This window comes from Lepisosteus oculatus, chromosome 5 (assembly GCF_040954835.1).
Source record: "Lepisosteus oculatus isolate fLepOcu1 chromosome 5, fLepOcu1.hap2, whole genome shotgun sequence".
In the NCBI taxonomy this organism is placed as follows: Eukaryota; Metazoa; Chordata; class Actinopteri; order Semionotiformes; family Lepisosteidae; genus Lepisosteus; species Lepisosteus oculatus.
This window is the reverse complement of record NC_090700.1, coordinates 53,656,361-53,728,449: the sequence shown is the minus strand read 5'-3', so window position 1 is coordinate 53,728,449 and position 72,089 is coordinate 53,656,361.

Below are 72,089 nucleotides of genomic sequence, written 5' to 3'. Positions count from 1 at the left end.
CGCAAGAGTAATTGTAAAATAAATTGCCATAGAAAATATCCATTTGTGACTAAAATTTTTATTTAGTATGCTAGTAGCATGCAGCTTTGTGTCATATTCTCTTAACATTTTCTGGTAAACAAAGGATGGTGCAGTCGATGCAACTATGGAATGTATTTAAAAAGCGTAGCTATTTGGCTTAAAGTATGACATCCTTGAATACATATGATCATAAGATGTTTTATTTTAAAAAGGGTATTGATTAAAGAAGATATTTCTCTTAGCAAAACAATACAAGGCAAAGTTTAATTTTTTATGTTTTCTACCTTTAAATCTCCGTTAAAGGATTTCCAATAAATATAGATACTGCAGTGTTTCAGCAGATTCATTCAAGCTTAGCTGTGTTGAGATGTTACCACTGCCCCCCTTCAACTATTATTTGACAGTAAGAGTATTCTTCATTGTTTCCATGACAACAAGTTGGGTGAGGCCTACTCTACAGCCAACCTCAGCTGTCATCCCTTCACCTAAAAGCTTTGTAATTGCTCTCATTTACATACCACAATTAAGCAAGTTGGCTCACAGCTAGAAAATCACTCTCCCTCTCTCAAAAGTGTGGATGGCCAGTGGATTTGTTTTTATCAAACATCTGATATGTTTGTGCATGCGCAAAGGTGATTAAAAAAAATTACAGCCGAGAATATTAGGATGAGCCAGCCAGTTGTTGGAGCAAATAGGCCAACTTTCAGTACCAATCGGTCATGGTCAGTAATGTCAAAAAGCTCTGGATTGCTCAACTCCTAATCTAACCTTTGCATACCAGAATTCTTAAAGTTCTAAATGGAAGTAAAGTATAGTGCTTTCTATAAAACATGAATATTGGTTGTTTGATGACACCAAGATTCTTGATTTTTTAATTCTGATCCTATATAATGCTATACGAACAGCAAAGCTTTAATAAGGAACAAAACATTTCTTGGTTGTCTTAGACCAAAATCTACCAAAAACAAGCTTCAGCTGTCAAAGTTGGTAGTGTTTTCCCATGCAGTGAGATCAGTACATTTCAGTTCACCCCTGGGTACTTGTCATGGGTGTTTCATCAGATTAGTACAAGATCCTACAAGAGGCAGGGGTGAGCCAAATCTTTCACTAAAAACCTAATTTCTCTGAAAAATCATCTGCAAAAAGGCCATTTGTAAGTCTTAAGGGAAGACCTCAGGCAGGATAACAGATATATGTCTCAAAGGGATAGACAACAAAACAGGTTATTAAAAAACTTATGCAGGAAGCACATTTTACTAGAGTATTTTCGGAACTTTCTTTAATATGCCACCTATCCTGGTGGGGGTCAAGGCAATCGCAAAAGTTGTGTGCTGGAAGAACAAACAGACAAAGAGTGTGTTACTTTAAGGTTAAAAAACAAAACTCTGCAGACAGTTATAGCATTGGACAACATAATTCATTGTCAGTGCAGTTTATCTGACTAATTAGTTGCCAAAATAACCTAACTAATAATAAGATAGCTAATAAAATAATCATGCATGTTGTATGAAAATATTGTGGGTATATATCTTTTCATAATGGTATGATGGCTGCATCTCAGAAACAACCAGAGGCTAAAATGAAATGTTTGCAATGCAGATTATTCTTTATAAAGAAAAAAAAAACCAACGCTGTGTCTGATTGTACACTGTGATAAAACGATAGCAGTAAGCACTGAGAGCAGATCCCATTGTGCCAGTTTTATTTGGTGTTTGTGTCTATATTTTAGCCAGGGGTGTTGTTATAATAGCTGTGGGACCAAAGAGGCCCCCTTGTGCTCTCCATTTATGCTGCTGGGCCAAGAATGCTGAGAATGCTGAGCTGGAACCCATAATGTTTAGCTTTGGGCACATGGTTGTAGAGGAAACAGGTGCGTTTTGTCCAGTAATGAAGGTATTGGTGATGTGAGCCACTGTGGCATTTCTGCTGCTTGTCATGTTGCATTTCCTTCATCTGCAGGCCTGATCTTGATCTGCGGAGAACCTCTTGAGACCCGACCACAGAAGCGTTTTCAGAATTTATTTTTATTGATATGGGATTGTGCGCAAGCTCCCAGGGAATCAGTAGGAAAAAGTCTGTTGTTTGGTAACAACTATTCTGCACTCCTATCTTCTCAGTCAGCAGATTGAATCTGTGTTAGTCTTCTGGAGTGGATTTCAGAGACGTGTCAGAGCCAGTTGGAAGGGCTTGTGGCTTATGGTGAAGTTCCCTTTTGCTTTCTTGTGAATACGAATAAATCGAATTGCCGTCTTTCTCCCACATTTGCAAACACAGGGAACCACGGGTGCAAGATTAGGTTGACTTCAGTTCTCCTCTTCACAACTCCAAATCTCTGTACAAGCTCATCTTTCCTTTGAAGAACTTTGTAGTTCTTTTTGTGTAAATGACTTCTGCTGCCTGCCTGTTCTCTTGAAAACCATATTTCTAAAATGGTGATTCCAAATGGTAACATTTGCATTTTAACGGATGACAGATGAAACTATCCTCCATGAATTTACACGTTTCTGTTGGACAACTGACAAATTCAGCACTGCTAGAAAAGCTCAAAGCCACAAACCTTTCCTCTGGTTACTGATAGCTATGCAGTGATTTTTGACGTCTAGCATTTGTGAGGAAACCACAAGTAGCATGTCAAAAGGAGTTATTATAGAAGTGTTATTTCATATAAATGATTTGCATTGATTGGCCAGAAACCAGAATCTGATGGAAGGACTCAATCCTCACAAGACTGGTTTTCTTTTTCTAATTAAAAGGAGTAACTTCACAGAATGTGTAATCAAAGGTTTGGCCAGGTAGAAGCCTAAGAAAAATGTAAAAAAGGAAACTGATTAAAAAAAGTTAATGTGACAGTGTAAATGCAAATTCTGAAATCCATAGATGCCCTAAAGAGCATAAGAAAAAATGTGAAAGAGGACATGATAAAGTAATAATATGCTTATTAAAACACACCGGAAGCCACTCTTTGGAAGTTTACACATTTGGTGTGATCAGAAGGGAAATTTTGCAGATTTTTTTCTTCTGAACGAGAACATGTTGGTGGCTTGAAGGCAGACAGTCACATGTTGAAGAACCAGAGGAAGAGCACTGTGAGCACACGGGGAAAGATAAGCTTTCAGCTTACCTAAATCCTTCCCAGAGGTATCCTATCTAGTGTACTGGAGTGATTTAAAACTCTCATATGCTGACTTATCAATTATAAGAGGGCATATACCAAAGAAATCCCTGACTGACTTTAACGAAGAAAGGAACTGCTTAAAAAGAAAGTCTGTCCAGAGTTTACTCTGAAGAGAAGACTAGTGTTCAAGCTTATAAGTTCATTGATAATTCACGTCAAGAAATTCTAAGACTCCTCTTGACAAGGTATTGTTCTGTAACTACAGACGTTATCTTGTGTCATTCACTTCCTCTAAAAAAATAATGTTCAACAAATAATGGGCTGCCATTCTCCAGTAATTAAACAGCAAGGCACAGTCCTTCACCTAACATTTTATTCCATTTGTATTCTACAATCCAGCAGGCTGCTTGCAAATTATTTAGCATTTGCCACAACAATCCTTAGCCAAGGAAACAGCAGGACTATGTGATTAGTTTTATTTTTATTACAGCTCAATAACATTTTTTTCTCTTTTTAATCAGAGTACAATGCCTGTATATAAAAACAGTAAAGCAAGAGAAAGGAATTCAAATTAATTTTTATATTTCTGGCTTCAGACAAATTCAGGATTGCAGGATTATTTTATGTACATTATATACCTATTGTACATTTGAATCTCTAAATTTAAGTTGCCAATTATTCACTTTCTTTTGTAGGCAATTAGAATGGACCACCTCATTTTAACAGCATAGAGTGTCATGCCTTATATTTACAGATTATTTAATACATCACAGAGGGCCTGCAATAAAAGACAGGCTTACTGCCATTGTGAATATTCAGATTTGCCTGCCTTTGAGGAGATAAAGTACACTATATTGCATTTTCCTTATGGGACGCACAGGGTGATATCATAGCCCGGTTTGATATTAAGCCATTTGCCTCAAGATGCACTCTAGATTGAATCAATCCACACAGGGAGACAATACAGTTTGAACTCCTGATTAAATCTAAAGGTTACAGGTCCAAGTCTGGGCCCATTATTTTCCTTTCCTCAAGACACAGTGGTGCTCTAATGAAAAGCGCTTGAACTCGAAGTCAGCTCCGGGAGTGACAGTGTTTCGCGGAGGGGAGCCCCGCTGCTCCCGCTCCGCGCCTTCCCACCCGAAGCCCAGGTTCCCAGATGAAGCTGTCACTCAGACAGCCCCCGCGCCCCTCTGCCCCTCCCGCTCCAGTCCGGCCAACGCACCCCCCACCCCGGCCGCGCCGGCACCGTGACGCCAGGGCCACCAGCTTTCCGCACTTCGTCTGCGCGTTTGGGTGTGCCTACTTCGGGAGCTCTTCTTTCTGTTGTCTTCAAATTTAAATGAAACTTCAATGAGCGCTCGGCAAAGGCTGGGGCGAGGGGCTTGTAATCCGTTTGTGGTTTCCGCGGAATTATTTCTCTGTCTTAATTTTTTTCTTCTTCTTTTCCTTCAAGGACAGAATGCAGCGTCCCAGGCCGGAGCGCAGAGCTGCAGCTGCTGGCGCAGACGTGCCCTTTGCTTAGATTAGGAGACAGCCGCTGAAAATCAAATAAAACGGGACAAACTACATTTCCCGAATAAACAGCGGAGTGAGAATTACAGTCTGTTACCCTTATCCTTTTATTTTTTTGTTCCCTACCTAGAATAATTCTTAAAAATATCTGGTGGTGTTATAACACCACTCATACAACCTAGCACAATTTGTTTAAATGTACTCTTATTTTTTCTTTTTTTGAGAAGGCCCAACCTATATAGTTACAGTATTTCAATTTTATTTTATTTCTGTTTAAGGGTGTATGATGTAGGCTAGCCTTTTGAAATCAATACAGTCTCCCATCAAATGTTATTAAAAGTGCTTTTGACAATTTATAGGCACTTTTATTCTCCCAGGAAATACATTTAAATATAAAATTACATCTTGGCTTGAAAATGTTTTCTCGTGTATAATTGTAAGTAGTAAGCAACAGATTTAATATTTTGCATTTAATGACATTCCAATTATGTTTAATTTTGTGTGGATTTACTCTTCAATGTCATTTTATTCACAACATAATTAATATGCTTGTGTTTGCTGTAAAAGTGACTATACATACATATTTTATTGGGAAATAAATGAATCAGGGAACAGGTGTGTATCTGTCACATTTTTATAAATGTAATTATGTAGACCTGTTTGATTTCACCAGGAGCATCACTGGTTTGATTGATTGCAATCTTTAGGCGTCTTCATGCGAATTGTCTGTTCTGTGGTCCACACTGGAATCATTTTCTTCACTCTTTGACAGTAAGTGCTGGTCAGTTTGACACTAATTGGACTTCATCAGGGTTATTGGCTACTTGCAAGCACTTTGTTTTTTCAGCGTCTCCTCTGTGTTTCCTTTTAGCCCTTTTCACCACAGTTCATTTTTTTCTTCTTCTTACTTCTGTGTCCGCAATCTTGCACAATCTGGCTGATCTTTTCCTTTTATCCTTCTACATTTTTTCACCGTTTTTCATTGCTGATGAAAGAACAGATTTGTATAATTCTTTTCTCTTATGCAGCTCAGTATGTTAACAGCACATTTAACACCATCCTCTTCTCCTGAGTATGTTTCCCCTGTCTCTTTGGTTAGCTTTGCCTATTTCATGGTTTTGGAGCAGCTGGACATGTTTATTCTATTAAAGTATAGGCCAGTCATACAGACTTCTATTAGTAAAAGTCTATGCTCATGTTCAAGAAGATGTATCACTGTTTTTTTTTTAATTAAAATGTACTGAATGAATGAAACAAATAACTACAATGCAGAATTTGCTCTCTCTATATACTGTACATAAATACAGTATACTGTATATAGAAATTAGGTTTCTGTACCTGTTTCAAAATGTTAAAAACAGGACTGTTTAAAACGGATTTCACACATATTTATTATTATGTATTTTAGATATGATATATAGTTCAGCCTGCAGAAAACTAAGCCCAACAAAAAGCAGTTCTGTAATGTCATAAATTAGACTAATATCTAAATATACAGAACAGGAGGCAGGTGGCCATTTCTACAACACTGTCATTAACACTGAAGCTTTTGTCTGACTTTGTCAGGATGGCATTTTGGTATTTTAGTTCTTAACTGAACCGAGGACTTGGCTTCATGTTTTTGGCAAGCTCCTTGGTAAAACTATGGAATCCCTAAGATCCTGCAGGTTTTTTATTTTAAAGATGTATTGTTTGCTTGTTTATTATTTTAATCTCCCCCAGCCCCTCCTTCCTCTGCATCATGCACGAAGAGTCTAGGCAGACTCAGTATTTGTCAATGAAGAGGACTGGCTTCCATTCATCGACACCCTGCCCGCCATGATCACTTGCCAATCGAGAACATGGCTGGAAGTGCTGGCCATATGAGAAGCAGCTCGTACCAGCTTCCTGAAGCCTCCAGTGAGCAGTCTGTGCACACGTTCTAGTGCAGGCTGTATTCCGAGGTTCAATTATCAAGTGGGTAATGTTTGTAAAAATGGCTCCAATATGATTCAGTTTCAGTTTCTTCCCAAAAGGGTGAAGCACTTCTGCACCCCTGAAAACATTCATGAAAAATGCTTCAGGGGGTCACCTGAGTCCAGTCAGTACAGGAATTCCGAGGTGGACAGAATGGGCCCCGTTCCTGCCACAACATACCTTCATAAGAAGTGCGGATGCTGCTAATGTATCATTAAACCCCGTGACAGGCATGTCTGGCAATGAATTTATGCAGTTACACGGCTGTGGAATTCTCCTTCTCTTGATTTTCAGTTTTCACAATACCTAGAGACAGAGTGTCACTTCCAATTGGTACTAGGCACTAACTGATAACTTCAAGATGCTTTGGTTCTGCATCGATATCCATATCTTTAACTGTATCTCGGCATATGCACGCCTTCAGAACACGGTGCAGCATGGAAACACCCCTGCTTGGAAAGTGTGAAAGGCTTTTCCAAAAGCTAAAGCACATAGATTGGAATATGTCAGACGCGAGGCATTACCAGTTCAATCTAGAGGCATGTTCACAAAGTCTTAGAGTCACTGAGAGAAGGCTGCAATTTCTTCCAAGGCAGTGTAAGTCTAGGCGGCCCTGCTTCCAGGGACACAGACTAAAATAGAGGAGCAGACCCCCCCTCTACCCCCCAGACCTGTTTACCTGTAGTGTACCAGACGGATTGGTCAAGCACAAATGAGACCTGCATCAATTTTAATTTGTATTTATTCAGTCAATGACCTGCTCTTTTCGCTGTGGTGTAGATGGCTCAAATTACACTCATCCTACCTCTGATTCCGATGCCCAGCCTGGCGCTATCAGAAAATTAACATGGTTATGTATCAACGGCGGGTTCAGGGTGTCACAGCACAATTATACAATGATGTCACCTGCCGTGCTGTTGCAGGGAGCTGCCTTGTGATAATAGGAAAACAGCTGCAGGGGCTGCTACATGTTTGTGAAGAGAACTAGGCCAGATAACTTGAGCTTGACTTCACATCACAGTACCTGCCCGCTGCCACATGTGTACAAACACTGCAGCTCAAACAGTTCCGTCTCTTTTTCTAAAGACTGTGCTTCATATAGGATGAAACACATTTAACAAAGTCACTATTAATATGTAATATTTTAACTTAAAACTGTCCATCGACAAGCAGTGTTTTTCCAATTTATGCACAGTTTTAAAATTTCTCTTTTCCCCTTTTTAAGGGCATTAATCTGACTAATAAACTCTTTTGTAAGCAACATAGTCCACCTATTTTTGCATAACATTATTACTTAAGGTATTCAACATTGTGAGCCATCATGCTCTGTTTTTCACATTACAGGTGCTATAATATACAGAATCAACGCTGATTCAAATCCATGTCAGGCATATTCATAGGCTTTTAGTAGGCTTGCATGTTTTTGGATTTTGTTTAGATGTTAATGTCTAAATGAGAGCATCCAGTTTTTCCTTTGGATTAAAGGAAGGAGTCACACAGATTTATTTCCAGGTACTTGTATGTCCCGTTTTGCATTTTGATCAAGATGAAGTAGTGATTAGTACCGTATATGTCTTTTTCTCGGGTTAAGCTTAGCATTTTAAAAGGTATTCTTTAACCTACTGTCCAAAGTTCTGATATCAACCACAGAACTCCAAATACATTTTATCAATGTTGGTTACTTCTTCGCAACCAAAAACTGCTTCCAAGCTCTGAACCCTAGTGTACTCCGAATGTCACACCATTAGAAGGTGTGAAATGAGGTGCCACTCATGAGTTATTATGCTGCCTTGTTGCTTTGCACAGCTTCTGATGAAATATCCTATATACCCCCCATATCTCTCAATGTGCGTGCTGAGAAAATAAATCTGCCCTGATAGGAGGAAATCCAAAGATTTCCAAATTGGAAAATTTAAGGCAAGAAGGAGCTTTCTTGGACAAGCTCAGTATAATCTTCCTCAGGGTAGATTTGAGCTCCATGGTATAATTGGTTTCTTAATACTTCCACTCGAGATAAAATAAATGATGTTTTCCGATGTGTAGATTTTCCAAATTCAATTTCTCAATCTTTAGAATTTTAGGATTATTCATATGACTGTCATCTGGATTGATTAAACACTAAGTGCTGGTTAAATGGGCAGAACTTTGCACTAATATATTTTAGAATATGAGGTCAGCATCTTCTCAGAACTTTAAAACTACAGAAGCACTAATTTCCTATACATTTGTGCTGTGGGTTATGTATAAAATACAATAGTAAAGAAAAAAGCAGTAGAATACAGATATTACACAGATCAAGTACATTGTGTAAACTAAACTGTTCACGTAAACTAGGTGATATCTGAGCTCAAAAACTAGCAGTTTTCAAAATATCTCAACACCACAAGTTATCTATGCCTTTTAAGAAATTATAAATTCATTAAGAACTCTAGCATCAGCAGTAACTGCGGTTTTCAACATCTCATATCAGTGTTTAACTGTTGTTTGTTTTACATCAGAATTAATTCTCTTTATTGTTTCTTCAGAAGGTTTCACTTCTCTGCGTACCAGAGCTGTTCTTTAAATACCTGTTGATCTTTCATAATGCTTCAGCGCACCTACAGTACGTCAGGTACTAACTCCTCTTGTCTTCAGTTGACTCTGTTCTGTTTTTCTTTTTTTAGAAGATTTCGTTTTCACACAAAAGTGAAAGTAATTTACCCCAGACTACGACCGACATTGATGTAGTCCTCTAGGCTATTTTAGTTGAATTGCGAGTTTCTCCATCTGGCCTTTTTCAGGAAACTCAGCGAAGGAGAAAAAAAAAAGAAAAAATGAAATGCAAATGAAATTACAATAATCGCCGTGCTGTAATGCAAATCCATAAACTGCAGCTCACAAGTGCGATACATTGACTCCAATCTACATTAAAGAGAGAATGCCACACAGGATTATTCTGGGTACTTTGCCAAATGAATTGTGTTTTCCTTTGTGTGACCCGGGAATACTATATCTAATGTCCACATTTTAAGTAACATTTAAGGGTACAAAAAGCAGTGGATCTAACACAGAGACTGGACAATAGTACAAAGAATTCATGCACTTCAGCTGAAAATGTTTTTTTTAAAGATTCAACCTTTTTTTTAACTCAACAACAATATTAAATAAAATCTGAATAACGTATACATGAACACATACATTGATGTGGGGTAGTTTCTTTTGTCAGTATGCACAACATCACTCCCCACTAATAGCCCATAGTCCCCCTTTTCACACAGGTAATGAAATATTTCTCTTATTTTTTGCAGAACATATACCTTTATTTTTATTAACACAAACTTAAACTGAGCAGTTGGTTCCACATTTCCCTGTAATGCAGAAGTTTGCAAAACTTAAACTGAAGTGTAAAATCTACCTCGTTAAGCAACAGCTTCCAGCTCTACGAAAGAGGGCACAAGAGCAGCACGCTGTTAGTCAGCTACCTTACACACAGGTTTTATTTATTTGAAAGTTCAGCCTCTCTGCTGCACTCATAAACATCCTTAAATTAATAAAACATTGCTCTCGATAAACTGAACGAGGGTTAAAGAAAGTTTCGAGGTCTGCCAACAACACAACATAGCATTTTTGTTATTACCAAAGTCCCCTTTTTTTCTTCATTCTGTTTTTTCCACTGATAACATCCTCATCCTATTATTATGCGCAGGGAGTTTTTCAATCGACTGAGCACCAAAACATACCTAACCTCCTGCTTTTCACAGCACACTATGAATATTTCAATACCCTAATGTACACTGGCCATTTGGGTTTTAACAGGAGACTTATTACAGTGGAGGACTGAGGGGGAAAAGAAAAAAGGCCTTCCATTTTCCTATCTGAGGGCTTCTTTCTCTCCGTCATTATAAATGCGATGCCAGGAATGAGGGGACTTGGCACAGCTCACGATGCAATTTGCAGTCCACAGTGCTCACCGGTCTAACCCCCCTCTTTGTACTGGCTTGTCTGACAAAGTCAATAGGGGGCATCCCTCATCTGTCTAAAAGAAAAATAGCAGCATACTAATTAGATTTCTATTCGTCAGCACTGCCTCTTTGCTGATAGTCTTAGCTTCTTTGCTCTTAATAAAGTGCAACATTTTAGTCATTTTCTTTTTTTTTCCCATTTCCCCCACCCTGCCTTTTCCATCTCCTTGCTGTCTCTTCATCTGCATCTTCCGTATCCATTATTAAAAGCAAAGCTTGTTGTTTATTCCTGTAATCATTACATACAGATTCATGTTACATGTACATGAAAAGGGTCTGTGGGGTTAGAATATTGCATTGATTGGATTGATTGCAAGGCTGCATGCGTTGAGAAAGACCAGACCTGGCTTTGACAGGTTACTGTCTGGAGATGGCTATAATAGGAGCCATCCTTCCAATGCTTAAAAAAATGTAAAAAAGCAGAGCTCAGCGCTCACAGGGGTAGTTACAATACACACCAGTCTAATTTCTGTGCTAGCTGCAGGCCAGATGGCTGAGGTCTTTGACAGGCAACAGAAGGGTTCACCTAGATTTCCATGAGGGAGTACCTGACGGCTCGCTCAACACTCCCTCTTTTTTTTTCTGTGAGTTTTATAAAACAGCTCCACAAATAAAATGAGAAACTGCTGAAATGATGCTTGTGTCCTACCATGTCATACAAAACACTGCTTCAGCGTTGAGCTCATGTGTGAAGGTAATTTGTATGTGTGTGGTCTATACTTCTGTAACTTAGAATTAATTACTTGTTCTTTATGTTATTCAACTAGCCTTTTAGTGTCTATGTATCCAGTTTATTTGATATGCTAAACTGATTTGTGCTATGATGTCAGTAAGAAAAAAATAACTATTTTCCCAAACCAGTTCCTAATCTTTCCAAGGACATGACTATAATTGACCAGATCCCGCCTTGTCTTGGTTTTACAAAGCTACATAAAGACTAATATACTGTATATTATAAATCTTTGACTTGCAAAGTTTTATAATTAAATCTGCAAAGTCCGGTACTAAGTACTGGTATTTAAATAAAAAATGAATGTTCATATTAATGCTACTGTACAATTTAAGTAACGCCATGAAAATACTGCATAACACAATATAATAACAGTACTGATTTGATACTGTTGGATTCTCAACGTCTGTTCCTTCTCTAATACTGCTGTTACCTCTCTTACTAATGCCACTCCTGATACAGCATCTACACCTGTTGTATGTGAGGATCTCAGCTTTCCTGTCCGGTTTTTGTTTGAAAAATCCTGCTTCGGGTTTGATTTTTTCCGATGCCCGCGCTCTCCCTCTCGGCCGTTGCTGCAGAGGTTAGCTTTAATTATGGTGACTGGCAGGGAGACCATCGTAGGCTGTGCCCAGTGAGCTGGGCCTGGCTCTGCCTCTCGCCTCTGCGCCTGGTATTATATGAAGAGTGGCAGCAGGCAGAGTGACAGACTGCCCCCAGAGATGACACCTGTCACCAAGGGGAGCTGCGCTAATCTGCAGGCCTCATTTTGTTTGAACTCTCTGTCACCTCCCTGTCAAATCCTCATCTTCTCACTCACTGCCGGCTTCCCTCTCACAGCCACCACCCCCAGCTCCTGTGCAGCACCAAGCCACCTTCCAACACCCCCCTGCCCCGCCAGCGGACCCCCCCCCCGCTTTTCCCTGTTTTATTTATTTCTCTCCCCTCGCCCCTCAGTGTGAAAATCTTCTGCGGGGAGAGAGGACATGTGCTTGCCAGTTGCCGGGTGGCATGTCTTTATCTTGTCGTTTACAATGACAACGAATTTGTGCGGGTAATCACGAGAAAGGGCCTCATAAGCAGCCACAGGGAAAAAAAAAGTCACGTCATCTTCTACCGCCTCAAAATGCGGGGGAATCTGTGCAAACTAAAATTTGCTGTTATATTAGTAACAGTGTTCCAGAGAAAAGGCAACATGCTGTATCAGGGTCTTTCTATAGGGATTATGAACTTTTTAAAACTTTAACAGTGAGCCAAATAACTGCAGGTAAAATCGTTGGAAGTAAATAACAATATCTCTGTTTGTTTGTTTCTTTTCAAAACAGAGAAATAAGTGTGAAATCGGTGAAATCAAGTGAATAGATCTTTGGGGGTCTCCTGCGAGAACAACGCCCCTGAGGCTCAGGTGTCTCAGGACAGCCCTAGTGGCAGGGTGGCAGGCGCTGCTGTGTCCCTTCTTGAGCAACAGCGCTCTGCTGTGGCAGACGGGTTTGAAACAACATCAGGGAAGGGCTCAGAATGGGGATTCGGCAGAACTGGATGTCTGTTTGGTTTGAAGCCCCACAACAGGGCAATCTGCACCTTTTCTTCCATTCCATGAATTTGCATTGAGGTACGGCGTGCTTTCGGAATGACAATGACGTCCATGAAATGCAGTGAAGTCTGTCTGTTCTGTTGGGTGAAGCAGGGACAGTCTTTTAGGCACAGTGTAGTCTGTCCCCCCCTCCTCCAGGACGAATATGGGGATTGTCTCCACCCTGGCTAACTTGTATTGTGCTTATAATATAATTCATTATCTTTCCACAGCCCCATGTCAGTGTGGCATGTCTCCCTTGGGCTCTTTCTGCTGCTCAAGCTGTCGAAGCCCTAATACCCCCTCCCCGTCCGCGCACACAAGCCTCACACCCCTTCATCTTTATCTGTTTTTTTCGTCTGCCTTAATTGATGAAGATGTCATTCGGGGATGTGACAGCTCAACCAGGGTGGTTTCTCATCATGGCCAGCAACAGGGTCTCAGCCACAAGGTCCTGTCATGGACGAACATTGGTGCCAGCCTGTAAGAAAGGGGAGAAAAAAGCCCTGCAACTCTGCAGCGGCGTTCGATTCTACCAATTAAAAGAAATGAAAGCCTCAATGATAAATAATTACAGATAAAAAAGTTAACAAGTGTGCGAAAGCGAATCAGCCGATTTATTTATGTGGAAATAAATCTGTACAAATGGCGGACTCTCATTAAAATTGAGCCATAGTAGAGGCAGTTAAATAAAAGAGAAATTGATTCTGTTATAAAAGGTACATTCTGGTTAATTTGTCGTCTCTGTCTGAATTTTCTCTAACAATATATATGGAAGAAATACACTACAGTGAAAATAGGAAGTTTTTTCTGTCTGTGTAATGCCCTTGTCAATTTATTTTTGTTTATTTTTTTTGTAATGTCCATATTTATTTGCAAGTCTTTGTTGTTTACAAAGCCAACTCACGACACGGGACAGTATGGACTAACAGAACATATTTTCGTCGGCAGAGAACAAGCTTCAACCAACATATTCAAATGTCTCCATTAAGCAGAATTATCTGTTCTGGCCACATTTACTATCATTGTATCCTAAAATTACCTTTGCTTTTGGAATACATTGGTTTTAATTAAATCATTTAGCTGAGAAAATAGGATGCAGCATCTTCCACAATAGAAAGGCCTGGCCCCATTGAACATAATGGGTGTGAGGTTAAATTGAAGGTTGCATACATTCTGAAGAGAACAGCATTTTTTCCATCTGAGAGTGTGACATCCAGGGCTTTAAACTCTAGCAAAAAGGGACACTGCAGCTTTTAAAAAGGTTATTGCAAATTGTCAGTTTTACGTCGCAATAGCAAACGTGAAGCAGTAATACTGTTTAAGTGGAATGAAACAAGGGCGAAAGAAAACAATGTAAGAAACCATGACTCTCGTTTTAATTGCGACACACTACTCTACAGTACACAGCCAATTTACATTGTACATAAGTGCAAGTGCAGTGATTCACATTAACAGGCATTATTCCTCCAGTGCAGAAAATTATAACACCAGAAATTTCAACCACACCCTGTACATTTTTCTCCAGCGAACAGTAACTGTCCCTGCTTTAGTTGTAACTAAACTAAACTGAGTTTCCTTTTAAAAAGTTGGTTTACACAGGGATATTTTGGGAATTATAAAAACTGTCCGCTTTTGTGAAAATCAGTTGCTAATACAGATTCCTTGAGAACACAGAAGAATATTGACAGAAATTATTAAAACATAGGTATTTATAATTTTATTTTTTTCACACTTTAAAAATAGTTAATGTTGTTATATGTACTGCATTACTGAATTGGGTTTAAATGGAATTGATAGAAATAGTACAACACTGATTTTATTTTTTGCTGCTTGTGTTTTCACAAGTTGCAGATGTATTTTTATAAATAATATATCCTGGAATGAACCCCTCTCCTCACCTTAAATGTCATTTCTTTTTGGTTTGTCTGTGTAATTCCCTTTAAAACAAGCAAAACGTCCTGATGGATTAATTCTGCTCAAGTACTGATTGTTCTGATTACTCTAGCAGAAATGAACATGTTCTGCGTTATCACACAAATGTAAGCATTTGCAGAAAACAGAACAGACAGACAACACATGACTTAAATACAGGACTGCCATTACAGCTATGTAGGATAAGAGGCTACTTCAACACAATAATTACGCCTGTTTTCATCAAAACTGTTAAAATAATTATATTGTGTTCCAGGATATGTTACCTATTGGATACATATAAAAATATAAAAAAAACAGGAACACCTTCAGTAGCTTGTATTATGGGAAGCCCTGCGAGATGGAAAATACTCTTATTTAATTTGCTAACGTGGAAAAGAAAGAAAGGGAATTTGATGTATAGATATTGTCGGAAGATTTGCTAAAAAATAATTTTATGATAGATACATATTAAAATAACTCTGAGAAAAGGGGGTGGCCTAATGGATTACCTAGTCTGGGTAAGATTGTTTTATCTCAACTCTTTTGGTCCCAAATCCTCTCCAGCACCAGGCCTTCTGCTGTCCTCACTGATGTACAAGCAAACAAACGGCACACAAGATATTATTTGCCCTGAATTTACCACCACAGAGCCCTAGTTTAAAGCACTCAGGAAAGACAAGCTGGGAGAGCTCAGGGCTGCTGTCGCAAAGAGCCAAACATTGACCGTCGCACAAGTGCTTTGCAGAGATGCACCCCAGTGCAGAGGTAGACATTAATATGGCATTTCCTCCTGATGGTCGTAGCAGAGCAGAAGGATTTATTGAGGATGTATTTATAAAGTTGTGCCAAACTGAGTGTCTGATACACGCGAGACGACGAGTGTGTGATTTATCAGAGAAGCAGGAACCAACCACCTCGTCCTCCTGCTCTGGGATTCCAAACGCCGGCGGATTGCCGCACCTTCCCAATTAACACCCTGCCAGGAAATCCCTGTCAGGTCAAGGGCTGGCTCCCACAGCACACTCTACCTGTCTCTCCTGCCTTAACACATACCCACCTCGAATACGGAATTAACACCGCCGTGCGCCCCAGCTCCGCCAGCCAGCGTCAGATTAGGCCAGTGCAGCCGGGAGATATGAACAGCATTCCTAATGAGGGTTCTGGGGGTTAAGATTTCAAATGCGGAGGGGCTATTGTGTCCGCCACTCCTTTAATATTAATTAAACTCCTGGATGAATAAGTTCTTAACCAGGCCCATTTTAATTCCACTTAAGTGTACACCTGATAAGAGAATAATTTTGATGACCACCTGGGTTTTAGAACTTATCACGCTAGTTAAGACCTTAATAAATGTAATAAGTTATTAGAGCTTAACAATTCTTTTGTGTTACAGTGGAACTGCATTCCCCCCCTTCCTTCACTTGAATATGGCACATTTGCATAAACATAATGATGTTAGGGACATTTTATTAATAAAGGTCACCATCTGTAGCATATATAAATAAAGACCAGGCTTTGCTGACAATATATGCTATCAAGATTACACATTAGTTTAATTATTATTGATGGATTTCTTTTTCTTTTCTTCAAGGATCAACTCACCACAGCTCTATATGAAGCAAACAATTTACTGGCAATGTGCTACCCTAACACAGACTCAGAAGTCCTTCTATTTGTTACCGGAATAGAAGTGGCAGTACTTCCTGTAACCCTGGATGTTTATACAGACAGGTAGGGTCTTAGCCTAAAATCAGATGCCTTGGTTTGCACAGTTTATAATACAAACTCCAGTACATCTGCCATAGTTCAAAATAAAGCAGGTAAGATGTTCGGGTTATGCTTTTGTTTAAAAATATTGAAAGAATAAGTACCAAACACAACGTAATGTAAGACATTTACTTCCTGAAGACATCGGCACTTAAAATACCAAGGCAACTGACAGGCTCACAGCCAAGAACCTGCAGAATCAAGTGATGACTTAGTCTGACAACTATCCTTCAAATACTGCACTCTAATATCACTCAACCTGCAAAATGGTCAGTCCAAGTAAACAGAATGAGCAACACCAGGTTAAATCATAGACTCCAATGGATTGCTCCATAAATAAAAGGTAAAGTTTGTGGCGTTGGGCATCAATCCGTCCTCCTACCTCGTGTGAGAGCTGTGAGATGTATGTATGCCAGTCTCCTGATTCTTGTGTGAAGAACACCACTGCCGATGTTTGGGCCATCCTGCTTTCTGCACTTGCAAGCAGTTGCTTCATGGACTTTTTAACAGGCAGTTCATTTTAACTCTTAAGAACTCCTTACAGAAAAAAGAACAGGAGAAAAATAATTGCAGAGTCTCAGTTTTTTTTGGAAGTGCTTCATTCTGATGTCAAATGGTAAATCAACACATGATTTTTGCTTATGATAAGAAAAGAACCAAAACCAAAAAATACAGAAGGTTTTATAGCGAGTGAGAATAAGTTTGCTCTTAAGTTGAAAGATTTAGATAATGCAGGTTGAATGCTTTGAAAGAGTAGGGGGTTATACAATGTGGCATTCTTCTTCTTATTATTATTGGTCTTTTCTAGTTAGAATACTGAAGTTTTCCACAGGAACATTTTATTCAGATAGTTTCAGTATGTCTGATCCAGTTTGGAGCTGAAACTCGAGGTGACTACAACATAAAATTGAAATACAGCAACTGAGCCATCTGGTAATGATACAGAGGACCCACAGAGCAGGAAAATGCTTGAGGAGAGACAGGTTGACTGATGAGCCAGGCTATCACGGACACTGCACAGTTCTTGTTGCTCCTCTGGAGAATCAATCACACAGTGAAAGACCCTTATTAGCTTCATTCCTGCTCTCTACCACCTCCGTCACTGGAGCTACTGCTGGACTTAATTTCCTTTATTGAAATTAGCTGAGCCATCTTTCAAATCTCTCTCTCCTTCAAGACATTGTGTGTCGCAGTTCAGATGCCACTAGCTTTATAGCAGAGATCCTAGAACTAACGTTTCACCGGGGACACTGCAGGGACAAACAGCAGAAGGCTCTGTGTTTTATGGTAAAGTTTAGCAAATAAAAGCATTAATTCGTTGTCTGTTCTCTGTCATATTTTGTCACACAACTCTTTTCAGCTCCAATCGTCAAAATCATGGTGAAAAAAGGAAGAACCAACTAAACGTGTGACAGATTTCCTTACTTCAGATTGTTGTTTTGAACTTTTGAGCTATTGTTTTTTTTTTTTTTGTTCTTGTAAGCATGCAAAAATTACATGCCAATGGTGTAATAATAAGATTTAATGAATCTTCTTAAAGTGGTTTGATTTTCTGATGTCTTTTCTTGTGCGGTGAAACTATGGGAACATATATCCCCAAAGCAAACAGGGCGAGGAATTTTAGTGCCCTGACAGGAAAAGAGGAAAAGTATTGTTAAAATAAAATCACAGGTGGCAAAGCTTCAACCATGACATAGCACTGGTACCCTTGCTCGTCTTCAAGCTGGCGCAAATAGGTACAATTTGCAGGGAAATGGCCAAAATGATAAACAAACTCACTACTCACAGTGTGCGGTTAATAAGGTCATGCACACCTTGCCAGATGCTACTGCTTTTGCCACTAAAAGAAATAGTGTGTGAAGAAGGAAGGATAGTGCTTGAAACTTCAGCAGTGTGAGTTAATGAATGGATAGAAACAATGCGCTCACAGCATCTGCATCTCTCACAGGAGACAAGGGGGAACTTTTTCTGTGGTGCAGAGGTCTGCACCTTCCTTACAGTAAAACTGGCAAAACATAAACAGCAGGTCAGAGCCCACAATACTGTTATTGGTGGCCCCACTGCCTGCAACTCAAAATCTGCTACTTTTCAGCTCCTGAAAAAATGATGACAAAGATCTAAGTAAACACATGATTCGTTTAGATAAGCTCTTAATGATGAAAAATAGAGATCGGCACTAACAAAAGCCAAAGGGCACTGCAGTCAACACGACTGCGTTACAGTTTTACAGAGCAGGTTTGTGTTTTATTTCTGGCTGTGTTGTGACGATTTTAATTATAATTTAAAATTACTGTAGTTCCACTGATCTGTATAGTTTCAATTCATAAACTATGACTGTAGTTATCCTGTTTTTTTCAGCTTACAAATATGCAATATGCACCATTGTATCTGTTAATTAAATGGCCTATGGCAAAACAAACTAATCTCACAAAATACTCATGTGCGTGGTATTGGGTGAATTCATGAACTCTCAGGCATGCTTAAATATTTAACTCAGTGTACTGATACTACAGAATAGCCAAGACACTGTTGTTTGTTCCATTGATTTATCAATACTGCTCATTGACTCATATCCAAGGGGGATCTTGTAACTAATTGCATTATCACCTAACTTGAGAGCTAACATTAAAAATTAACTAAGCAAAACAAATTAAAATGAGGAAAACTGTATTTGTGGTAGTACTTTAGACACTATTAAAACGCTTATTGAGCCTCAGTGAAAATATGTGGCACAATTCATTCTTCTGCATGCCCATGCCAGGGCGCCCTCCATGACTGCCCACGCTGGCAAATACTGTTGGTCTTAACAATGGCTTCATTCATCCTGCAGGATCCATGAGGTGCTTTTTCTGTAGAAGGGAATCTGTAGTGCAGCCCACACCTGGGTGATACGTGACAGCCCTTCTGCAGCAGCAGCGCCACTCCACCGCAGGTCAGGGGAAGGAGGGAGAAATTGCTTCTCGGACTTAAGTAAGGGAGAACTTTAGGTAAGCAAGATTGTGCAAGCCCGGTGGAATTTAACCAGGACACTGAAGGCTAACCTCTCTGCGCTTATAAAGAGTGCAATGGGACCTTCAATTTACACCCCGCGCACAGGGGTGCACCTCCGACAGCACAGTGCCCCAGTCACCTTGCTGGGGAATTGCCTTTGAAGTTATGGTGCCATCGGGAGAGTGCCACCTCATTGTCCACCAAAACTGTTTTCAGCCGCAGCCTGTTTTTCCACCGAGGTTTCCTATCCTGGTAATAGCCAAGCCCAGGCTTGCTTCCCCATGAGATCCGACAAGATCGGGCTATAAAACGGGACCTCGGCTGTGAGACTGGCACAGGCGACAGCAGCAACAGAAAATGGTCACGGTGGTCACAGGTGCTCTCGGGGCCATGGGGGTTCGGGGGAAACCACTGCAATGAACATGTAAGGGTGGGGTGTCGCAGAACTTTAACAGCCTCCTGTAATGGCTCTTCCAGGCCAACATGGGGTATCATCCCTGTGACAGGAGTAAGGTCAAGGCTGCGTAGTACTGAGACAACATCAACAAAGATCACGCTGTGTCCTACTCACCGGTCATGGTGGCAGATTCTCTTTCCAGGACAATACAATAGGCCGATGCCCTGTGCTTGTCAACAGTGTCATTACTTGTCATTACCTCTGACACATCACACACATATGTCACAGTGAATGTACTGTATATTACACATATGTTAATGAGGCAAATGCAGGGTACATTGGCTCACAATACACAGTATACAGTATATTCTGTCCTTACTGCTGCATTAGACAGTTTTTTTCATTCACAGTGTAGATTATTTTTTCTGATATTTCCATCAACTCAAAGCTTAAAGATGTACTTCATAAAGTGTGCTATCATAACTTGGCCTGTGCTTTTCCTAGAAATGGCTGAGATTTGATACGTATTTGATCCAAACGAGTGTGTCTGGCAGGGATCAATTGATTGGGTGAGATTATCAACACACTGCTGTAGCTCAAAGGAGCCTGCCAGTGCTGCACTCACAAGAACCTAAGCAGCGTTTCAAATCATTGGCTGTGAAAGGAAGAAGGGAAAATCTTGTTGCTGTGAGATCAGGCCTTCCAGCACAACACAAAATCTTATAAGTAACCTTTCAACACTTCGCCAGAGCAATGGGAGAGAAAGAACAAGGCAGAGAGAGCGAGGTTTCCTCACTGGGACTGAGAGTACGGCAGGCCCTTTTCAAGCAGTACAGACGACACTGGGAGAAAGCAGACACCATCAAAGGAAGAAGTCTCCAGGAGAGGTTCTGATTCATAAAAAGCAACGGGCTGTTTGTTTTGAACACCAGATCTTTCACTGCACTAATGTGATCAGACTACAGAAAAGTGTGGCAGAGGAGAAGGAACCACAGGCACCTGGGAGTCTACTCACTTGCAGCCTCTTTCAGAATGTCATCGGCTTTCCCTTATCGTCCTTTTCCAACTGCTTCACATCATATACAGATCCTGTCGCTTTCTTCCAGAGCGCGCTTATTCAAATTGTGTTTTTTATTTTATTAAAAAAAACATGTTTTTCCTCAAGCTGAATGAAACTGGCACAGATTTTTGGATATTTTAGGGACTGTATTGATTTTATACTTTCACAGAGAGAACTAGACGTACTAGATTTAAAAATCTGCTTGCGCAACAATGCAAAACAATCAATTTAGCTTGATGAAAGGCATTATAAATGAATAAAGTATAGCTAAATAGATTAAAGACTTAAATGTGTACTTATGTGCTGCTTCTAAACCTTTTTAACATCTAAAAAAATGTTTAAAAAGGCAACAATGATTAAGTTGTTGTTGTTGTTGTTGTTGTTGTTTTGCCCAAGAAAAACAGCATTATTTCTATAAATTGGAATGTGGAAGGCTATGGTTTCTAGTACTCTGCTGTAGTTTGTACTCTGGAAGTATTATTAAAAATCAAAACCAATATTTCATATTCCACCTGATCTTAGTAGAACATTGTGCAAGGTAATATTTATCTTCCTTACCCTTTGAAAAACATTATCGGGAGGTCAGAGATATAATAAAAAATAAGGTCTCCCAGCATTTATCACCTGCTTTGGTCTGTGGTATCATGAGGAAGCCCCAGAAGACTTCCTGAACACGACTGTTCTTGTTCACCTCAGCTAAGGTCAGTCTACTGTGCGTCTACCCAAAAGAATGAGGACTTAAACACGACTGCTAGAACTGTCATCTGAAGCTGAAGACCAATATGAGAATCATCCATTCTCACTCAAAACAGGGGCTCACTGTAGTTGCCCCAGTCAATATCAGAACTCATAAAGTGTTAATGAAATTGGGTTGTTGTAGAACTACAAGATACAAGATAATAAAGCACAAACACTTCAAATCCGAAATCACCTGTCTCAAAGTTGCATACACCAGGTTGTTATTGTCACATAGAAGGTACACGTTAACATCACAGTTATATTTGAACATATGCTTTTAATTTTCATCCATATTTTGCATGAATCTCATTAATTAGGCTGACTTCTCTGATATATTTCTCTGAATTTAGTATTTACTCAATGCATAAAAATAACAAGTAGCATATTTTATGTTTAGATTTTCTGATCTGAATAGAAAATACAATTAATTGCACCAGTACCCCAGTTTCAACATTAAAATTCAGAAACACGTGTGCCTCATGCATTGTATTCACTCCCATGAAACTGTGGAATGATTATCTGAATAGCAGTAGTGTCTTAGTATACATTTGTAGTGTGGATACTTGCATGGAAAATCATTCTGACCAACAGCAAACAGATCAGATTGACAGAAACGGATCCCAACTAATAGATGGAGAAAGCTAATCCAACAATTGTTAGAAGCCCGCTGATCTGTGTTTGCTGAACAATGAGGTTCTCTTTCGAAACAAGTGCACTCTAATTCACACACCTGTAACATGAGTGAACACGGGCCACATGCTGTTTTGTGTTCCCACGCACCGCATGATACACAGGCTGAATAGAGCCATCACATACTTCTGAGAGGATGGGAGTGTCATACTGTGTCTGTCTTAAACACAGCTCTATTCAATAACGTAAGAAACAGTCTGCAAAGCTTCAGTTATGCTGTATGAACCCAGCCGCCTCATCAGCTACTGCCCATGAGGAATCATTGGACAGCTTTTACTTACTGAACAAAACTCTGTTTGGTTCTTTTGTGTTGCAGAATTTTCAGACTTTGTTTTTTTTTTCTCTCAAAGCCTAAAAGAGAACGACAGTTCCTTCCTAAGAAAAGTTTCTTGGAAAAGAGGTTGCCTTGTTTAACAAGTTGCCCTATATTTTGAAGAAAGATCTGTGGAGTTGAACCAGCTCTTTGATGATTAGTTTTTTTTTTTATGAAAGTGTTCCATTATGATACATGTAATGCCGTAATAAATTAAAAAGATGTACCCTCAGCAAACCTCACCTTAAAAGCAAGGGTCACTCTTATAAAATGTTTGAGCAGACTTTCTTTGAAAGTAGGACGGCTTTGACCTAGAGATTTTTTTTTCTCTGGTTTTCATTAATTAAAAGTAATCACCAGAATTCAGGAATTCAGCTACGCTCAAAGAAGATTATTAATTCTGTTACTTTGATAAGAGGCCAAGCAAGTTATAAATAATGTATTAAAAACTTTTCAATGCCTAGAAAGTGGGGAACTATCTGCTTGCAAAGCTCCTCCTAAGAGGTCTCCAGTTCAGAGACCGGCAAAATATTATGTTAACTCTCTGTCTGCTGAAATAGCAATCAGTGTCAAAGAAACCCTTCCTGCATTTCTTTAAGAATATGTGGGTTAAGAGCATGCTTGGTTTCTTTTTTTTTTTTTTTACAGCCCATGACAGCTTATTTTTCTTCCAAAAGGTGGCTGAGGCCTACAGGGACCACTTAAAGTGTCTGCCGAGCGTTGGCCAAGTAACACAAAAGCCTTGAAGTATACACACACAGCCCCTTTCTCCAACCCTCTCAGCTGTGGCCTGAGGGAGTGTTGTTAGTTTACGTGAGAGAAAATAGCCCAGGCTTTCTGGAAAAGTGAAATGGGATTAAGGCCTTTGTGCAGCCTACAATGGTAAGGGGAATTAGCAATAGTTGTAGGCACTTAGAAGGGCTCTCAGACTGAAGCTTATCCCAGATTTTGCACAATAATCATTTGAATATCAACAGTGTTTTGCAACTACAACGCTAATGTATAAACTTCTCTCTTTTAAAGATCCCAAATCCCCCAAATGGTAGGAATAGCCTCTACACAAACATTTAGGCCTAGTCACGGAAAAAGAAGGATTTCGGCTCGCTCTTCTGCCGAAATTTATCAATTATCTTCCTAAATGACATGACTTCTTTCAAAGGAAATTTACCTGCTGGGAGGTCTGAATCATCCCAGATACCAGTGGAACGAAGCAGGCATAGAGAAAAGTCCTCATATTTGATTAAATATGCCGTTTCTACCTACAGTGAGTGCACCTGTGAGCTATAGAAAAAAAACTATTTCTGAAAGAGTGAAGAACAGGTTCTGCAAATTAAATAATATAAGAGAATCTCTGTTTCTCATTTCTAATAGTTGACTTTTTAAAAAAGTAAAGCCTTATGCCTTCTTAGAGACTGATAAGAATTTTTAACTTCTGGTTTCCAAATGAGATTCTTTAGTGTATTAATTATACATGGTTAACTGTTGATTTATTTTGTAAGCAGTATATCCACCAAGCATCAGTCCATAGGAGTCTTCACTCCTTCATACATTCTATTTTCAAAGTTTTAACATAATTAAAGTGAATATTTTATTTATTGTACGAATGTCATTTACAAGCTTATTTCTTGATTGACTTCTGCGATAAAGAGCTTTAGTTCTGCTTACCATAATTATTAAAAGTGTTCTTAACCCAAATATGACACATTGCTTAACTTAATTTGCTTTAAAATTAAGTTTTACCTGCTCTGTTTAAAATGCTGCTGATATAGCAGTCAGTTCATTGTGGAGCACAAACACTTGGTTCTGAGTCCATCAGCAAGGACAGAGGCCTTATCTGAAAGCTTACTGATGGTTCTTCCCCGCTTTTAAAGCTGAACGTGCTGTGGCACAACTAGCTTTTGATATTAAAAATGTGTATTAGTTGTAAAAGAACATGTTTTAATAAATATATATTTTTAATAATGGATATGTGTTGTTAAAAGCACAAAAACGTTGTGCCACTGCACAGCTAACAGATGCCATGTTTGATTGATTTTCTTTTGAAAATGAAATGTGAGTTTTGTCACTCTGTTATACCAAGAGAAAGCATAACAAAGATTTGAGGTGACTAAAATAACTGAACTTTAACATATATTAAGAGATCTTAAATGAATATACCCTATATGCTGTCTTGAAGATGCTGTTTTATTGCTTTCTCTGAAAATAGTGATCTGACATCAGCATAACATCCCTTTACAGTGCCCTTGGATGGGGGATACTGAGACTTCAACTGGAGGTGAACAACAATTTTTCAAAAATAGGTAAAAAATAAATTCTTCCATTTTTATTTCCACCTGTAATAGTTATTGAAAATATTAAAATGCCAGTGGGTGATTTCAAACAATGGTACACTTTAATTTGTTGATTTATTATTTTGTTCTGTGTGTAAATGCCTTTTTTTCCTTATTGGTGCATTTGTGACACTGCTTTGAATATGTGGTTTAACTCACAGTAACCTGCCTTGCTTGTAGTTCAGCTTCAGAGTGTAATTTGTAATGGAGAATGTATGAAGCCTTGGTGTTGCCCTGTTGACCAAGGGGTTATTATATTAGCAGATTGTATGGCTTGGTACTACAGTTTTCATCAAGGCTTACGGGCGACTGATGTGCAGCTCAGCTTTTCACAGCTTTAAAATGTCCTTCTGAAAACTGCTACTGCCTCAGCTTTTTTTTTTCCACAGAAGAAAAAAAGTATTGTCCATATCACAAAAAGTTCAGTGAGATCAGCGGGTTTGTCAAGAGCCCCTGGCTTGAATATGAATGATGAGTGAAAAGCAGGGTGGTCTTCTGATTGAGGCTGAAGCAACAAGGGCTAAAGCAAACTGCTGCTGCCAGAGCTTTGACAGGAACAGAGAGACACAGGCACTATTCCCAAATGTTGCCTGAAATACAGTGATAAAGAAAATACACTATTTTTGTTGAAGAAGTTACTTGGTTCAGTTGGGTAGTTGGGTTGGGTTGCCTGAATCTGTTAAATAACACAAATAAAAGCTTATTTAATAGTGGGATTACACCAGTTTTGGGGGATGTCTTAAATGCACTGTGCTTTGACTTTTGTCGAGATCTTTTATGTGCCTTACCATTGTAATAATCAAAATAGCACCCATGTCAGATGCAAAAGATATTAAGCAACATGAGAATAACATGCAGTTGTTTGTTCCAATGCCCAAACTACATACTGGATGATCTTCTCTTTAATCCTGCATAGCCTCTTGCTGGTTAACTGACTAGTTTTCCCAACTTCAGCAATTGCTTTTCCGCAAATGAAAACATCACAAATCCTTTCAGTTGCAAGAGTTGCAGCTTTCGCTTTTGCTGGAACCTATTTTGCTGCCTTCCTAGTTATGAGGCCGGAGGATGGGTGAGCAGGAGTATCGCTAAAGCAGGACAAAAATCCACGGACACTGGGTAGGGATTTAAATGCTGTTTGTGAATTGGGAGGGCCATTTAATCGAAGGGAGAGATTTTTAAATCTAAATTAAGACATGAAGACATAACTCCCCTTGTTCAATTCACTGGAGTGCCTGCACAGCTCCCCTATTCAATTGGATACAATGATGCACAAAATGAATAAAGTTATCTCCAGGTCTGAAAGGGATGTTGCTGGAGGGAGGGGAGAAGGAGGGTCCCCAGTAGGGCTGAAAAGAATTCCGCTTTGAGGGAGAGATCTGTAGGGTCAGGCCCCAGCTGCCTCTGGAGGTGAAAGGGACACCAGCGAACTGGACAGGCCCTGAAAATAACAAAACAAACCCTGTCAAATAAAGACATCCCACATAAGACTTCCACAAGTCCCATTCCAAGTTGCTGAACACACACATTTTAGATATTGAAACATTCCTCGTTTTGGCTGATTGTGCTACACAACAGATTCTGATTTGAGTTTCTGCACCAACTGTTGGGTTTTTTCCTTTTCCTTTTTTTTTCCTTAATAACTTTGTTTTATAGTTAATGTGGTGAAAGGGAGAGGGCTATGAAGGTAGGATGAAGGTTTATTTTTATTATCTGGTGTTTTTGCTTTGTTTCGGTATCGCAGATGATGAGTAGCGTTGCTTTCGGTTTCTTGCTCAAAAGGGCGAAGATAATGACGTAAAAGGGAGTGCTTCTGTTTGTCTTCTATAAGCATGTAGATTCTTCCATGACTTCCTCATTGCAGTTCTGGAGATACCTGAAGGAGTGTCACTGTATCCATGCTCTTCACTTGCAATGATCTGTTCTCTCCCTGTTCGTCTGTTTCTATCCTTCATTTCCATGGTTTTTGCATGACCACTTGGACTTACACATATAACGATGTTTCCACAAACGTGTTTGGTTATGTACTGTAGATGTGATTTCTCTGATTTTCTCTGCTTTCTATTTATTTGGTTATACTTTTTGTAGATGTGGACTTAAATAGCTTTAGAAATGCGGACTCCATATTCAGTAAAAAGGCCCATAACAGAATTATTCCATAAATGAATGGAATAACTTTCGTTTGAACAAAACGTTTGATTACCTTTGAGTAAATATCTTCAGGTGGATGCCTTTAGCTTTTGTTTCAGTGAGTTTTTCCTCATTTTGTGGGGTGGTCGTTTGACTTATTGCTTTAAACTTAACTGTTTTCTGTGATAGTGTGTGATTGGTTTCGAAAATGGAAGCGGTTTTTAAACATTTGTTCCAAATTGTCCACAATCAACGTTTTCATTTTCACGTTAACAGCAATATGAGGATAGGGTCACACATTTTCTGGGGTTGCCTTGCCTGACGTTTCCTAGATTGAACTGAAATATCATAAGTTTAGATCTGAAAGGGGTAAGTAGGATGAAAATCAAGTCGCATTATGAAGAATTGATGGATCGTTTTCCCTTGCGACTATAACAGCACCTCACCCAAGGATGTACCGACCTGGGTTCAAAGCCAATTTCCATGTTAAAAACTCCAGAGCTCCAACATCCTTCAGAGCTGGAACGAATCCGCTGTGTATGTGTGTCTTTTCTACCTGGGTGACTCTGTGTGTCTGAGGATATTTCACTGATGCGGGAAAATAGCAATACCACCAGTGAGTTTATGACTTCACTATTGTATATCTTTTTGTGGTACATAAATTATTATACACACACAGGCACACATGCATATGTTATATACAGCAATCAGGAGAGGGAAAATATATTACAAAAGCTGTCACTTTGTCCAGTTCATTAACTCACAGTAAATCACTGGCTGTCACCCTGGGCATTGTAGAACTGTACACTTTCTGCTGTTTATTACTCACATTCAGTGAGTGCCAAGTGTCTTCCAGGAGATTTCAGTGCTGCCACAGAATCAGGCTATCCATTCATCCCTGAGTTCTTTATATCTGTATGTATTCTTCACACCTTGGAAAAACTGACTAGTTTGTCTGTGGCGACAACGGGAGAAGCCCGATAACAGAATAAAACGGCAAAAAGAATCTGAACTCCAAAAGGAAGAGGAATCTTGTTTGATGAGTTAACTGCCAAAGTGGTGCAGACAGCAGAAAAACTGGAAGGCTTATTTGCGGCGAACATAAGAAAGAGAGAAGAGTTTACTTTTTATTATACTGTTTAAACGTTTTTGGAAGTGCTATCAAGAGACGGCACTTGCTTGTAGTCTTTGTAAGTAATTATAAATCCCAGATCAGGCTCATTTTCATATTGTGTTAAGGCTCCTATCTTAATTATAATCACATGTTTCTTGAGAAGAAAGAATACCAGAAAACCGGCTCACGTTGAAGAAAAAAAAATCATTCTTCATTCAAATTATCAATATCAAAGAATTATGTATAGAGGCTGGTGGAAGGTGGTTGCAGGAACATGTAGGTGATATTACAGATGAAACTGTACTAATTAGATTGGGCATATTAATATGAATAGGGCACACACCTGTTATTTTTGTCTTTTGAGTATGCACATCTGTCGATAACAGCCTTAATTCTGCACCTCGTGTACTAGATGCGATTGGCCAGTTTAGGAAATAATTTATTTAAGAAATGAAGGACATGCAAGGCTGTATCAAAAGAAAAAATGGGTGTCTTCAAAATGCAAGCCTTACTTTGTCTTTGTCTGTGTCACCTGAGTTTTGAGCAGTTTGGAGCCGGTAATCAAGGCATGTGTCAACCATCTGCAACATGCGCAGCTAAGGGGGAAAGACAAGAGATATGAAAAATGGCACTGAAGAAACACGCTGTTCTGTCCATGTGCCCAGTCAGAATTTGGTTTACACTGAAAGCCCTGGGTAGACACCGGTGGCAGTTTAACATTTCAACATTCCTTCTGTTGCCATTTTGGGGGCACGCTGTTGGCAACAAGCGAGAGGAACATGATGCCACACTAAAATGCAGAAAACCTGAAGCCTGGCTTCTTTTTTTTCCCTTCTCAAGTTCCCACCCCTAAAGCTTCTGGGGTTTGTGACAAAACTCCACTGCCATGTAATTCTCTCTCTCTGTCTCAGGGCCCTTTCATCAGGCGATTTGGTGAAGAAATATGAAGCTGATTTTTATCTTGCTTTATAAATTCACAAAAGGCCCCCGAGTGCCCCTATGGAAGACATAGCCATCACAGCGACGTGGCACTGCTAGCACTGATCCCCTGCAATTGATAACGGCACCTCTCTTTTTTAATGATTTGACAGGCATCAGACGCCAGTGCGGCAGACACGCTGGGGTTTTAATATACTTTTTCATGTCATTGCCTGTTTACACAGAGTGGGTCAGAGGAAAAAATATATCTGCTCCCATCTCTCAGAACGTGTGATTTATATTAGAACTGAGCCTGACAGTATAGTCTGTGATGTCAGTGTGATGCTATTCATGCTCACCGATAAGCTATTTAAAATTGTATGCAAATTGTACTTTTTGGCTTTTCAAATAATCCTCTATAATGTCATTAGAACCAGCTGGTATATCTGTGCCTGTGAATGTGATCAATTAAACATGAAAGTCTCCTTCGTGATGTATTTTTAAAGGAGTTGTTGCTTTTAGAACTTTGAAACTACCAGTATGTTTGACAAAAAAAGCAAACCACCCTTCTGGATTGGTTTCCTGGGTCAATCTGTAACCTTAGCATTGTGCAATAGTTAAAACAATGTTGTGTTATTGTTGCTCTTTGGCTGGTGTTTACTTGGTTGCTGTGTAGCTGAAAAAAAAATGAAACATGGAAAATCTAGCGATAAAGGGTGTCCTCTTAAAGTGAGCATCTGTATTAATTCAGAAATTGCTGGTATGTAGTACTGTTGAATTGTCTAAACCCCTGAATCCTTCTGGGGAAGCATTTTGTACCTTCGTTTCATAAAGGGAATTTCTACCTTTCCAAGAAGGTGTTTATGCCAGCAGGTAATGATAGCCCGAAATACAGTAGCTGTCCCATCATATGATTAATTTTAGAGTTTAGATTCGGCTGTTATTTGGGTATTTTATTTTGGCAATTTTCTGAAATGTTTGAAATTTAACCTGATATTTACAATATCTGTAATATATATATATTAATAGTGTATAATAGCTATTTAGTAAATATCAAGACATGTTTTAGCAGAATAGCAGAAGGAGGATCTGCTTAATTCTGTCTTGTCAGATCCACTCTAAAGCTTGTCCATCTCTCTCCTTATAATACCTCCAAATCTCGGAGTCCATTCTTAACCTCTAAAAATCCCAAGATTGGTTTAAAATGTAGAAAAGTGAAAAAGCTCTTAATACATGGGGCAGAGAGGGTTTTAGAACATTACAGTGTTCAGCATTCAAGATTTGAGCTGTGTAACTAATAACAGGATTTAAAATCAAAGAAATACTTTCGTATATTTTTCAGATATGCAACTCTTCCTGTATCTCTCAATTTGTAATATTTCCAGAACCATTATAAATAGCATTTGCTGAGATATTTGCAAGCTGCATGAAACAGAAAATACTGCTGACAATATTTATGGAGACAAATAAAACATATTAGAATTGTATAGCTTTTTCAGTTTATGCTTTCTTGAAATTACAAATTTTAGTTGTGATTATGTCTCACATAAAATTATTTGAGTCCGGAAACTAGTGCATCTTTTAGCTTGTGTTTAGCTTTTTTATTGTGCTTCAATAAAAAATCTGGATTTCCTTGAGGGGAAAAAAATCCTTTTGATAGAAAAAAATTACGTAAATACCCTAACCCAAGAAAGCTTACTTCACCATTTTACATTAGTTTGGAATTAAGGAATTAATGGAATTTAGCAGAACTACCAAAATGTATATGCGACAGAATAAACTGAAAAAGCAAGATAAATTATTTGAAGCAGAAAAGTCTCTCAATATTACAGTAAACACTGTACAGTGAATATATTGCTACAGTATTTACAGTTTAATTTGACTTAAACATGGGTTATATTTTGGCATATTTATTGCTTGGAAACTGAATATTTATACGGCTTTTGCACAATAAAGGATTTTATTTTGTTTCCTTAGTTGCAACTTTCAATTTTTATTTTCCTTTCCGTTGTACAGTCATTGCTGTTGGCTGTGCTTTAAACTTCCTCAATTCCATCCATTTCATTTTCTTCTTTTTGGTTGCTTTTCAAATGTTTTATCCTTGACCCCCCTGAGTCTTTTCATAGCTATGTTCTAAATCTTTGTAATTAGTGAAAACTAATTATGTGTGCTCTAAATAAATGTATTTGAATGGCTTAGTTCATCACTCCATACCAAATACAATCTTTCCTGTATTTATGAGCTGCTATTACTGTCTCCTCTCTCAGACATGTTACGGTGTTGCATCTTAAAGATTGAAGAAACTTCTGTAACAAATTTAAAGTAATAAATAATTTGAAAGGGCCTGAAAAAGTAAAAAGGAAATAATACTTTTTTCAAAAATTACAACTCTGTTACACATTCTTTTCATGTATTTGTGAAAGTCCCAGGTATATATAAATGAGAATTTAAGTGTACATATTCTAAATGCATTGAGCTTGGTTTTAAATATAGGCAAAAATGAAAAACTCCAAACTTAGTATTAATACATAGCAATAATTTCACTTACGCCTTAAATAAAAAAAATGAAGTAAGGTGAGTATTCAAATGGCATGCTTTTTAAATCAATAGCCTGAGATAAAAAAAAAATATGTGCATTTAAAAATAGACAGGTACTGTTGTAAAAGTGAGTACTGAAACTAACAACTAAAAAAACTGTTCACAACATTTATCATTAAAAAGATTTAAACGTGTTATAATTTAATTAGAAAAATATTTTTGAAGCTGAAATATATATTAGTCTCTTTTACATAGAATATAGAGTGCGGAGGAAAAATATTGGGATTTTGTACAAATAAAAGCTACATTTTTTCTATTGTTATCCTGAACCTAATTAATATGTTATGCTTTTGCAGGAGGAAAAAAGCTTATCAGTATGTACTGCTATTTATTGTTAGACAACACAGAATATTAATATTAGCGTAGTAGGTGATATATATCGAAACAGCAAACAGCAGTAGGTTTGGTTGTGTATCACTAGCATATTAATTATAGATTTAGTTCAGTAGCATTTGGAAAAAATATATTTTGCTTTGGCAACAAGGCAAAACAAATTAACTTTTACCTTGGTTCTGTTTAACACAAAATAAACTCCATTTCCCATGGGAAGTAAAAAAAAATATTTTTCACCACAGGCATTAGGTTCATAGGGTCTGAGTTTGATCAAAGTTTCACACAGCAACAACTAATGATAATTAGCCTTCCTAGCTCAAATAGGTTGGTGTGTTCATAAGGTATTTTTTTTCCAAAACTAAAAAGCAAACATTCTTGGGGTTTGTAATAAGCAGCAATGAATCATAATACACAACTGTGATTCAACAGCTATTTTTAAGTTCCTGAAATATTGTAATTATTATTTTAATGTTATGACACATTTTTTAAATTTGTTCACCTTTTACATCACAGGATTATTAATAAAAATATTCATTTGCAGCAGCATTTTGTTCTGCAGAGTTCTGCTTAGTCTTTTGAAGGAGAAAACAACTTCATTGGCTGGGCCAGATCATTACTTATCTTCACCATATACTGTATCAGAGCATGAGTCTTTGCTTTTTGTAATGGGTAGTTTATTATTTCTCAAAAAGCAGTGATGCATTTAATTCTGAGTAAGTTAGCACCAATTTTCAAATGCCCTTAACAGCTAATATTCCATCCTATGGGATAACAGCAAACGTCCACAGTACTCGATTGAATTAAGGTGGCTCGATATTTGTGTTTTTGGTATGTCACGTTGAAACGAGTAAAAAAATGAAATGAAGCAATAACACTAGCCAGGATTAATGCAGTTAACCATATTAATTGTTTTAAAATCAAAATTATAATTATTGTTGCTGTGAACAGCTTTACTAGCAGTAGTGAAAGTAGAAATGTATCATTATCTGACTGCTTTTTTTAATGAAACGTGGGAAAGTAGATTATGCACTTATTAGCGGTTGATGATTAAATGTATATTTTCTTTTTAATATAAGTTCTAGACCACTACAGACAGAAATGCTGGGGGGGGGTTGTGTGTGTGTGTGGGGGGGTTATAGCAGTTCCAGGAGCTCAGAGACTCACCATTGGGAAATTTTGAAAAGAAAGGACACAGGGGCTACAGCTCCATTAGCACACACTAAAGTGTGTGTCAGGACGGAGCTGAATAGCTCTAATCTGAAAGGTGTCTCTGATACTTTTACACAAAAACTGGGGACCTTCAACGGCCATCTATTGGGAGAAATGGTGAATCTGTTATCTCAAATCAGCAAGCTATTGTTCAACAGAAATAATGCCCAGAGAGATGAGGAATCCACCAGCACCTGCTGCATAAGGAACATTTAAAATAATAATTATTAATGAAAAAACTCCCTTTTACCATTCATTATTATTACTTTATTAACCGTTTAAAAACAGATTTGCTCCTCCTCATGTTCTCCCATTTTTATTCTCCTCGGTACAGTTTTATTATCATCATCATTATTTTTACCAGTTTTATAAATGGTATTTTTATGTAGATAGGTTACATTAAGCAAATTAACACTAGTCCTGTTCCTCTCCCCCAGTATAACAATTTAATCCATTTTACATTTTTTTAGGAAATTCCTACTCTTAACATCTATACTATTTATACATTATTATTGTTGATGTTTTTGTTTTAGAAATGAACCCACAAAAGGCAGTCTTTTCCAGTATAATAATAACTTTTTAACTAATTTCAAATACTTTCTTCCTAACTTCCTGGAACAACATTGTTATTATTTCAACATTTTAGAAATCTCAATGCATTTACTTTGTAATGCATAATTTCTGTTTCCTCAACAGTATATTTTTCATACACTGCTCTGTTTATTGCACTCATAATGATCCTTTATATATTGGATTATAATAAAAACTACTTGGTCTCAATGCAAAATAAGCTGTCAAATCAAATGATTTGTTCAAAGAATTCAGTTTCAGTGTTCCTCACATCTATTCACATTATCAGGAATGGGGAGTGAGTGTCCTACTGTGTAAGCTTGGGTTTGCTCCTCTGGAGAGTAAATGATATGCAATTCACTCCAATTTGTATGTTCGAAAACAGAAGAAAAAAAATCGTGATACTTATATCCTCTACAGATAAAATAGCAATCATCATTTTATTTATTTTAAAAAGCGAAATTAGACATACTGGTGGTGGAAGACTTTAGCTGTCATGTGTAATCAATTCTCCAAGCAGTTGTACTGACAGGAAGAACCCTGTAGTCTAAAGTAAACTGCCTTCACCAACAGAAGAAATATCAGTACAGCGCTGAGCCTGTTTCTGCTGCACGGAGGTGTTTGTTGTTCGTAGATGTAAACATATTATATTTCCTTTCGTGTTGCCCCAATTGGCACTCAATTAATGATCTGTCTAATGAGCCCATTAAGGATGAATGAGTTCTCAACAGGTATGAGAAAAATGTTTTTTTTTTTAGCGCCAGAGTTTCAGCAATCAGAGCATCACTGTCGCTGTTTTTTTTAAGTTTTGGTCCAGTGGCAAAAGCGTTATTTATCACACAGAAAATCAATTTAATTAGGTATTTACCTGCTGAACATTTATCATTTACAATGCCTTTTGTAGGCAACAAAACAGAGATAGATGAACACGTTTTTTTCCTCACGTTCTCACTTAAACGATGAGTAGTTGATAGTAATCAATTAGTTTTGTGTTTTGGACGTGAATGTTTCCAACAAAAGGGGCACACAAACAGCTCTTTCAGAAGAATCCGTTTAGTAAACCCAGATATTTTTCTTCCAAGCGATGTGGTGAAACTATTATTATAGACACACCTGAAGAGTCTTCAAAGTCGAAACTGTTTTTTTTCTTCTTTCTGCTTTTTAGCGTGGAATTAACCTCTTCTTGATCCTTTTCATTTCTCCACACTGACGCAGGTCCCCACTCCAATATTTTCTTTTTCTGCTTCTTAAAAGTTTATCATCATCATCACCATCATCTACTAATACTTTTAGATTTTGTTATGCTACACATTTTGTTACTACTTCAAAAAAGAAGGAAAGAACCAAATACGTTGATTTTTCACGTAATAAAATATGTTTTCTGAAGCACACGGGAGGTGCGCGCAGTTCATAGCAAAACAGTAGGACTGATACTGAATTTGCAACACTGGCAACACCATGTTCTTTATTTATGCCCAATTTGATTAATTTGGATAAAAAAAGAAAAAAGCTGCTCAGAATTTACAAGTAACACGAGCACGGATTCGTTTTGTCATGGACTGTTATTAAAAGGAATTCGAAATTTTGAAAAGCACGATTATTAGCCTTTACTGTTTGAAAATCTGAGTGATGAAGTGTTCCTACACCTATTTAACTCCGAATAATAAAAGAGCAATTAGCTTGTATATAATTGAAATTAATTTAGATTGCATTTATAAATTATTAAATAGCCAATATGTATTATAAGTTAATGAAGCAGACGAGTGAAGGGTCCAATCCATTTGCGACTACGGTTTAGTGGTCGTCCGTAAGTGTAAATCATTTTTAGAATCTGATATTAATATTCATGAAAAGAGCTGTTATACTAAATCCAGGAATAAAGTAAATATGCATTTAAATAGAATTTCTTGCAAGCAATGTCCTCGGGGATTCACAAAGTGCAGGAATGATTTCAATGAAAGAAAAAAAAGTTTCATAACACCCTTTTTGATAGTGCGGGCTGGCACATTTTCATCACAGCTTTGACCAGTTCTGCCATATATCTGCATGCAATATATTTGCATTTATATGCGTGTATAAGCAATATAGAAACTATATATATATACAAGATATATTTTAGTTGGAGTTCACTAATATGTAATTTTCCTTAGTTAAGTGTAATATATAAAATCAATAAATTGTTCTTGAAATGCTTTCGTGCATTGCTGTTTGTAGACCGTGATGGCTGTGTATGGAAACATTAGCAATTTATTTTACGGCAAGTGTTAGTTGTATTGGAAATTGGCCTTTTTTTTTTTAGAAACTCGCAAATCGAATAACTCTCACGTATTTTAATAAGACAAACGATTAAAGCTAAAACATCCAAGAAGAAGATGTTTACTGACAAAAGTCAGGCTTCATTTGTGGTACATTTCGATACCCTACCGTCTTCTGAGAGTCACTTAAAATAGAATAAAAAGGCCCAATCCAAGCAAAGCCATCGGAGTCGAATGCCATTCTGTCACAGCACCTGCTCGAAGCTGCTAGCTAAGTTACATCGGAGATGAGTGGCGGCTCTTGCTGAGCGGATCAGGAGTTTAAGATAACCGCAATCTGACGAGCTGAGCTAAACTGGGGCATCTCTCTATTCCCGTGGCTACAAAAACCACAAGTTTGAGTGGTCTGGTTTTAGTCATTCCCGACTGCCATAATCTGTACGGTCACCGGCAACTGCGTATGAAAGCAGAAATTACAATAACTGCAGGCTCCAGAGTTCATACCTGATACCGTGAGCCGCAGTTGCAATCGCAGCATCCCTGTTCATGTCGCTGCTTTTATTTCTTTGATTTATAAAATCCTGCTTTGTAAAAGTCCACTGATTTTAATACTATTGAAAGTTTAAAGGGTTCGTCTGCCGCCCGCAAAAACAATTAAAAAAGCAAGAACGTTCCCTGCTAAGAGTAAACTATTATATGATCTGTTATTGTTATATTATGACTTGCAACTAAGGATTTTTTAAATAAAATTGTTCCAAGGTTCTGAGCAATAGTGTTCCTAAAGATGCGTCAAAAGTTGGACAAACTTCTGAACGTCACTGTACGTAACCAAAAACCCCACCACACGCTAAATACGCCGTGTATTCGTTAAATTAGTCTTTATTGTCAACTTCGTAATATAAATACACTTCTATTAATTATTATTACAGTAGTAATGTTTATTTTATTAAACACTAATACTTAAGCAGTAGTGCTATCGTACAATTTCTGAACCAGCTGGAAAATAGACATTGATGTATGTCTTGTTATATGTCGCATTCATGGCTTTCTGAAAAAAAAAATACATTAGAAAAATTATTTCTGACATTTTCAAACGAACATTTAAGAAACAATTTAAACTATAAATCTGTTTCATTTGCTTTAAGATAATTCAAATGACACGTATGCAAAATAATAACCTACCTTTTAAAAAAATACTACAATAAAAGCAATAAAAGCAACAATGGGTAGTAATGAGCAGCAACCGCAGTAATAAATCGTAGTAATAGCAGTAATAGAAGAAAAAGATATAAGCTGACCAGTTTGAAACCTATTCCTGTTCTTTTATAGTCTAACTAAAATCACTGTTAGTATTATTCTAATGTTGGAAGCACCTCCATCAGTACCACTGGGCTTGTTAATGAGAAGAACAGGAATGGAGATTCTTGCTCTGAATATAGTTTTCCACTGTGAAAAGGAAGAGGCGCTGGGCCTGAGGTGTAGCGATGTTGTGTGGAGGGCTATGGACAGGGATGGTTGTCCTGAACTCAGATGTGTCACCACTGTGGTGTGAGTAGGAAGGGAGTGGTTCAAGTGAACAGTTGAATGATTATATATTTCGTTTTGTTTTCATTCATCCTCTGAATGGAGTGGATGGTGGTGCTGTTTTCTGCTACAATTCATTCATGCAGTTATTATGTTTTATAAATCTGTCCATCCATCTTATGCTACCTCTCTCTGTTATCTTCAGGTCCACATGAAGATGGCTACAACAGCTATAGTCTGTATTTCAGAACAGCCACCAGCTTTCTCAAACAGCACGATTAGAGTATGTGCAGTGCCTACTTACAGAACTGCATAACGGAGAGCCTGCTACAAACCTCGTAATTAAAATGTAAGGGGCAGGCAACGTTTTAAACTTCCAACCTCAACACTCTTAATGCGACTTGAGCACATTGCCTTTTGCACAGTGTTCCTGTCAGCATGCTTCTGGACATCTTCCAGATATTGTAGTGGAAATGTGCTCTTTCCTAGCAGGCAGATTAGGACCTGCAGATTTTACACTTCAGAAGTTCATCATAAACAGATCTATTTCAGGCATCTGTTCCCCTTTGACATGCTTATGCACTTCTGTGTTGAAGATTTGTTTTAAACCGGCAGCCAGTCAGCATGCAACTGTGCTGAGATTGCTTTTGTGTTGCAGAGTGCTCTGTTGTATCACATTTTATTTATTGTTGAGTTGAGCATTTGTAATATCAAATATAAAATTAATTCATGAACAGGTTTGGAGTAGGGCTTACTAGCAGTGTTGACGTGTTGACCATGAACTTCAGGATCACTCTAGTTAAAACTTCTGACCCATACAGCTCCATAGACAGTATATGCACAGACAAGACTTAAATAAGTATGTAATTATTTGATGAATGAAAATATCCTTATATACATTGCAAAATACCTTTCCAAAATAGTATTGGTGTACCTCCTTGACATTTTACATAAACTCTAATGAGGTTTTAATGAGTTTAAAAACTGACACAAAAATTGCCTACAACCTGCAGACCGAACTCGGATCTTCACTGGGAGCTACTTCACTCTGAAAAACTGAATAGGATAAAAGAAACAGAAGTAAAAAACAAGAATGCGTTCCTACATGAGAACAAAGCAGGGGATTTTAGTAAACTGTAACACAATTCAGAGAAAATGGCACTGACATTGCTGCCTTAATAGCCCACATATCATATTGAAAATTCAGCAATCAACAAATAAAACAAGTATCACAATGAAAGGAGGAGAAAGTTAAATGTGTTCTGATTCTGGACGCAAATGTTATCATCTGCTGCAGCAGGAGTATTGCTCGAGGTGTTTCAAGTCTAAATTTGTTCCATGTCGCCCATGCAGAAACTCTGTCAATATGGACATATACTGAATATGTAAAGCACAGATAAGCTTGCCCTATATATGGTTGCAAGACAGTCTACCCATAGAGCTTAATGGATGTGCTTTGTAGGTATTTGATAAGGTGATTTATACTGAATACTGTATTCTGTGCAACATTACTCCTATTGGTGAGCTCATCACAAACAGCACGTTTAATAGCATTTCTGTCAGTTAGTAAAGACACCAATGACTGACCAGCTTCTCTAGTGTTGGAAAAGACGTGTTTTCAATCCAGTCTGTTAATGCAGTCCGTCCTTTAAATGGCACTCTGCTAATGCTGCTGAAAATTTAAAAATCATGTTCCTGATTAGATGATATTTCTTAGTTACATGACATTATTATTGTCAATATTACATATTTTTTTGTAAGGTTCCTGTAGCCTATAAGATGGATAACATTGTTTTAATTTTATGTATTGTGAAAACTTTAATGAATCGTCATTGTACAGTAAGTCAAATTAACTGACTATCCTAACTGAACTATGGTCAGTTATGGTCACGTTCATGTGGAGAGGAAATATACAGTAGTAGCTAATTAACTCAAGATACAGAAAAAGCAATATCATTATGTGATATACAGTATCCCACTGTCACACAGTCTTTATAAAATATACAAATATATAGTACACTGCTGTACTAAAGTCGTAGACATTTTAGAGACATCAGGAGTTACAATATACAATTTACTCAAAAGCTGTATGAGTGTTTTCTATGTAAAGAGATTTGAGATCCTCTGGGGAGAAAAGTGCTATTTAAATGCAATGAATTATTATAACATATTTGACCAATCAATCCCATATTCTTATCCTTTCTTCTTAAGATGTACGGTGGGTCTGAAGAAAAGGACAAATCTAAAACAGACAGTCATATTCAGTCAGCATGACCTGAGGAAGCACCCCAAAAACCTCATATAAACATGGGGGGAAAAGCAAAATGCATACAGAAGAGACCCCAGTCTGGAATCAATCCCAGGGCCCATTAGATGTGAGATATGAGCATTAACTGCCATGTTGTCCATACTATTAATATTTAGAGGGAATTATTTAATTTTTTTTTGTATTTTAATTATTTTTACTGCTTCTTATATCAGTGAAAAGTGCCAAATTGTTTTTTTTCCAGATAAAGGAAAGTCCTCTCTTTATGTACGTTATTTACAGTTTTGTGGAATTCTGCTTTTCTGCCCCTCTTATATTACAGAATAAAGTTTTGGACTAGATGTTGAGAAGCTTGGGGGATTAATTCTTCCCCCATTTTAAATACTGTGAGTAAGATGTCCACAAGCCATCCTTCCCAATCCATTAACAATTACTTTATCTGCACATGGCCAGATTTTATCTCAACTCTTTGAATCCTTGCCAGGCAGGCAGAAATGAGGCCACAGATCTGAATGTGAATGTTTGCTCTTATAATTCCGAATTATTTTAAAACGTGTATAAATTCTTCATAAGTAAGTTCCGTGAATCCAGGAACATACTGAGTCTGTCAGTTTGAATTTGAGAGAAAATTTCTAAAAATACGTATTTATCTTTTTCTGATTACAGTGGTATTTGTCACCATTGAACACTTTCCATCTTAAATAAATGACTGCATACTTTACATAACTTAATCAGATCAGAAATGTATGTTTCAATTGTATAGTTGAACAAGGTATCTACATTCAAATTTTGCTGCTTTAACTTGTTGTATTTTTTACTGTTAATGACTGTAACTATGTATTGCTCCATATTGAACGGTATAGCAATAGCTGTACTTTACTACAGTGCAATCCCTTTTATTTGATGTGGTGCCCAGTTTAGAAAATAAGTCACTTCATCTGTTTTTCTAAACAAATTTTATTCTGATCAAGGCTTGAATTGTGAACTCTCAATGCAGACGAATGGACTCTTACGTTAATGGATCGAGGGATTCAATTTAAGCAACTGTGACAAACTTCCATCAGAAAAACTCAGATTGGTCTATGTTTTTTTTTCTCTTTTCAAGTCTGTCTGAATAGTTCTCAGCTGATGTGTTGTGGGAGTGAGCTTCCCAAGCTTCTTAAAGAGCTGAAACATTGGCCTTGTGTCTCTGTACAAGGAAAGGAGAGGCAAGTAATCATTCTGCTATAAGATGGCTTCCCCCACTATCACTGGAGTGCTTTTTTGAGCTCATTAAGCCACAGCATATACAGTAGTTATTCTTTTTTGTGAGCTTTGCTAAAATTGCAAAGTTATTCAGAACAGGGTCTCTAGCTAGGAGGGTGAAATGAGACACAGGTGGCTGTTTGGTCTAAGTAGCTGCAGATCTGAGTATATTCCATGTGGTATAGATAATTTATCTTAATGAAAACCTCTTTCCCTGAACAGTGTTAAGCCTTTTTATGAACAGAAAGTCTTTAACTTAAGATGACTACACAGAAAACCTTGAGACGTACAGTAGGACCTAGCATAAAAAGTGGCATACACCCTCAACAAACAACCCTTTTAATATGAAACAGAGCCAAAAACCTCAGTGACATTAAATTCAAGGCGTAATCTTCGGTGTGACTCTGAATTTGAGCAATACGCAGCAGTTTAAGGCCATCTGAGTCTCTTGCGTGATCCTTGTAGGCCCAGGTATCTCTGACAGTAGTCCCATGAAACTGTCACTATGTGAGTCTCACCCTGTCTTGTTTAAGCTGTTTGAGCTAAGTGTCCCAGTGTCTGTCTGCTTTTCTCATTTCGTAGGTTTTGTCAAAGCAGATGAAAAAACAATCCTTAATGTTTCACTATGAAAGGAAAAACAACAAACTGATAACACAATCTAGACCAGGAGTCTCCAGCCATATTGTATTTTGTACATTATTTGTGCATGTTATTTGTGATTTTTCTTTCTCTACCTGTCTTTTTTGTATCTCCTCAACTTACTAATAATCTAAAGGGTTGATTTGGAAATAAAATTGACTGTGACTTTGGAGGGCACAGTCCAGTTAATCTTATTGTCCACCATAAATCAGCTGTTTTCAGGCACAATGGTTATTGATCGTTATTGCTGGAACATAATTGATTAATTAAGTGATTTGGTCAATTATTGGAGCACTGGTTCTTAAGAACTGATGAGTATTATAGTGTTTGATTTAAATTTTTTGCAAATTGTTTTATTTTAACAAATCACCACAGTTCAGTTGTTCCAGTTCTTTAGAAATTGATGGTTTCATGGTTATCTATGCACCACGCTAGATGTGGTATTCTCCAGAGCTGGGGTTGGAGACCCATGGTCTAGAGAAAGCTCCACGAGAATATCATCAAGGAAAATGAATTGAACGGCACACCAGTGCTACTTAGTAGCTGCTGGCAAGGTGAAGCAAGTTAAACTAGAATAATATTACTGTGAGTGAGAAACAGTGTGCAGTCTTCTTCTTATTTTTGACAGCTGTGATATATTCCTCTTAGGTCTTGTCACTCCTAGTCTCCCAGTCAGGTAAATGTAAATCATGTGGTCGCTTTCTTGGACTGTTCACCCTAGTATTCATTAAACAGGTTTTCAGTAATATGACTCTAGCACATGGCTGACCAGATAGCAGCAACATCTGGTGTGGACAGTGTGATATCTGAGGCCTGGACCAGATTAGAAAGCACAAAGGGATTTGTTATCCTGCCTCAGTTTTGTATTGCCAGGCTGTTTTTTTTCACAGCACTGTAGGCAAGTAGGGTGTGCGTATGTGTGGGTTGGTGTCAGCAATGTGATATTACATGACATGCTAATTTGGGAATTTTTCAGTTTCCCTTTAACTGTTTCTGATTTGTGGCAACAGTTTAGCACTCGTACGTTGTCTTCATCTCTTCATCGCTTTGTGGACTGATGGACTCGATGCGCACCAAAACGGTCCAAAAGGAACAGCTCATCTTTGATCCCTTTTTATTTATTTCTCAAATGGTGTGAAGTCAGCTGTGTGCAGCCCTGCCCTTTAATGTTTTATTTTTTCTGCCGCAGTACAAAACTTTTCTGGTGTCGGCTGGAAGCTGCATGCTGTAAATCGCATAAGCTTCACATGATAAGTTGTCAAGTGATGCCCAGATTTTGACACATCTCCAGTGTGTAACAGATGTTCTGGGAAACAAACTTGGTGGCCCTCTAAGCTCCATTTACAAGTTGAACATATGTAACAATTTCATGTTTATGTAGGCGACGGTTAGGCTTTTCCCTTTACAGAACCTTGCTTGTCCTTTGCTGTGATTTGACAGCATGAAATTGTGGTCGGTGATGTTAAAAAATTGAAATGCATATATATGCTCCCTTTGTTTTTAGGAATCTTACATATACTGTATATAAAAATTGTCGGGATATTTTTGTATAAAGCATTAAGATTTTTCTCAAACACTGTTTTAAAAAAAATCCTGACAGTTCACTCATGAAAGCATTAGAATTTCTTATGTTTCTTCAACTAATCCTTACAACTAATGTTTCAAGTTGATACAGGTGAGGTAGAATTTCTGATTCTAGTTCCTTCTTTTTCTGGAGATTGATGTTCACTTCGCCCGTATACCTCTTGCATGAGAAAAATGGTTCAATTGGGAGGGTCTCCTTCATTTATTCTCTTTAGATTTTAAAAGAAGTAGAACTTTTCATGAAAACAATTTAAAACAACTATTAAAAGGGTGGCCTGCTGAAACATTTTCCAATGGTATTTGGTATGGCAGAATGTGTTGTTGTTACTATATAACTTACAGAAAACAAAGGATGGCTTTGCAACCATTGTTTCACTGATGTTGAGTTCACATACAGTAACTATCACCTTTAACTGTATCATCTTTCTTTATTTCCATACTGAATGAGACAGCTTAGACAAGACAGTGTTGAGATAAAGACTTTATGCCAGTGGAATTAGTCTCTTTGGTGAGTGCTGTGAAACAAAAAGAAATAAAAAGAGAGAGAGAAACTCAAGACGATACATCACATTTATAACAATTTTGCAAAAAGACTCCCAGCAGGCATTTTAGTAAGTCATTTTGTACTCAACCCCATTGGTACTCTGCACTGCAACTTCAACGCATTAGTCATTTCTCTTGAAGTAAAACCATACACCCATATTTATACATATTAACCTGGACAGTGGGTTTCATTTGCAGAGATGACCTGGTGTGTTATTAATGAGCTTAAAATGCCCTCTCTGGTAGCTATTTTCAGTCTTCACTATCAACTCCCAGCATGGAGGCAGTTAATTCAGACATTCAAGAATGTCCATGCGGCATCTGTTCAGCATTAATAAGCAATTGCAGTAGTGTGAAGGGAGACAGAGGCTTGTAATTGAAACAAGTAGCAGTGAAAAAGCTTGATGAGCTCAGAAGAAATGCTTCCAGAAAGTAGGCTTTCAACCCTTAAAATCTGTGAGATATGTTTATATGCAATTATGCAGAATTGTATGTGGATACATCATATTTGTATTTCTTTCTTAAAACTCATCATTAGCATACTTACATTTATTAAAACTATCTCAGCAAAGAAATTGTATTTTTTTTTGTCCAAATTTGCAGCAGACAAGATAAGGTGAAGGTATCAGGTGTGGGTGTTCTAAATTCACAAAACACCTTAATGATTACATGTATCTAAGACAGACTAGTAGATACACTTTCCTGTATTTCTCAAAAACAAGGGTGCAATCTTCAAAGAATAAATCCCAATTTGGTCTCCATACAATGCTATGATTTACTGTGGGCCAATTAATTATTATAATATTAGTAATATTACATACTGTGCATAATATTTATTATTCAGTTTCAACCATATTGTTCTGTTACAATGGACTCCTTAAATCATTAATGCAAAAATTGGAATAACAAAGAAAACTTGCAAAAATCAACTTTTTTAAGCCTTAAAAATGAGAATATGGTTCATACAGACTTTTATTACCTAAATGATAGGACCTTGTAGAGATAAGGGCCCTAAGTTAACAAGATTAAAAAAAAATGTCTTAAAGGCTGCTCATCAAAGTGGCACTTCATTAATCCGCCATGCGGATAACTTTTTAGTGTTAGCCGGAATGCTTTTTTTTCTAAAGGAATAAGGTGTCAGGAGTTTTATTTTCCTGCTTAAAGCACACCCACCTCCTAATAAGACAGCTCAGGAGGCTGTAATATCTTTGCCAATAAAGCAGTGCCACAGATAGCTCAGCCTTGTGACCTTCACTGAATACTCGGAAAGCAGCAGGCAGTCGCTTCTAACTAGGCCTGTTGTTCTCTGATATTACCTACCTGTCTGCTCCGTTTGCAGAAGGAGCTTAGCGGCTGATATTTTCATTTGGTCCAGGCGAGACACGACACCCCTTCCTTTAATCTTTTTTGTGATGCTAACCATCGTATTTATGAAAAGCCCTGATGAACTTCAACCTTGGGGTGTTGCTGTCTTGAAATGCGAGGTAGCTGGAACGGGGGGGTGTTGAGGCTGTTGGGTGGCAGTGAGATGTGTCTTTGACCTCTGCTTCTGCCGTACGCAAGGCTGTCTCCATCCCCCCTGATCCTTGACAGCAGCAGGTGTGGGACTTAAATCCATTCTGTGAACAAGGTCCTCTACCCCGCCTCACCCCAAAGAGTAAAAAGACCCACATGAACTGCAATTTTTCTGATGCTCCAGAATGAAATCAAGAACCCGCCGATTTTATGCTGAAACAGAAATACACATGCACCAAGAAAGAAGAAAAAACACTGGAAAGACGTTGCTACAGCCATCAAAGTTCATTTGATTATTGATTACAGATACACTTTTGGTTTTGGTGATTTAAAGAACTTGCTTGATAGCAGTCGTGAAACCTGCAAATCAAATGCGAAAACAAATTTAAACACATGTACAAATAACAGAACATTGTTCTTTGGACCTACAGCTATTCCAGACAGGAGTATGTTTCATTTAATTATTTTATCAAGACATTTTCCTTTTATGTTTCAAAATCTTTTATGCTAAAGTATAAGAAGAAATGGAAAGGCTTATTTCTGTGAAACTCAGTAATTTTAGGTGAATTGAAAAAAAAAACTATTAAAGGCTCAAGCACCTGCAAAGATGGAGCATTTGATTAGACCTGCTGTAGGAACAGTATAGGACTATTAAATGCGAAGGTAGTGTATGTGTAGTGTGTGCTGCTTCCCTGACAAAAATGTTCTGTACAGTGCAATGAATGAAAGGAGGTCTTGTCCATCAAAACCAGGAAAAAGTTCATATGGCCTTTTGGCCTATTCCAGACAAAAATATAGACAACAACAAAGACACTGGACAAGTACATGGATGGTGCTATAGTTCCCATTAAAACCCCAAAAAGGCAGAGAACAACGAAAAGCATAATATCTGCTCAGCTTATTTGCAATGCAATAAGCAACAAATCCCTTAAAAGGAAAAATGTTGGGCAAAGAATAAATCAAGGAATGCAGTAAGATAACCCTGGCTTATTAGCATATTACATAAGAAGTTTCAGTTGGCAAAGACTGCAGAGGGAGAGGTGAAGGGTTCTCAGAGAAATTCTCCTTAACCCAGGGAAACTTCACAGAAGACAGAATAAAGCAAAGACAGCACAGCAGGAATCCCATCCACTTAGTTAGGTTCAGTCATGGTCTGTGAGGAGACAAGCTGATATTGTTATGCCTTAATGCTGTCACTTACGATGACGCTGTGTTGGAAAACTAGGGCACTTCTCCTAATAATTAAGCAAAGACACTACCCATCTGATTGACATCTCTCTGGGCTCTGAAGAGACAGAAAAAAACGGTAAAACCACTTGCTTGCTGTAGCATCCATGTCAGCCTATTACTGTGCTTCCATTTAATGATAGGATGTCCTTCTGAAGGCAGATTATAGTACTATGCATTTAAGCAATAGCGATCTCTTACATCAAGGACTTTTCCTTCACTAAAAATAGCCATAAGCATAATTTTGCTTTGTATAAGCAAATACTGCTATAAGCAATACCAAGATTAAGTTTTGATTAAAATGTGTTCTTGCAAATGTGCCGTTATTATAAGGCCAAATCTACAAACTCAATAAAGCTAAAAAAAATTCTCTGGCACCTTTAAAGCTTAACTTCAGAGCTTGGAAGTAAGATTAATAACTTGAGACTTAACCTTAAACAGACCGATTTTGATAGAGCAAGTGCAGTTAATATAGTGTATTTTGCTGCCAAATAAATGACAGAAAACATAAGAATGCTGACGACTTTACAGTACTAATAGAAAGTGAATCTATATGGACATGAAAAAATGATTTCTTTAAAAATGTAAGCAGAGCTGAATATTATCACAGCTGCACTTCATAACACTGAGGGTCTTAAAAGCTCTGAAACATACAACTTTCTCCAATAAACATCAAACCTCAAAAGTTATAGAACATTTTAACACTGTTATGTCAGAAAATAATGAACAAGTAAAAGCAAGCCATAATACTCTCCGTAAAGTCATAATCTTATAATACTTTATTTTGTTTAGTCATGCTTGATACACATTTTGTCTGGATAAAGTACAGTAAGCTTCAGATAATACTGTTCACCACTTAAACATTTAACCAAATAAGCCATTCTCTCTTATTACACCCTGGAGAGTAGCTTTTTATGCAGTAGGGTATTTACTGTTGAAATCAGAGTAAAACATTTACCCAGGGCTACAAAAGTGCCTCTATCCCACACAGAAGGTGAACCTACAACTCATCAGTAAAGAGTCCAGAACCCTTAAACTAAATTGACATTGTTGTCTGGGTAAGTAACTATAGAAATTGTAATAGTACTCCAGTTAAAGTTATGACATATCCTCTACTAAAGAAGCAAGCATTCATGACTGATAGTTGAAGCTATTGAGGAATCTATTGAAGTCAGTAAAACAACTCAATTTCCCTCTCAGTAATTTAGCTTAAAAGTGCAGTATGAAAGTAATTATTTTAGCATTTCTAAAATTATTCATTTTAATATGGATGCCTCTTTACTGTTTTGTCAAGTGTTTTTAATATGGACATATTCATAAAATAAAGCCTAAATATGATGCCACAAATTAGTTACATTGACATCCAGAGGCTACTGTTTAGATCTCAAGCTAAATGATACACAAAACACAAATTTCAAAGGTAACTTAAAGATGAAAGACTTGAGGTGCAAAATAATTGCAAAATAGTTCAGAATGAAGATGAAAAATTGAATTTGGGCACTTTGCTGCCATGTTTAGCACATATACATTTATTTAAAGCTGTCAGGACACAAAGAAAGTTAATGGTTTTGAGCTGTACACATTAATTGGTATGCTTTTTTTTATTTTCCAGCTGTAGATGTTTACATGTAAGACATGATGGTATTATATAACTACACACCTATGGGGAACATCAACATATAATGCTACTTTTTTATATGTATTTCATTTTTCATGTTTAACCACATCCACAAACACTCTTTTGTGACTGCACTTCACATTTCCATGTGTTCTATTGCTTCTAAAAATACCTAGAACAGAAAGTTTAATGGGCGTTACGCAGTTAATTTCCCAATTGCAATACACCGTAAGTCTGCCTCAAAGTTTGACGAGAAAGCAATTTGCCGTTTTAGACATGAATTGTATTGCCCCAAAGACAAATCTAGAGGTTTTCTTATGTCATTGTCAGGGTGACAGAATTTTTTGAAAGGAGGCGTTTTGATTTGTGTCTCCTTTCTTTTATTGGTGCGAGAGAATTATTGATTGTAATGGGAAGAAATTTCCACGTTTCATTACTACGTTGAACAAAATCAAAAGACCAAACTGGCAAGTCCATCTAAGAGTCTATTATATAAAACCCAGAGACCAATTCATTGCCCTGACCCTTATTTCAAACAGCAAATGCAAAGCCTTAGATCATTTTGATCATTTCTTTTGCCTGAGTGAAACTGTATGCTCAATATGACTAAGTGCTTCTCTGCAATGACTAATTAAATACAGTTTGTAATTTTATTATATGATAATAAAGCAGTGAGTCTATTCCCACAATAAAACACAGATTGACCCTAATTATTGAAATGTATGGTGTATTTAATTATGTATAGTGAAATTTGATTACCAGAAAATATGGAGAATATCAAGTGATTTTGTTTTCTCTTCTCATGCCGTTCGCTCTCCTTTGGAACTGTAAAAAAGAAGACATGAGACTTTGTCAAAACAAAAGCCACTGGCTCCTAATGAGACTTGTTAGTGATGCTAATTTATGTTAATTTTATTAATTAGAGACACCTATCTTTTATCTATACCATTTGGTGGTGAGGCAATTAGAAAAAAAACAATGACAATCCCAGCAGTCGCTGCCTTGGTTAAAAAGAAAACGTGATCAAAGGAGCCCAGAAAGGCAAAGGAAAGTCCCTTATCCTGAACTAGGCCTTGCCTTGGGCAACAAGGCCTCATTAAAGTCAGAAACACTCTGTTGATCACCAATTAACCTGATTTGTTGTAACTCTGATAAAAACCTCAAACGGCAGCGGATTTCTTACACTGGTGAATGACAAGGTTTATTGACAAAATGCGGCTCTCCTTTTGAAAGGAACACAAAGGGACCAATATAATCAGTCACTTACACCACACGCACAAGTTCTTATATTACAGAGATGAATACGGTTTGTTTCCTCCCAGTGTGATGGATGATCTTGTATCCAGAAATCTGCCTTTTATGCATCACAAGGCCAGAGACCAGAGCATGGATCACCCAACCTCACATGTTAAAGCCTGGAGTAGGGGTTATATTAACTGATACGGGCAGATCAAATAACCACTCTGTGGTGTATCAGCCTTCTGAATGCTGACCTCAGATCTGCTGTGGAAGACCTTCAGTCTGAAGTGGCTTGGCAAGTATAAGAGATAGATGAAAAATAAGAGTTGATTTTGGAATCTGTATGGTGAATTCTGAGAACAGGATTTTGTGACCCCTGAGCAATAATACAGATGACCGTGTTTTCTAAGCAATCACTTTTGTCTTCTGTTTGTTTTCCTCAAGGACATAATCAATGAAAAAAATCTTGTAACAGACATAACAAAATATTCCAGAAGAAAATACAACTGGGAGAATGTCAAAATATTTGGTACTGAGCTAAATTGTCTTTGTTAGGTATATTATTGTTCAGGTTGTTCCGTCACAGACAGAATTGTTCAGTTCACTGCATTACATTAAGGAATGTAATATTTGAAGGCTGATTTTTGTATTTGTTAATGCTCTGATTTCTAAGATTGATTCCTAGTTTAAGGCAACAGTATGACCAATGTAAGTACATTACCTACATGCGTCTTTAAATTATTCTCAATAACTGAGCATGAAAAATTTATGAACACAGAGCTCCATAACATAAGTACAAACACAATATTGTTTTATAGCATTTAATAAACCTAAAGGGATATCTGTTCCCAATAAAAGTCACAGAGCTGTTATAACATTATTCGCATATTTCCACTCTGTAAAGAATGCTTTCTTTCTTTTTCTTCTTAAGTCTCTGTGAGTGATTATCTTCCATTGTTTCATGTAATTATATGGGCTTTTAATCACCTCACCTCCAAAATACTTAAGAGAGGTGGTGGACAGGGGTGGTGTATCCTGCATTAAATTAAATATGAAATGAATACTGTGCAATTGCATTGCCCCTTTTTCAGCCTATAATTTTAAGGGTGTAAGGAAAATACTAAGGTTATGTTAAATGTACAGGTTAAGGAGGTAAAAAAGAGGGTAGTGAAAATAATTAAATGGCATTTTAAAGAATGTGAAGGTGATTTTCCACCAAACTCTGTAATTAGTTGGAATATTGAGGAGAACTGCATAAGGATACATGCCAACAATGAAAAGAGAGGCTTTTTTTTCCTCACCAACAGCAATGGTATTATCCTTATTTTTTAGCTTGGTTACATAGAAAAAGGCAGAGGAGACAAAAAATTCCATTACTTATGTATACACACATTCATATTTCACATGTTGCATTATTTTGTACTTAAATGTTTCTTTGAAAATATGTGTTTACTCAACTGTATGAAAGGAGGGTGTCCGTTTGCAGGACAAAAACCTCTTGCATTTCATAATTATAGATAAATAATAATTTTTATGTACAATACATTTGTTATTTTTTAAAACATCAAGAGACCTGGGAGTAAAATCCAGATCATCTGACATCCAGTCATTCTTTCTGTTGAATATAATTGGAAACTGGAGGTTTTTGTATTGGAATTGAAATAGACCTTCGTATTAATTAAGGTTGGTCTTCCCTTTTAATTGAAACTGCTCTGACAAGAAACGCAAGCAGAAAGCAGGCACACCAGGGCAAGGCCTAGGAGCGACTGACGCTGTATCTCATTGAAAAGCTCAAACACTTGGCCGCGTGCTTCTCAGGAAGTATCTTGGAAGCTGTGGCTTTGAACACAAAGAAATCATTCCATTTGAGAACGGAAAAAAATTGTCAGAATTTTCTGGCACAAAAGCAGCACTGCAACATTTTAAAAAAGGAAGATATCAAGAAAAGATTGAAAGGAAGTTTAAAAAAATGAAATTGCACAAGAGAATAAATTGCAGAATCATAGGCAGAAAACAACAAATAACATTCAAGCTTTGCAGAAGAGGAAGAGAGTGAAGGTTCGGTTTAAAATGAGAAATTAGCTACTCATCTCAGTATTGGTGGGTTATCACCTGACAGAGGTAATGAAAGTGAGACCTATCTCCTGGTCGATATAGGTTTGACTGCCTTCTGAGTTCATTTTGCCCAGCTGAGAGAATGAGATTGCTATCTTCCTATTGATCACCGTGTTAATCCATAACCAGTCTCATCCCCTCCCTTGTGGAACAAGCAGAAAAACAGAAGATAATACGCAAGCACTCTTGACTTGTGTGAGAGTATGAGGGATTGGAGCAGGGAAGGGCTTTTTGCCATCTAAAATAGCTTCCAAACCTCGGCACTGACTGACTTCCTAGCGAATAGCTACAATTGTAAAACCTTTCCTTCATATGTTCAAACTGAGTGATCAATAAACAATCTCACACACATGCACATGCAGTTGTTTTTGACAGAAAATGTGCTCCACTAACCATTACAGTACATATGCTAAATAATCACATGCCCAGACATCCTGCCGGATGTTATTAAATTCAAGTTTGTGCAAACATTATCATGTGCTTATACTCTGGATTTGGAATAATATGCTCTATGTAGTTGTTTTGTTCAGGCGCCTTCTCAGTGAGCTAGCAAGAAGTCCTTAACCTTTTTTTAATTTTTATCAACCATAATATTATTTGATAATGATGTAAAACTTTACTAAGCACACTTTGTTTCGTTAACTAGCAACATTCTAGCTGGGGCCTTAATGCAGTATAATCTTGCAGAATAATTAATTTTGAATGTTCTAATTTGCAATGCTCCATTTTCTCCATCTGTTTATTAAATCTGACCTGGGCTGCTTTAATGTAATATGCTTTCTCAACAGGTTTCGACATGACTGTTTCCTTTCTGTTTTTCTTATCTATCAGCCCACTTACTTTTCTGTCTGCAGTTTTGGGGCAAATATAAAAGCAATAGTTTTAATGAAGCTCAAAGGACATTTACAGCTGTTTCTCTGTCAATTCATGAACACTCAAGGTGACATGGAGTATGTTCCTCATGTGGCAGTCAAATTATAATCAAGTACAAATGTTAATAAATGGCTTTTTCTTTATATTTCATTTGAGAATTTATTAAGCCATTGTTTGCTCTGGAATGTATTGAATTGATTGAAATATGATTTGTAATTACAGCACAATCTTATTTTTGTGAACACAAACTGAAATATAAGTGGCAGAGACAATTGGGATCGGAAATACTTGTGTTATGCGCATCATCAATTTAATAAAAACATCCAGTATTAGAACAAACTTGACTGTTATATAAAAAGGCTTAGACTGGGTAAAAAAAGATCTCTAATTCATATTGACCAGCATCTTCACAAATGTGATCTCAGACACTCACTGTACTCTATGGCCATGAGCAACCAATATGAAGTGTTGACGTTGCTCATTCATTTACTCCTGTCAGGTGACCTTTGTCATTTACAGTACATTATTTGTTCGTCTGTACATATGAAAATGAAAAACTGCTATGATTAACTGCTAGAACCAAACAAAACGGCTAAGATTTAAGCAGAAGATCGGATCGGCATAGAACTGTGTTTCTTGATAAAGAAGGACACTGAAAATCTCTGACAGGAGACAACAGTGTTTTTGTGCATTGGCTGGAAAATATGTACCTGAAATATATTTTGAAAGGCTTCTTTATATTTACTTCAAGTTACCTCCTTCTGTAGGTAGAATTTAGCAGTAGCCTGTAACCTGGAGTTTGACAGGTCGGATTCAACTCAGTGACCACCAAAAGCTTTCTGACAGCTGGAAAAGTCACTGCAGCAGAGAATACTTCAGAACAGTCCCCAGTGAGCTGGGCTAGCATCACACAGCAGCACTCAGCACACACTATTAGGGCACAGGTGGCCTTCCTAGACAGGCACAATTGCCTTTATATTCTCAATTTTTATCTCTTGTTTCAATGAAAATAAAAAATAACTTTGTTTTAATGGAATTAATTCTTCTCCTTTAGGAGTGATGAAAGCACATGGTTCGTCACCACTCCAAGTCAAAGTTTAGTGTTTCTTGGAACAGGAAGAAGACATGTTGAGGCTCTTGTCAATCTCCATGTCCACACCTTATTCTACCTTTTTTTTCCCTATGCGTTTTCTACAGAAACATACTGTATTTTTACTTCTTGTGGTCATTGATCGCATAGTATGTAGTGATAGATTTACCACTCAAGTTAGCTAAAAAAATACAAAAATAAATTTATACACAAAATATATGGTATGTTTTTATCCTTCTGTCCATTTTCCAACTACTTTATCCAATATAGATTTGCAGGGGGAGCCGAAACCTATATATATTTATCTATTTTTAAATATATGTATTTATATATTTTTTTTAAAAGTCAATAACTTGACATTTGCAGAAGGGTTACAGAGAGAAAATCAGCAAGAAAGAGATAGAACGAGAGAGAAAATGCTCCAATCAGTTTTGGACCTATGTAAAACTGGCTCCCGAAAAATGACTCAATCTAAACAAAGCACCTGATAATAGCTTTAAAAGAGCGGCCTATTAAGGGCTAGTATTTCATTACAAGGAGAAATGGGTCATAATGAGGCCTGCTCAAAAGGTTTTCCCTCTCCCTCTCTCCCAGGGCCTTTGGGCCTAGTGCCTCTTCGTCAGGACTCCATTGTTGTCTGCAGGGATAATGTCCTTATTAATTGTTCCTCTTTGTAAGGTGTCAGCTGCAGCTTCAAATTGAGACGGATGAGTTTTCCTGAGTCTCTGTTGCTAGTCCTCTGCTGTCCTATCTCTTTACAGCACACAGGTGCAGTATTTCACATCCAACAGTAGCACTCAGCACTCAGAGGACCTCAATCACTGGAACATATGACAAAATAAAGAGAAAGACGCGCTGGCAAATGAGCTTCAATGGGCGCTGAAGTGAAAGCATTAGCAATAGAAAAACGTGTTTGTAGAAGACTGCTCACGATGCTTTATTACATAGTTATTAGTATTTTTTTAGTGCCAATTAGAATGAGACGTCCGTCTTACCACAGTACTTGACACCGCCTTCCTCAGTGAATGGTTAAATGAATGGTGACTGTCCCTCTGCTTTTGTTTTTCCATTCCTTTGTTTCAGCCAGACCTGACGGAGGTAGAATTTAAGCATGTGATCCAGCTTACAGGAAAGCCTTTTAATCTAGTGAGAGAGAATTTGAGAGAGAGGATACATCGGCATACATGTTTTCTGTATTGCATATTTGTGTTATGTGCCAATGTAGATAGATGGTCATATTATAACGAGCAATTCTTTTAAAGTGACAAAACAAGAAAACGTGTTACACATCAGGCACTGGTGTTTCGTAATATAATTGGAGGGTTCCACAATTTTTCTGAGGGGGTGGAAGGAGTTTAATTTACTTTGTATAATTACAAAGCAGCTACATATTTAGGTTCTGGAACTGTTTCCTCAAAGAACTGAGGAAATGCCCATCAGTTATTGTTACTCCACAAAAGCTGTTTAGTCTGCTGCCAGGTTTAAAGCCTACAGGGTGCAGCAGTTGAGCTCAAAATCAATAAAAGCCAGGCACATATAACATCGACTACTATCAGTGTTGTCTGGAAGACAAGTGTCTTTCTCCAGCTAACAGGTTTGATCTGGATTACAGAAAGCATTTAAAGTCCTGATGTATGTATAAGATGTGTGGGCAGAAAGACACAAAGTGAAGGCTCTAGCCTTTACTTATTAGACTCTGTGTCCTCTATGTCAATCTGAATAATGCCAGCGCTATGGGCAGTATATGTCAATTCAGTTTAAAGAGTCTGCCACCTAGAAACTAGCTTTAAAAGAAGGTCTACCACAACCAAGCTGTGAACAGTCCTTTCCTTTTCACATACAGGTTGTGTTTCTATGAAACCTCTTTTTGTCATTTTGGGATTGAATGTGGTCAAACCTGAATGGATATAAATGAGAAAGTAGGAATTCCAGGCTTGTAAGATTTAATATGAATTCAACCACAGTGCAAGTCTTGGAGCAGTAAAGGACACTCTACAGTTGTCCCTCTAATGACAACTAATGGACCATTACTTACTTTTTTGCTTATTGGGTGCCAGACAGAAAGTTACAGAGCATTAAACAAACAAGAAAAAATTAATAAGGAAAAAAAAATGCATTAATTCAGCATCAATAAGAAATATTTTATATTATTTAACTGTAACTGGAAGCTTATGAGCAGAGGAACTGAGTGTCCACAAACTGTAGAGTAATATTTCTTTTTAATGTACAAATATGAAACAAAGTAGATTTCATTCATGCCTCTTATAAAATATTTTGAACATTCCACATACAATGTGATTTTCAGAATTTTAGGATTCTTAGTGAGATATTATGTTCTTTTGAAATGGATTAGGAAAGACATCTTTTAAAAATTGTAACAACAAGTCAGTTTCTGGATCGTTTGCATTGATAACAACTAATAGTGCAAATGTCAAGACAAAACTCACTTAGTTCATCTAAATGATTGTGATTTAGTGACAAATACATTAGGAATAATACTTACTCTTCCTGAGTATGTAGCGTTGGTTAATTAAAAATCTTTCTACCATAGAGCAGCATATTAATGAATTAATGTGTTATTATTAATTCATGTTTATAAACTGTATCATCCCTAATTTGTTGGTAGCCATATTGGTCAATACATTCTAACATGTCGATGGACAGCAGACTTGAGTGTTCTCAAAATATAAGCTAGTAAAAAAAAGAATTTTTCCATGTGACTTCAGGTTCCATGAACCATCATGTGTGAAACGGTTAAAGTATCTTACATATGTTGAGAAAAATGCAGTTTTTTTTTCAAAACCATTTGCAACCCAATAGGAAGAACAAAAACTATAGTTAATGAATACATCTGTAAACCTATACAGCAAAATGCTGCAATAACTTTAAAATTGTGGTATCTGTTGTCTCTCATTAATATAATGAAAATATGTAAGAAGCATGACTGGCGATATCCATTTAATGTATGGAAAAGCATAATTTGTGTTATTGATCTATGTTCAATGCTCTGTAGCTTTTTACTTTGCTTAAAACATTATTAATATAACTTGTTCATGAAAGGGAATTTTAATATATGAGTATAAACATGCTTTAATGAAGCTGTATAGATTAAATAGCCATATTTCTGGTTGTAATTTTTGTTTGTCAGCTTATTTGCCAGATTATGGTGTGACTTTAGAAGCGTAATAAATTAAAAGATGCACATTGGTGAAATGCTCCCTCCCTCCTTTGTATGCTATGATATGATAAGTACTGCAGTGTGTAAGTCATGGTCTTATTGTATGTCTGTTACAAACTAGGACAGTTTATTCTGATTCCATGAAACCCCATTCCCTATTTTCCCATTTTTTAACATTGTGCTGGAATGAAAATGTCTGTCCTTTATTATTTTCACCTTGCACTCACCACAGTCGTAAAATGAAATGTTGCTATTTTGATTGACATGTCTGGTGAGGTATTTCCACTCAACCCAAATTAATTCAGGTCAGCCTGAAAACGCACATGTTTAGAGGTGCACCCAACACCAGCCAGGTCACAATTAAAAAACACACACACACACACCTGCAGAAACGGCCCTAAAGCCTTTAGGTGCGTGAGGAGTCACAGCTGAGGGAAATAACTAACAAAACTGAGGGTTTTGTGGGCTGACAGAAGTGAGTTGTTACTTCATCCACAAATGCCAAGACAAAGTCATTCAGAGTTACAAAAAAAGCCAATCAAGGTTCATATTGATGTGAGCTTGAAAGGGAATGTAAATGCTTACTTAGCAAAGTAATTTTAATTACTTGACTGCTCTTTTTAACAACATATTATTTTAATTACTAGTGGCTCTTAGGTTTATAGTAATAACCACTGGTAATAAAATGTCTTTTTTCATAGATTATTTTAGTTTGTTGAGAAAATACAGTTAATTAAGTGGATTGAAGCCTTCATAAGATCACCAGCATTAACATCAAATCCTTTTCTCCTCATTAAAGGAAACACAGTCAATTTAATTAATGCATATTAATCCTCACTGATGCTCATTTTAGCTTTTAAAAAACCAACATTGATAGCGGGGCTGGTCTAACTTCAAAATCGTTTCAGTCTCAAACCTCCAAGTCTGATTACAGCCTGGATTCTTGTCTGGTACATGCAGGGGTTGTCATATGAAACATATCGCTCATCCACCTTGCTTGATTAAACACAGTCCCTACCTTCTATATATGACCACAAATGGAGCAAGATAACATAAGACGTTCTTCTTACCTCTAGGACAAATATTGAATAGCATACATGATTTTTATGCAAAAAAAAGGGTAAGAGAGAGGGATTATTATAGTTCAACCAGTTCTCCTGCCAGTAGATCTTAAATATTTGAAAAGAAATCAAGTCCCTAAAGCTTCTGATGCTTTTAAATGAACTGGATATATATGTTTGGGAATGTGATCATACGGGCTATGGCATTATGCCACAATATTTCAGAATTTCCTTAGAATAAATGAAAGAAGACTTTAGAAAAGTTAATTTGTATAGTTTATGTCCTGTATTTTCCTGACATTTTATGACCAATAATCAAAAGATTAAAATTCAGTTTTCTACTCATCCCTGTTTATAGTTGATGACAATCGTGCAGTGTTCATTTATTACACCTGATACAGATATAGGCTGTTTCTTACATCTGTAACACATGTAGGGTGTTTATTACACCCCTAACACATACAGTATATGGTTTTTATTACAATCTAAACACATGTAGTGTTTGTACTACACTGGTAAACATTACTTGTCCTGTCAGATGTTAAACATGATTTAGGAAGATTATTTAACTAATTGTTAAATGGATGTATCAGAGGAAATGTTCATGCTTTATGTCATGTACTTTCATTCATCTGTTATTGATATGTGTGACCATGGTATGAATGAACATGAATCAGAAGACACAAATAGCAGCTACTTGGAAGTGCATTCAGAACTCTGAACAGGAGGCCTTCGTAACACAAAGGGAACAAGCTACTCAGCCATGTTTGTTGAAGCTGTGTAAGAACCAGCAAGATGAGATCCTCAGAGCAATTTAGCAGACAAAACCAAATGTGTTGGAGGGGCTGAATGACTCTTTGCTGTTCGTCTTGTGTTTTGATGTAAGATCCTACAATGCCTGTGAGCAAAATAAGCATTTTTGTGTTGGATTTTAGTCTACTCTCTAGTTACTATATCAACATTTCAAACTTTTGTTTTTCCCAATGTTAGACATATTTCATTTGATTGGATTACTTTAGGGACTAGTGGGAAACATTACTGACTCCAATGAATTTTATGTGATGTGTAATTGTTACATCATATTTTCTGTCCTCGGTTGTTTGGACATCAGTGTCTAATTTATTCCATCTCTCTTTATGTTTGCCATTTTACCACTGCAATGGAAATCGTACACATCATGAGGTCATCATTCTTACAATCCGTATAAAACACATACAATTGAACTCTAGGGGAAATTTAATTCTAATGCAATGACTACAAAATTACTTAGCTGCACAACCAGCTGCCCTGAAGATATTGGAAAGAATGGCTTATCTGCTCTGTAGAAGTTCACAAATCTAAACAGTATTGGCAACTGTCAACTAGCTTCATTTGGTTGCCAATTTCCCCCAACTGTTCTAAGTCATAATCATTCCTGATTCTAGCTATATAAATCCCTCATACACAAAAAATGTCTCATGCATTGCTCTGCTATCCTATCTCCCCTTTTGCAGATGTCCCTGGGTTAATGCTTCACTGAGTATGGGGGTCCCATCCTCCTCCTTCTTTGGCCAAAGGGTTGGCCCTCAACCAAGTGGACCAAGCCAAAAGTTATTTCGGCTAGTTTGGAGTTTTCAAACACAATTTCTGTGAGATCTGTTTCCCCCATCCCTGCTCCCCTGCAGAACTGCACTGAAAACTGTGGTGGCTATATTTTTAATACTTTGTATTGTTTTTGTTTTTGTTTGTGTGTGTGTATATATGGGGTGACTGGAGGTGCTAGGTTTTATCCTGTGTGCCCTTGACAGTTTTTTCACTAGTACTCTCTCTCTTTCCAACACATTACTCTCAATCATAATATACAAAGGCAAATAGTGGTGCCAGAAAGCAAACATGACCAGAGCTCCCTTTAAACAGCTTTGATACTCTTTAAACTGTGCTAAAGTGCTGATTGCGACCAGTCTCTTGTGTAGTTATCTACCACTTGATAGGAAGCCTGTGAAAAGGGAGCACAGTACTGGCGTCTTAATAGAAAGAAAAACAGTTCACAGTGTACTTATCCAAGAGCAGATTTTCAAAGAATGTTCACTTTCCACAGTTGTGCCATATCACAGGGTCAGTTTGTTGAGAATGATAAGAAAAACAAAATACACTCTACTTTAGCGGCTGTGACTGTTTCAATAACAACTGCAGGATCAGTTCAAGGGTTGTTCTTAATCACATGGCTTTCAAAGCAAAAATAGAAAACAAATGATTTCATTTCACTGATTTCATTTTGCTGTGTTTCTCTTCCTGTCAGCATAAGGATTTGTATGAATTTTGATCTTACTAACTCTGCTCCTAAGATGAAAGTTTTTAAATGAAAATAGGATGAACAGGTGTTAGCCTTGTGCCAATCAAATTACCAAAGGTCTAAGGCTTATCGTTTGGCTAAAGTGTTTTTATGTAATTCAGACAAGATTAAATGAGTCTGTTCATTGTATGGGATGGCTAGACCTTTTTCATATAGTAATTTACAGCCTCGACTGCTGAAGATATTTGATCAATACTAATTCTGTACCAAGTAAGTCATAAGGAACATAGCAAATATGAAAAAACAAAGAAGTATCAAACCATTTTGAGTTGCAGCAACTTGGAAACATCACATTACTTTTGTGAAGTATAAGGATAAAGCCATCAATATCAGTCAGTATAATCTAAAACTGTAACACTGTAGTTTTATAGCTTAAGTGTATAAAAACATAACAAAATAATATAATACGAAGGGATTCAAAAACATGAACATATTAAACATTATCAGAGGTGTTCTCAAACTCAATGTTCCAATTTACCATACTTTCCTTTGGCTTGGGTTACAGTGAGTAAATGTTTGCTCAAGCTTTGCATGTGAAATCAGCATCTGGCCCTGTAAAACGTTTCTCCGTTTGTTGATGTCATCAACATCGTTGCATGTAGATGGTCAGTCACAGACTCATTCAGATTCACCTGCTACTTTGGGTGCAGGTCATTGAAATGGTCCCTGAAGTAAATCAAGGTCCACTGACTTCCAGTGATCTCAGGACTACCACATATCACTTCCATCGACCCCTTGTCTTACTTCTGTGGTGTATTCTCTAGAGGTCTCTGAAAGAATGACCCATTCTGTAAAGAGCTAAAGCAGACCCTCTCCACTATGGAACTGCCACTATGCCTCACAAGAGGCCAGATGAACTTTTTCTCTTTTCATATGAACCTTAGTCCCAACTTTACTTCCAAATGGTTACGAAGACCATTGAATGATGCTGAAGGCCTTGTCTTGTTTCAGTAAGTTCTGCCATACAGTATGCATTTAGATTTGTGAGGTTTCATCAGATGAGGCTTACACCTTGACCTACATTCATTGTTTCCTTGGTCAGTCATATAAATTGCTTCAGACCCTGCTAAATCACTCTTTGGTGCAGGGTCTACTCAGAGCTCATGAAGCAATCTCATGGTTTCACAGATTCTTTATAGGGTAGAATTCTCATTGCACTGTATCTCTTCACTTGTAGCACTCAAGAAAGAATCAATATTTCAGTTTGTTGCTTTTTTTGAATAAATGTCTCTGTGTAACTCTGTTACTTGAGTTTTGTTGAATATCCTTCTTTTTTCTTCTGAATCATTGCCTGACGTTTTTTGCACTGATGCGTCCACGCTGCCTTGTTCTCTTCAAACTGAACTTCATGACAATTTTCTTTGTTCATATAACAGCATCTAGGATAATTAACGCTTTGTGTCAGTATTGCCTAGTCATTATCTAACTAGTGTTCGGAAAGTGGAACAACAAGGTCATTTGTTTTAATACTTTTATCCATTGTTATGTTCAATATATTATGAAGAGGTTGGAGTAAAGACGTGTCAGCATGTGAGCGACAAAGGAACAGGTACAAGTTTGTTGCACACCAAAAAGTGAAAATGAAAACATTATGTCTGCCTTTGGCAGGTGTACCAATAACATTTTCAAAATTCTTCTGTATTTAAATGAAATAAAAAGTAAAAGTAATTTAATTTCAGCATTTGGAATACTTTATGAATAGGAATCAGTCTTTCTCTATGAAAATTTTAATTCAATTTCAACACCTTTACTCAATTTAAAAACAGAAAAATAGGAATTTCTAAATTAATAGTTTGCTTTTATTTGATGACCTGATGCATGTTTTTGAATGTAAAAAGAAAAACATTGTCTCACAATTCTGTTTTCAAGGCTCAGCACAGCACAGAAAACTGGAGTGGACAGATCATGTCCATTGAGCTTGTGAAATAAGCATCATGATGGAAACACTAAAATAAAACTATGTGCATTCAATAAAATGGCCTGCGTGACCTGAAAATATGTTTAATTGCATATATATATATCTATAAGTGTTATACTTGCTCCTCAATTATCATCTCCATGAAGGCAAAGCAGAACAAACTATTCTGAAAGTATTGTGGTAAATAAAAAAGGCTTGTAACTAATATTTTTTATCATTAGTATCATTAGCCATGAATTTCAGCACAAATTCAGTCCTTAACTGCAGCCTGCTCTCTTTGTGTTCTATATGGTCTCAGCAGTGTTAAGATCTGTGGACTGGATTAAAAAGCATTACCAGCTCCTTATGGAGACAGGAACACTTGACATTATCGATCAGCATTTAACAATGTCAGCCCTGGTGACTTTGGCAGATCTATAAATCAGCTAGGTTAAGTGCCCTCTTTCTCACCTTGGTACCACTGTGCACCCAGTCCCGCCACCGAGTCATGGGTAAATATTGGCTGTGCCAGCATGCCCTTCCACTTCTGGGTCTTGTGTACATTTACTGATAGCCATTGTTTTCTGAGTCACAGAGATGGACCTCCTGGAGCCTTGCAAATGATTTTATCATCAGAGCTAAAAAGGGAAGCAAGAAAAAACAAACCTGAAGGACAAACCTCAATATAAGTGGAAGTAAGAAAGTGCATTTAACAGGAAAGCATGCCGCTTCATCACAGAGAAACCTGCAGAAGGCAAACATTTGGTTAGAGCCGCGTTAAAATACAAATGTTTCCCCTTCCGAGATGGAGAATCTTTTTGAAAGCTCCAAAATTAGACCAGGGCTCTGCAGTGGAAAGCTTTTGTCCATTAAAGGGCAACAAAGGTTCTTATATTCTAAAACAACACTGCATATTTATTGATGGTGCTGAATTTCTTTGAATAATTCAAAACCCGAGGACATGTTTACAATCATAAAAATACAGAATTATTAAAGTATTAAAGAGTGAGAGAAAAAGTAACAGAAAGTATGATTACATAATACAATATAATATATGAGATTTGCACGCAGGCCAATCATAATATAATTTCATATATTTCTTTTCTCTTAGAACTCCCTTACAATAACACATTAATTTGCAGAGCTGTGAGACCACATCAATGCCATTCAGGCTTTGCAGGTTTATTTTATTTGTTTGCTATGTAAAAAGAAACACCTGGGCGATTCTAGAGAGAAGCACTTCAGCATTTCTATGGGCAAGCTAACAACATCTGAAAAGACAGTATTTTCATGAAGAGGAGATGTCCAAGGACACATTACAGAACTCCCCATTAAGAAAATGTTAAGTCTGGGAAAACTATCAGCATAATCCCATGTGTGTACACTCTAAATTCCACTGGCATATTCTTTTGAGTTCGGAGCTTTAAACAATTAAATGCATGAAGTAACTTTGTACTTACCCTGAAATTTATTATAAAGAGTTATAATAAAAGTTATTATCACAACACATTACATCAGATCACAAATAAAGAACACTAAAAATTAAACAATGAACACAGCCTAAATATTACCTTTATGGCACTGATGCAGTCTAGACAAAGCCATGTTTAGAAACCAATTTATTGCCATAAAGTGTCCACAGAGTGTGACAATCACACACACACATCTGGAAGGCAAGTCAAAAGAAGTTTAAAGAGGTTCCAACTAGTGAATGACTGCAGACACACATGAAGTGACTTCATTTTAGGATGATCCAAGTTCAGTAAGGGAAACATTAGTTTCAGCATCAAGAGTTTGAACTGATTTAACTTTTCCTGCTGTATCCATGGAAAAAAGTTTTTCATGCCCTGGGAGGTTTAAATTTCCTTGAGTTGTCTTTTGCAACCGCTGTTCAAATCTGACATAAAGCAGTGTCTTATCTTTCGGATTTAGATCTCTGAGGTTTTCTGCATGGCGATTATGATGATGATGATCAAGACACTTTAACTTCAAATCTTTTAATCTTGTAGTTGCTTTCTATGGAATTGACATCTTGGGCAAACAGGCAAAAGGGAAAAAGCCGAGGCTGGGGGAAAAAAAAGGAAAGTCCTCCCTTTCGGTTTCCATTACTGAAGGCGCTGCACTTTTATAAGTGCCAATTGTTTTCTGCCTCTTGAAGTGCAGATAGCAATGTTTGAATTCCAGTATTAACTCTAGAACCTGCTGAGTTAAATTATGGTCTGTGGACTGCAGGGTGGGAGTAATCAATAAGAATACCTGGGGTAGTGTGTAATGTGTCTGCTCCTATCAGCGGGAACACTGTCCCCCAGCACTGTCCCCTCAGCAGGTTAAATAAATATGATGCTAGAACCAGACCCACTGGATTACATGATATCAATGTGCGGTCGAATCAGTAAAGTACTATTATACTGCCTTGCCTACTGTGAGCAGTATTTGACAAGGTTTGCTTTGAACATGGCTGTGATGTATTAGTTTTATGTCTCTCTCTCTCTGTCTGGTGCACTCCCTCCCTCGTTTCCTGTCCTTTTCTGTAACGTCAGCGCAATGCAAATGTAAAACATGTTAACTGGATAACAAGCAAGTGCCCGCCTCCTGTCTGACATGCTGTTTTGTGTCAGTGCCACCATTCTGAAGTGCGTGCCAGGGGGTACAGACACTGGTGTGATCAAGGTATCCACAGCGCCTCCTTAAGAGCCGAGTTTCAATTAGCTGGAGAGAGAGAAAACTACATTTCTGTGAGCAGTCTGTTTGTATTATGTAGTGTTTCCTGCAGTATGAACACTGTGGAAATGGGGTAAAATATGTGAATAGCCAGTACATACGCTCGAAGCAACTTAGTCATCCAATGCAGACTAACACAGACCTCATGAGATCTGAGAAGTATCCATGATGTCTTTGACTGTAGTACTGATAAACGCAGTAACTTCATAAAACATGAAATACCAAATACAAGGAAGCTCAGTGTTTCAGTGAAATGGAGCTCAGGAAAAAGCATATTTTCCTGACCAGGTCAGATACCCAGTGGTAACAAGCTCAGAAAATTGAGTTTTATTTAATAGGCTTCTTTACCTGCATTTGGTCAGAAGTCACTGCCACAGTCGATTAGGTTCAAGACCAGAGCTCTGCCTCCATGCAAAACCTCAAATTCAGGGAAGTGGTGCCCGGATTCCTCAAAGACTTCTGCACAAGCACCGTGTCAAACCCATTGAGCACATGCAACCCAAGCCAAGACGATAGTGATGCTCATTTTAAAATGGCAGAGCTACCTTGTGGGTAGGGAGCAAGTCTTTCCAAAAAGGTGTACTGAAGAAATTACTGAGGCATGCCCTGAAAGTCTTTTCACTTGCTTTTTTTTTCAAGAAACAGCTTGATAAGGCTCTTGGCTAAATTATCGACTAGTAACCAGATGGACAAAGCAGGCTGTATGGCAAACCAACATGTTAAATCTTTCTTGATTTTATTTATATTATTCTGAGAACTAACACTCAGGGAAATACTTTCTAAAAGAAAAAAATGTCTTTTTTTTCTGTATCTATAGTTTGTATCCTAATTGGAGATCATCTTATCCATAATAAAAAGTTTTAAAATAGAGGGGCTTTCTCTTCACTCTGCTAGAAGGTTTTTTATCTGTCAGAAATAGTTCACGCTGCATTAAAGCAGATTTAATAAGACTAATACATAAGTAGTCTTATTAGCAATATTAGTCATTGTGACGAACGCCTCCTACTGTGAAATGAGGGAAAGGTCTAGATACTTTAAGTAATGGACAAGAACTAAATGAAATTCATATGCAAAACGTGCATTTGTAGCTTGCATGTCTATAGTCTGCAATGTAGTGGGTACACTGTCGGAAACATCTATTAAGACTATCCACACCATAGTCAGCCATGAAAATGTCAAAGCCCACTCAGTCTGCTTATAAAACTTGGGTGTAGACATCTGCAACTTTTCAAATACTTTTCCCAGCAATAGAACACCTGATGCCAGTCTTCCTGCAGGTGATTAACGTGATTCTTATTGAAGGATATTGTTATTTGACCCTCAGGCAACTTTGACCAGGGTCACAATGAAATATTGAAATTTGAGGACACATTTTAATTGAATGCTCTTTTTTTCCCTTCCCTTGACCTTTTTAAATTTTCTTTCAGGTTGTGTATAAAAAACATTTGCAATCAGTGATCAGTGGCTAATTCTTCATAAAAAATAACATCAGTTACAGCAGAAAATGAAGTATTACATTTTAATTATAATAAATAAACGGATACCTGTATATGAAACTTGTTTTTTTAGGCTTTCCCTTTGTATTCGTCCGTTATACAGTATAGTTCAATATGTAAAGCCTTCCTTTTAGGTAGAGAACAAAGGAGAGGACAGCACAGCTGGAGCATTGCAATGGGGGAAATGTTCCTTTTAAGTTGTTATTATTTTAGTAAAAACAAAGTGTTCCAAGCGGAATATTAGCCATTATCAGAAAACACAATTTAAACCAGATCATTTGATGTGTAAGGAAGACTCCTGGGTACAGAGCCAGAAAGGTCAACAGGGAGGGTCAAATGTTCATGATAAAAGCGTTGATTGGCAAGAGAAAAGCTATCTAAAATGATTCCCCATTTCATTACAAGAGTAAGGATGGTTTTACCAGACCTCAGAAAGTCATTACAGAAAAAGAAAAAGGCTACAAATAAATGTAAGTTCCCTCTGTCTTTTTTTTTTTCTTTTACAAGAAATATTGTAAATCTTACTCTAGGGAAAAAGTCTGCTAACAATTTGTATTCTTTCAAGTAGGAATACAATTATAAAAAAGAAAATTGCTCACAACTTCTTGAAAAATACATCTATTGGCACTCAAGATATGCTGCAGGACTTAGTTTTACGTATTTAGACTGATTTTTTTCCAGGAAGATAGCTTAACCTAATCAAACACATTGATTGACAATTCAAAGCTTTGTTCTAATGTAGTTAAAAAATACTTAGGATCCAGTATTGAAGCTGATGTACTAAGTGTGCTAGAAAAAAGTCCTGACAGAAAATATAGGGAACACAGGAAAATAAGAGGAATCCAACAAAGGTACTGTAAAGGACCTGTGGAACGGGCTTCTAGACATCTGGAATTAAATTCCTCAGGCAGCCACATGATGAAGCATTCGGACACAAAGAGACGCAAAGCGTGGAAGGACTCAGTAGCTGAGCAGCTCATTCTTACATAACATTTTATTACACAATGTATTTACATCAGGGTCTCAAACTCAGTTTCTGCAGTGTTTAGCATCTTTTGTACAGTCTTGTCAACTAGCTCTAAACAATAAACCTAATTATTTTCTTAGCTAAACGTATATAGTACTGTATGTCATTTTCTGAAGGTCTTTTACAGTTAATAGCTTAAAACTGAACTTCCTAATAGGCACAGTTACCTGTAAAATACCCTGGAGCCTGATTAAAAGTTTTAAAATAGTGGGGTTAGTTAAATAATTAGACCAGCTCTGTAACTGAGAACTGGAATGGAACAAAACGAGGTCCACTAGGGAATTTGAATTAGAGATCATTTTATTTTAAGACACTTCATTTAGGTTTTGTGTTTAAGTAATGTTTTCTATTATATTTAATGTGAAACAATACTAGGATACATTGGTAAAAAGTTAATAAAATGTGAACTTCATTGTGACAATCCAATCTTTTTCTGTAGTAATTCACAACTATCACAACATTATAATTTTATTGCATTTATTGCATTTCATTGCAGCAGGAATATTTAATTATTTCAAGCCATTATTCCTCACCTATTTAAGCTAATTTACTGCAGATGAACCTGGTACCTTAGATAAAAAATACCATTGATATTTTTTTGTGGTGTGCTTCTACATTTCTTTTCCTCATAGCGTGCTCTCTGAAATATGCTCTTTGGTTACAAAGGCTTTTGACAATAATTTCTCAACAGATAATTTAGACAACAAAATTTAACAGTTATTCAAAAACAAATGCTCTTTGACAAAGGAAATTATTTCTCTTAGGAAAATCAAAACAGCAACAGATGTGGATATATTAGCAACAGCATGACTAGCCACTTTATCAACGATAACCTAATTTAATTCACCCTGAAGAACGTTTTAACCTAATTCAGAGCTTTACAAAGGTAGGTCTCTGTGTACTAGCACAGGAATTTATGTATGTGGCTCCCTCAATTATCTGTGGTGGTATAGGTTACAAAGGCAAATTGTGGAAGAAATTTGAAAAGTAAATTTGAAAGGAATATAATGAGATTAAAATGAATCTAAATAACGTTTTTTTTTTTCTTGGCTCACAATTCAACACTACAGAACGTTAATGGAAACAAAACCAAATAAGAGCAACAAATTGTTTTCACGTAGTGCTTGAGGGATGCTGTGAAGAGTAAATATGAGGAAGACTCTCTAAACTGGTCAGTTATCAATTATCAATACACAACAGTAAGAGGCAGTGAAAGACGTGCCTTATAATTTATCTAAAAATGTAAACAGATGATTACTTGTTTCTTGCAGAAAATATGTGAAAAATGTGAAATACAACATTAATAAAGCTCTCAATTAACAGGTGCAGCTAACTGATAACCACAGAACTGATCAGTACCACTTAGACTGACCTTGGCTCTGTGGGATCTTCCCTGTGACACCTCAGTGACCTATACAAAGACTTGGGAGGAGTGTCATATAGAGATTGCACTTGGCTTCAGATAGGTTGATAGATGGATACTCTATTTTCAAGTTGACCTGGTGAAATGACAGAACTCAATTAGCGAGCCTTGCCGGTCTAGGGGAGCTGCTTGCAGTACAGTAACCTCATAGCCTTGATCCACTCATGGTATTGATTAGCTCAGCTTCTCAGCCTCAGAAAGGGATCAAACATGGCATGTGTGAAAGGCTATTAACAGTGACCACCGCAGATAACCTGATACAACCCAATACAGCCTTTTCAGTAGGTTGTAACCTTTAATCCCCCTCTCGTCTTTATTATTTAACATGCTCTCTGCCAGCTCAGCCCTCTTGCTCCCTCTGCCTTGGTTCTGCCATACTTTACACATCCATTTGAATGAAGGGGTTAATTTAATTCACTCCCCCCCCCCCTTCCAGCCCCCTTCTTTATCTCCAGCTGCTGATGTATTTAGAAGTTCTGAAGAGCCTTACCTGCAGTAGAGTTCTCTCTAGGGTCTTGTTTTGCAGAAGGAAGGCCAGGGTGTTGTTGCAGTCGGGGAGTGGCTGTCTTATTTGGCTAGACATGGGGACACTTAACAGGACTGACCTGTGAACTACAGTTCCACAGCTCAGATTGTAGCTCTGGGTCCATGGATAATGTAATAAAGTGAGGGAGACAAGAGATAAAGGATTCTTTGGCCTGGGGGCCAGCACATGTTCGCTATGTGTTACTGTCAGAACCAAACATCAGGGGCTGTTTCTTCATGTCAGATACCATGAATATTTACAGCGCCTATGAAGTTTGTACATTCACAAAGTCTGCTGTTTGTGCTGCAGGACACAAATCCTTTAGAAGGAAAGGGAATATTGATCTCTCATTCTGTCTTTTATACAAAGAAATAAAGGTTCATTGTTATTTAAGTGTAACTTTAAGAGTGTATAGTTTTGTGGAAAAGCAACAGGGTCAATGATATGATTTATTTTAGCTCCATTTCCAGAAATGTTTTCCAGTAGGAAATACAATTAAGTCAACCTATGGGTGTTGAAATAAGTGACAGAGTAAATTGTTTAATATTGTTTAATAACATATTACATATGTAATTACATTCTTAATTTCTTCCAATATTAATGTTTGTTCATATTAATTGCATGAGGTGTTATTACATTTTTAAAGGAAATGTTCATAGGTGTTTGAGTTATATAAGCACATTTTAAAAAAAAAATATATACATACTGTGATAGAAATTTGTACTTTTTCATAGTTTGCATAGTAGGGCATACCTATCCACAGAATACATAATAATTGAAAATATTTAATCTTTTGGATAAATTATACAGTAAAGAAGAAAAAACTAATAATATATGTAGCTTTTATCTTAAGCAATGATAATGAGTAATGTTTAAATATTTTTCCTCTATAAATATTTTGTGGTTTACAAATAACAATAATGATAATTAAGATAATTCCTGTTTTGTATGCAAGACTTTATTACTGTTGTTCAGGATGCAAATATATGCAAAACATTTCTTAGCAACCCCTTTACTTAATACAGACTGCCTTAGAAACAGTTGACTACAGAACTACCAATTTAATTTGTATGATCAACAAATTAAAAATATCTTTTGAAATATTGGTGCAATAACAATGCCAGCATAGATCGTAAATGCTTTTTATTCATAGCATTTACTGACATTCATGCATCTAAAAAAACAATGTATGTTGTTTCTCTAAAAAATGAAAAATGGACTATTCACAGTCTAAACCACACAATATATGTATTTTATTTGAAAAGAAAGGTGCATAGTTTAATAATGCATCTTGTCTGTGCATTTTATGTTATGCCAGCTTCAATATCTCCTGCAGTCTTCATTAATATATAGAAAAAAGAATGACTGTGTTTTATAGCTTAGGTAATGACAAGCCTGCTATGTCTGGGTAGGCTGTAATGAATTCAAATGCTTCTGTCCTTTACAAAATGCATTCCAAGTATCTAGTGGAAACTGTGCTTGAGTTTGTTAAGGGTAATTAAAGGAGTAAATAGTTTGAATTTTCTCCCTTCTCGATCCTGATATGATCTAAAAAGATGCCACAAATTATTGCATTGCCTCCCTTAGCACCGCAAAGACTTGATTGCTTGGTTACATTAATGTGCCTTAATAGAGCTTTTAGGGCTTTTGAAGAGAAGCAATTTAGGAATTTAATGTGGAGAGGGCTGGGTGGGGGATTGCTTTTAGTACGTCTGTGTCGATCAGTGGAGGTATGGATGGCTGACATTTGGATGGCAGAGAGGCTGATTTCTTGCTTTCTCCACTGCATGTGCCATCGTCTCTTTCGCCTCTCTTCACAAGCCTGAAAAGTGTTGTGCTCTCCTCTACGCTGTGAGCGTGGCTCCTCTCATCTTCTTCGTTTTCATCTTCCTCTTCGTCCGGGTCTATTTTTTTTTTAAAAGAACATTCTGAATAAAAGGCTCTATGCCAGGTATTGGTGACACAGGGGGTGGAATTCTCTGCCTTTTTCACAAAAGAGTTGGAAGGCTCCATTTGCATAAGGTCAGAGCTGAGGTTCTGATAGAAGTTCTGCAGCATCCCTGTCTCTTAGCAACACTCTTGCACTCTTGGTCCTTGCATTAAATTGACTGGTCCTTTTTCCTTTCTTCCTTTTCACCGGGAAACACACAATAAAATGTCACCCTCCAACCTGTGCCTGTCACCCAGTAGGTCATCTTTCTTTTGAGTTCCCTATTTTTTTTTCATTGCCTTCAACTCCAATTAAAAGATGAGTCCGTTATTTATTTGGTGGGGTCTGGGAGAGAATGAGAAACGATTTTGTTTTGTTTTGTTTTATTTTTAATTAATATTAATAACATTTTTTTTTTTGGTCGACAGTATTAATGGTAAATAAGGGAGAGTGGTCTGCAGCAAACGGCTAAAGATAAGAAGCAAATTGCAGGCACCTGCAAAACAATGGGGTTGTGAGGGAGCTAATAAGGCAAAGTGAGATAAAGAGAGCAAGGATCAGGTCGTCTTCTCCGCCCATTTAGTTGAGATAGGGTTGCACTCAGAATAGAGGGTCTCGGTATGTTCAGAAAATGAGAGTCGCCCCTTCTGCCTCCAAAGTGGGAATTGGTGACAGAATCCAGATGCTGAAAAGCGGTGTTAATAGAGGGTCAAATTTGGACAATAGTATCCATCACTACCTTCATAGCTCTCCTGTCATCCAAGCCATTTCTGACTGCTCTA